Genomic DNA, 72,089 nt, shown 5'->3' on the forward strand with positions numbered 1-72,089 from the left:
CATTGCATTGTGTGTGTGCGCGTGTGCGTGTGAGTGGGTTTAATTTATAGACCAAGCTGCATAGTACAGACAAGGAGAGCAGGGAAAGTTTGGGATCCTAACCCAGGTTTTACAGCCCTAGGTCCAAGTCCAGTGTTCTTTCCATTAGCCCGTAGGAGCCACATTGCGCGCAATCCCAGGCCGCCTTCTCCAGCATCCTCCTAGAATATTACAGACCACATTGGGCTCTCTCCTCTCTGGACACCAGCAGCATGGCCATGTGTCTGTGTCACCTGGAGAACCTGCCCAGGCCCGGGAATTGTATCTTGTTCTTTCCATCCACTGATAGGGTGCAGGGCATATAGGAAAGCAACCGTTTACTGGGGGCACTTAACAGCCTGAGCTTTCTCATATGTACTGTCCCCAAAGCTCTGCAACACAGGATAGATAAGCTTTATTATTTTCTCTGGTGGGAGAGAGGAGAGGAGAGCAGGAGAGGAAGGAAGCACAAGGAAATTAATGAGTGACTTAGGCTCCATCCCTAAAGGACCAAAGCACTAAGAATCCTGATTTACGGGGAGCAAGATAAGGTCCATGGTTGGCTGGGAAAATGGAGAGATTAACTTTATTTCTTGAGTACCTACTGGATGCCAGAGAGTGCATTAGGAGGTTGTTAAGAACATTATTTCATTTGATACAATCCTGTAATCTCTGCAGTCATATTTTTAATGGACTTCAGTGCACAAAACTGAATTAATCTTCTAATACTTCATTCATTCATACTATCCTTATTGGTCCATGCTTGGGTCTTAATGATTTTTTTTTTCAATCATCTGTTTTAGTGATCTGATGAACACCCTTGAACCTACATCTAACCCAAGAATTGTATCTATTCATATGTTCCTTCCCTATATTGTCACAAACTAAAATAATGTACCGGCCCTCTTCTGTAGTTAATTTTCATAACAGGCTATTAAGAATTGCTGGCTTAGCCTCCCTTGTCCATAAACTCTTGAAATAACAAAACAAATAAGTTTATCTGCTTGATTAAAAAAAAAGAATCCTTCCCTACCTCCCCTTACAACAGGCCAACCCCATCCCCTATCACTTCCTGTCTCTTTTTTTAGATTGTATATCTATGGAAACTTTAAAAAATATTGTTTTAATTATATTCAAATTTTAATAGAAGGACTTGCTTTTTTAGCTCAACACTATTTTGCCTCGATTCATCCAGTGTTGCTGCAGAATCACCGGACACCATCCGCTTTCACAACTATGTGATACTCTGTTGAGTCAAGGTACCATAATCTATCCTCTTGTTTTGAGAGCTTTTTATGTGGTGTCTAGTCTTTTGCTACTGCTACTAAGTGCTACTGTTGCTATTTTGTGCTACTAAGAACACTCTTGTGCACACCTTTTGGTGTCCATGTATAAAAATGTTTCGGAGGTTTATGTATCTAGGAGTGGAAATGCTGGGCCCATTTTACAGGTATGGAAACTGAGGCTCAGAGAGGTTAAGGAAACTGTTCAAGATCACATGACTAGTAAATAACCAGATCCAGCATTTGAATCCAGGACTACTGTGAAGAACAGAAGGTGAGGAAATACTGGGGGATAGGAGATAGAGGGGGTAACATAATTATTAAATTATATTTAATAATCTTAGCTTGAGACTAGAACTTATAATCACTGAATGTTCTCAGCACTTTGCATACCTATTCTCATGGCTGTGACCTGTGCTGGGCATGGGAAGCTCCAGAGGTTGGAAGAACCTCTAGGCAGCCCTGGTTCTGGAGGAAGTCACTTGACTCCTTAATCCCCCGGGGCTGACTGCTTAGCCACAGAAGTGGCAAACCTTTCTGGGTTTCAGAAGCTGCCCTTTCCCAGGGCACGTCCTCCCTCCTACCAAAGATGGTGCTCCCAGACTCTGCCCCTGCCCAGCCTGCCATCCCCCATGATGCGCGCACACACACACACACACACACACACACACACACACACACAACACACACATGCACAACACCAGAGCCTCCTCGCTGTTCCTGATGGGCAGCCTGGATCCTCACCCGCTCTGGCCCAGCCTGCCCCCTCCACCCCATGCATATGCACTTCAGAGGGAGGCCACCCACAGAGCCATCTGATCATCCTGAGTGCAAGGCCACACCACAGGCACAGGCAACAGGCAGGGAAAACAGGACCTGCTGTGTGGTGACGTCAGTGATGGGGCAGATGGGCATTCAAATAAAAATGAGAATTACCAGACAGATACGCCCTTGGCAGAGCAGCTGTTCCCTGGCCTCGGGCTTACAGGATTCCCAGATCTGTGTATATTTAAGTAATGGCAGGGCCTATAAAACCCCTCCCCAGAGGGCCTCCAGGCCCAGATCTTGTTCCTCCGATAGAGGCCTCACTCTTTCCCGAGCCATAGACCTGCCCTCACCCACACCTTCACCTTCTATTCACCTTCTAATGGAATTTGCAAGCAGTTTTAAGGGAGATTGGAACTGAAAAAACTAATATTGAGGCCCTACAGAGAGTCAGGGATATCTATGCACAGGAAGGACAGCCCAGTATAACCTTGACTCTAGAGGGAACATCCAGGCACTCACTGTGCATCATACAAGAGCCCTGGGCAGCACAGGCTGCCATCCAAGAGTATCAGACTTGACACTGGCCCTTTGGGAGCTTATAGTCTGGGTAAAAAGAGAAAGAAAATGAACGACAGATGAAAAGTTAAACAGGTAGCTTAGCTCTCCTGTAGAAGAAGTGATCTAGAGAGGTCTTTTCTTCAGGAAGGCAAAGCGCAGGCCCAGGAAGTGGTGGAAGGCCATGGCTAAGAGCTTGGTGCTAATCAGACACATTCGGTCTGCAATCCCATCCTGCCATTCGCCTGGGGAAGCGGCAATAACCCTCAGAGACCAACGTACCTTTCTATAAAATGGGATAATAATGCCTGCTCCATAGGGCTGTGCTGACGCTTAAACAATGAAATGTTTGTAAGTTCCAGTGTATCAAATAAACAAGTCCTAGGGATGTCCTGTGCAGCATGGTGACAATAATTAACAACACCGTACTGCATATCTGCAAGTTGCTGAGAGAGTAGGTCTTCAAAGTTCTCGTCACAAGACGAGAAACTTGTAACTAGGAGGTGATGGATGTTTACCAGCCTTAACCATGGTGACCAGTTTGCAATATACACAAATAGCAGATCATTATGTTGCACACCTGAAACTAATAAAATGTTATATGTCAATAAAAGCTCAATTAAAAGACAAAAGCAAAAGCCAGGACAGCCCTGCCTTGTGATGATGAGGGGAAAAAAAAAGAAAGAAAATGTTTGTAAAACATGGGCTTATAAGACGCACTTCACGAATAGCAGTGTTCAATGATCCCTATGTCAAGAACTGCGTGACCCCATCAAGTTCTCTGCTCCAACTCAGCGATTATAGGGTGTGTTTTACCTCCTCACTTTGTCTGTTTCTTTTCTCTCTCTCTCTCTCTCTCTCTCTCTCTCTCTCTCGGTCATGGATGTGTACATACGGCCTTGTTTTTCCCTGCAGCTTCAAAGAGCATCTCCTCTTCCTCTATCCCCACCAATGTCCCCCCTCCACAAGCACAGACCCCCCCCCTCCCCCCAAATGGCGTGAGCCTCTAGGGTAAGCTGAACCTGTCCTCGTGGAAGAGCGAGAGCAGTAAATAGGCCGAGCCCCTGAATCTCTCCACAGCGGCCTGGCATGTCCGGCCTCTGTCTAGCCTGCTGCTAGCCTGTCTGGTTCTGGGACAGATGCTTCCCTGGGGACAGGGAAGTAGAAGCAGGGGCAGGTGCTACTAAGACAAAAAGGCTGGCAGACGGGCCAGCTGCCAGAGTGTGGAGGGGGGCCCTGTGTGTGGGACCTTAGGTGGGGCAGAGCAGGGCACGTGATGAGCATCTGGGCCGCTGTACCCTGCTCACGGCTCACCTCCCAAAGCTAATGGCCCAGGCAGGCAATGCTGAACGCCTCCTTTATTCTAGAGGCCAGGCTCTCTCACTCCTCCTCAAAAGAGGGCTTAACCCAGGCTGGCGAGCAGGTGGCCAACAGCTGCTCCCTCCACAGAGCAAGACTGTCTCCGTGGCTACAAAGCAGGTCCAGATGCCACCCCTCTGCGTGAGAATGTCTCCTCTGGCTGAGACCAGCCCCTCGGAAGAGCTGCCTGCAAAGGGCCATTTGCCAGTGGGAGGGGCCGGGTCCTGCAAGCCCCCTGGCTGCCCACAGGCACCACCTCCCCTCTTCCCTCGCAAGACCCCTTTATCTTAGCAACTGCCAGCCCTGAGTCAGGGAAGCAAACCAATAGATTCTTATGGGTAATTGCTGCATATTCGTCTCCCCAGGACTCAACTCCCTTTCTCCCCTCTATGGGGAGACTGCCCTGCTCAGCATGCCCCCACCTGGGGGATTCTGCTATTTGAATGTGATGATGATGCATAAGGTCCTAGAAGCTCCCTTCCAGCTCCTCACCCCTTCCTTGCCATTTCCTGGCAGACGTTGCCAATCTAAGCCCTGCGGAGCTGTGGATTCAAAGCATCCTCGCTATTGGTGACAGCTGACCTGGGAAAGCACTGACTGGAAAACCTCGACAATTTCATTTTATTTAAGGTTTGTGTGTTTTTTTTTTTAATTTATTTTGAGAGTGAGAGAGATAGAGAGTGCAAGTGGGGGAGGGGCAGAGAGAGAGGGAGAGAAAGAGGACCCCCCCCCCCCCCGCAGGCTCCACCCTATCAGCGCAGAGCCCTACATGAGGCTCCATCTCGCAGACCGTGGTCACGACCTGAGCCAAGACCAAGAGTCGGATGTTTAACCGACTGAGCCACCCAGGTGCCCGGACAATTTCATTTTTAAGACATAAGATTAAAATAATTTTCCTTAACCTCCCAGCAAACATATACACAGCTATTCTGCACTCGTGGTGGGTTCCGGAGCCACTGGGACCTTGAGTGAGAACATGCACATCAGTGACGTTTCTCACATGTCTCCAAAGGCTACAAGTCAGGAGTAGCATTCTGGCCCCCCGCATAAAGTGGGGCAGGGCATACCAAAAGCGCTCCATCAGATAATTTGGTTTTGCAACTCACAGGATCTTGTTTTTAGCTCGGTCAATTCAAAGTTCGGGTCATTTGCATATCGGACAAAGGGCTAGTATCTAAAATCTATAAAGAGCTCACCAAACTCCACACCCGAAAAACAAATAACCCAGTGAAGAAATGGGCAGAAAACATGAATAGACACTTCTCTAAAGAAGACATCCGGATGGCCAACAGGCACATGAAAAGATGTTCAGCGTCGCTCCTTATCAGGGAAATACAAATCAAAACCACACTCAGGTATCACCTCACGCCAGTCAGAGTGGCCAAAATGAACAAATCAGGAGACTATAGATGCTGGAGAGGATGTGGAGAAACGGGAACCCTCCTGCACTGTTGGTGGGAATGCAAATTGGTGCAGCCACTCTGGAAAGCAGTGTGGAGGTTCCTCAGAAAATTAAAAATAGACCTACCCTATGACCCAGCAATAGCACTGCTAGGAATTTATCCAAGGGATACAGGAGTACTGATGCATAGGGGCACTTGTACCCCAATGTTCATAGCAGCACTCTCAACAATAGCCAAATTATGGAAAGAGCCTAAATGTCCATCAACTGATGAATGGATAAAGAAATTGTGGTTTATATACACAATGGAATACTACGTGGCAATGAGAAAAAATGAAATATGGCCTTTTGTAGCAACGTGGATGGAACTGGAGAGTGTGATGCTAAGTGAAATAAGCCATACAGAGAAAGACAGATACCATATGGTTTCACTCTTATGTGGATCCTGAGAAACTTAACAGGAACCCATGGGGGAGGGGAAGGAAAAAAAAAAAGAGGTTAGAGTGGGAGAGAGCCAAAGCATAAGAGACTGTTAAAAACTGAGAACAAACTGAGGGTTGATGGGGGGTGGGAGGGAGGGGAGGATGGGTGATGGGTATTGAGGAGGGCACCTTTTGGGATGAGCACTGGGTGTTGTATGGAAACCAATTTGTCAATAAACTTCATATAAAAAAAAAAACTGAGAACAAACTGAGGGTTGATGGGGGGTGGGAGGGAGGGGAGGGTGGGTGATGGGTATTGAGGAGGGCACCTTTTGGGATGAGCACTGGGTGTTGTATGGAAACCAATTTGTCAATAAATTTCATATATATAAAAAAAACAAAACAAAACAACAACAAAAAAACAAAACAAAGTTCGGGTCATTTGTTTGCATTCTGTGTGTCTCACTGGAAAGCCTGCATGACAAGTGAGTGATCCCTGCTAATTTAGGTCGTAGGGCATGTAAGGCGGGGACCTAACACCCTGGCTGGGGCAGAGCACCCTCCAGAATGAAAGGCACCTTGTTCTGCTTCCAGTGTCAGACATCCCATTTGTCAATACAGCTTACATTCAACCTACCGCCCTGGACTTTCTACTGCCCACAGCCCCATGATCGGTTCTGCGATGGTAGCAAACCAGGGTCGAAATCTCCGGTACCTGTGGGTACTATTTTGGCGTTGCCTACACATGCCAGGTCCTGCCCAGTGCTTTGCCCATCTCATCTCCAATCCTCACAGTCACCCTGCCTGGAAATGTGGGTACTACTATCCCCCTTTTGCTAACAAGAAAACAGAGGCTAGAAGAGGCAAAGTTCCTTCCCCACGGTCACACACCCTAAAAAGCAAAGGTTTCAGGATTCAATCTCAGGCATCCGAATCTCCACGTTCTCACCTGCCATGTGTGTAAGAGGAGAGCCCCTGTCCCTTTTGGCACCTGCAAGGCTAATCTTAATGCCTGAGGAGATGGGGCTGTTTCTCCCTCCGTGGGAAGGGCATGCCCGGAGCCTGTCCCACGGCAGACGCAGGAGACAGAGACCCAGCACGTCTGGGGTTGTGGGCAGGGCTATGACTCAGCCTGCCCCGGGAGAACCACGGGCTTGGAGGAGACGGTAGCAGACCCATCATCCTAAAGGAGACAGAGCACAAAGAGCAGGACAGAAACCAAACAAACTGGCACAAGGGCACCTGAACGCGCAGCTGGGGAAAAGCTCGGGCAGATAATCGGCGAATCCAATTTCCAGCCGGCTCTGCAGTGCATGCGTCAGCCACCAGCATTTTCCATCAGGCCTTCAACATCTCCGGGAGCCCAGATTTTTGAGCAAGTAAAAGATAAGGAACTGACCCCCATTCCCACCCCAACCCTCACCTCTGCCTCGGCCTATGTTGGCGTATACATGCATCCTTCCCACCCCAGGGGCAGCTCAGCTCCAGCACCCCCTCCCCTCCCCTGCACCCACGCACCTCACCCCACCCATGCATTCCCTTCTAGTCTACAGCAAAGCAGGGGTTAAAAACACCAGCTGTGGGTTTACAGGGCTGGGGTTCTAAATCCAATTCTGTCACCTGCAGGTTGCATGACCTTGGGTATGTTAAGCTCTCTGTGCCTCAGTTTCCTCATCTGTATGCGGGGATAAGAACCCAAAATGGTATCTACCTGCTATGGGCTGAACTGTGTCATGTCCCACTCCCCCACCCCCCACCCCCCACCACGGCCAGCAAATTCATATGCTGATGCCTTAATCCCAAGTACTTCAGAATATGACTGAATTTGGAGATAGGCCTTCAGAGAGGTGATTAAATTAAAATGAGGCTGTTGGGGTAAGCCGTAATCCAACCCGACAGGTGTTTTCACAAGAAGAGGAAGAGACCCAAGGGGCATGGTCACAGAGGAAAGATGGCAAGAAGGTGGCCTTCTACAGCCAAGGAGAGAGGCCTCAGAAGAAATTAATCGTGCCTGCACCTTGATCTTGGATTTCCAGCCTGTAGAACTGTGAGGAAATACATGTCTGTTGTTTAAGCTACTCAGTCTGTGGTATTTTGTGACAGAAGCCTAGCAAATCAACACCCTACCGCATAGCATTGTGGTGGGGATTCAACGAGACGGAGCATCTAAATTGCTCTACAAAGCTCCTGGCTCCTAAAGTGTCTTCTATTATATGGCCGCTTTTGAATCCACAGCCACTCACTTTCTATACCCCTCATTTGGTAAGCCTTGTGCCAATGCTTGTGAAGGGCTAAGTTCCGGTGAGAGTTAAGTAAGTTCTCTGAGGGCCCAGGTAGTAGATTTCTGACCTCCACATCCAGCCTACCCTAGAAGTGCCTAATCTAGAAGGGCTGCTCAAAAAACATTTGTAGAAATAATATTGTTTCAATAATTATCCAGGGACTGGAGTAGGGAACAAGGCAGACAGTCTTCAGAAAGTTTATGGTTTAGTGGGAAAGGGGGAGACACTGATCACGTAACACCTTTTGCCTTCAATCAAGAAGCCAAGCGGACTTGGAATGGAGGTGCTGGCTGGAGTCCTGGTGATCCGTGGGAGAGAAGGCACCAGCTGGTACCCACTGTGTGCCTGCTATGTCCTAGGCATTGGGATAAACAGGCTTCCGTGTTAACGTACACTGTGTTCACAACAGCCCCAAGCAGTTGGCTCTGTTTTTATTTTAGTTCTACAGATGAGAAAACTGAAGCACAGGGAAATAACTTTCCTAGGCCCACACAACTTGTAAGCAGAGTTCACAGCTGAGATTCAAACTCAGACTGTCTAGCATCAGAGCCCCAATTATCTGGAAGAGTGTGCTGACAGAACTCCAGTCAAAGATGGTTCTCTCAGGCTCGTGGCTTTGTTTTCATGGCTGGGCACACAGCCACTGTGACGTGCGGTGGGGGGATTGGTGTCCCCTCTGTGCTATAGAACCAGTCATGGGCAGGAGAGGCAGCACCCATGACAGGTCCCCACACTTTCCTTCTAGCTTTTGAAATGGCTTTGTCCCCTACCTCCTGGACAGGGGACAAGAACAGACCTCAACTAAGAAATGCATCCACAGGAGGGACTTATATCAATGACTTCTCTTGTTTTCCTCTGGCCACTTGCTTGGTGTAGACAATAGGACAGAAGGGATTTTGCTTGTTTTCCCCACATTTACTGCGTGGTAATGAGATGCTCAGCATAGTGTTAAGTGTTTTCCATCTGAAAGAGGCTCTGTCAAGGCCTAGGAGATAGATCTCAGATCCAAAGGGTTCCAGACCCAGCAAACACTGCAGGGAGGGAGCAGAGGACCAGTGAGGGGCACTCCAAAGCTGTCCCACCAGAGAAAAAGGTCAGGGCCAGAGAGAATTTGTGAAGGTTTTTGGAGCTTTTAGTGTACTATGAGTCCAGCCTCCCTCCCAAAGGGCTAAGAGCCTGCCTCTCACCTCACCCCCAGGGAGTGTGGGTATACAGGGTTCCTGGGAGAGCCTGACATGTGCCCCTGAGGCTTGGAAACCTAATCCCAGCCTAGAAAATCAAAACATGAGCTGGGGGCTGGCAGGGGGCTCTGGCTGCAGAGCAGAAGCCTTGTGATTCTAGGGTCAAGTACGCCCCAAATGCTTCTAGTCGGCCAGCTGTGGGTCTCTGAGATGAATACTGGCATGGGGTCATCCAAGGAGCTGTCCCAAAGGGTGGCCTGGAGGAACAAACAGAGTGCAGCAGAGAGAAGCTAGGGCACTTCCCAAGAAGGAGCAAGCACCAGCCAGAGTAGGAAAGCATTCAGCCTGTTTAGGGGAGCTGGAGGTAAGAGGGAAAGACTCCTCAGAGGCAGGGTCTCCAAGGAACCCAGGAAGGACCCACCAGAATTTTCCCAGGCCCAAAGAGCACCCCCCCCCCCCCCGCTCCCTTCCCTCTCTTCTTTCCCTGCCCTTCTCAGTTCTGGAAGGGTCAGAAACCCAAGTAGCAATAAGGGTAAGGGGCATAGCTGGAAAGAGAGGAACCAATCACACACCCTCCCCAGCAGCAGGTCCCTGTCCTGCCCAGGCTGCTACCCCTCAAAGCCCAGTCCTCAACACTGGATTTTGGGAGTGATGGTTTGCATGACAAAAGGCTTTTTCAGTTAACCCAAAGCATTCCACCTGTGAAGAAACACCCGCTTTCCTTTAGACAGACCTTCTCTGGTGCATTTTAATGATCTGGATTATTAACATTTCGTGTATCTCTAGCTTTTCCCCACACCTGCAAAATGAGCTTTTACAAGCAGAGACACTGCATCCTCTTCTCCTTTGGTCCCCTCCATGGACCCGATCACCAGAGACCAGTGTGCTTGATGACTAAAGCACACTTTTCAGGGACACGCCGACCGTATGAAGTGCGCCGCAGTCATGAGCAAGATCAACCCCCTCCATTTTCAGACTGCTCCAGCTGAACAAATACATACACCATCCCTCAGCCTTGTCTCTCCCTGCATTTCAAGCGGTAGGTGGTGCTAATAAAAACCTCGTATTTGTGTAGCACTTTACGGTTCCGAAGCCACCCTCGTCACCTAAAGTCACCCTCCATCCCCCACACCATCCCAAACCACTCCCCACCCACACGGCTGCTTTTCCTGATGGCCGCCCCGTGCCAGCCCCTGCCTGGGGAGGCCACGCGCCCCCCTGGGGGAGCCCGTGTGTTGTGCGAAGCGTCTCCTCATAAAGAGTCAGCTGGCCAGAAACGTGGGCAGAGAGCGAAGGGCAGCGTGTTCAGGGTGTGTTTATTATGTTCTCACAGCCTTGTTTATAGTAAAGGTGAATGACATTATCCCACTTTGCACAGTAATGAGACAACTCAATGAGGACTCCGTCAGCCAAGCGGTTTACATGGCAGCTGGGCGGCTACGGATCTGTGGTGCACGCCGCGTGACTCAGCTAGGGCTCCCGCGGCTGGAGCGCAAGCCGCTGGCCACCTTTCCCCGCACACGGCACACGGAAGGCGGCCGAAGGGTCCAAAGGGAGTAACGATCCACAAGGGAGCAGTTTCTCGAGCGGGCCTGGCCCCCAACCCTGGGAAGGCCAGTGGCCCCGTCCCGCAGCCTCCCATCTTGGTCCATGGCATCCCTGGGCGGTCCCGGGAGGCCACAGGGACAGGAAGACGTTTCTGCTCTTGGCTTCTTCCTCCACGATCTCAGGCCAAGTGGCACAGGTCCTCAAAGGCAGGGGTGACTTTTGCCGCCTCTCCCGCTTCTGACCCGGAGAGACGCATATTTAATGAGGGCTGACGCTCGGCGCACTGAAGGACAGTGTCAGGTGGAAAATCAGATTCCTCTGCTTTGCGTGGAAGTAGGCACGGACACGGTCAGGATGGTTCTGGGCACTCGTGTCGACAGGGACCATCTCTGCCTCTGCCTGTGCCACTTTCACCTCTCCTTTCTGCTTCATGGAGAGGCAGCCGGCACCTCAGCCATTCGTCTTTCCCACCCTGTTCCTTCCTCTTCAGTCTCTTCCCCCCCCCCTCCCCCAGCTCTCAACACAATGGATTCGTGTCTTTCCCTCACAGTCCAGGGCCCCGGGGCACGTGCACACCCCACCCCGCTCCCGGAGGCTGGGCCTGCCGCCCGGGGCAGAACACCGTTTCACAGCTTTGGTTTATTCAGAGCAGCAAGTTCTGGGGCGGGCGGGGAGGGGGAGCACCAGAGAATAAAATCAACTAGGAACTTTCATCTGCCCACCCAGCCTGAGACCAAAGAGGCGATCGTGAGGGCTAACAGCAGGCACTGAAGCCCCACTGTGGCCTTGGAAAAGAAACCTCCAAAGAGCATATTCCTGGAGTGGGTGACCGTCCGATGAGAAACCTGGAAGTTGTCGTGCTTCCGCTATTATTACCCCGACACACCCTTTCCCCTGCTACCTGAGTTTCAACTACCACGTCATCCCATGGCCTTGGATACAGAGGCACAACCAAATGCAGACGGCCAAACACAGAGTACATGAGAGCAAACAGACGAGGGAGCAGCCCAGGAGGCAAGCTTGGAGGAAGCACTGCGAATGAAGCTCAGGATGAGTGGGAAAACCTCTCTTAATCAAATACCCTCCAGAGCTCCCCGCCATCGGCACACCCGCTGCCGAACACTGCATGCAGCTGGAACGTTTTGATCTCAAAGGAGCGAATCAGACTGAGACAGCACAGAGGCAGCCTCCCTGAATTAAGCTCAGGGCTGGTGGGTTCCGGGTGTTGTGCCTGATTGCATCTTGGCTTGCTCCAGCCCTCTTGGCCACACGTTTGCATAAGCTCAGCCCTGCACATCCTCACTCCTCAGGCCAGTGCTTCCTCACCTCACCTGCACGTAGAATCACCTGGGGAGCTCTGAAAACTGCTGATGTCTTGGGTCGTGGCCCCAAGCTGTTCTGGGGTGGGACCTGGACATTTAGATTTCAAAACTCTACAGGTGATTCCAATGAGCAGCCAATGGTGGGAGCCACTGTCTTAGAACATCTTTTTTCAAAGCATGGTCTATGGGGACTTACTAAAAATGCAGTTTTCTGGGTCTGAAAACCCAGGTCTTTTGGATCAGCATCTCTGGGTGTGCAACCTGGGAATGAGCACTTGTAACAGGCTTTCTGGGTGAGCCTGGGCATGCTCAGAGGATCCTTCCTCACCCCAAATGTGCCCCGGGGCTATGAATGGTTGTTACTGATTATGGTCTATTTGGTTTGCCAAAGGCAATGGGAAATCTTACACCTAGCCTAAAAACAGGTTGACGCGCAAGTGGGGCCAAAAGGCCACTTGGGGGTGGAGAGCAGTCCTAAAGATCACAGCTCTGCCTGGCCTCCTGCCCTGGCTTGCCCTGGGTCTTCAGAGGTCCCAGGCCCAGAGCAAGCCTCAAGCCCAGAAGGCAGTCCACAGCACAAGCCTGGCACGAGGACAAAAGGAAGACCTTAAATGGAAGAAGTGGCACCTGCAGAGGCCCACCTAGCGAGGCAGATGAGGGCTTGTGGAAGAGGAGACGGGCAAGAGGGCAGGACCGGGAGACATGGACGGTCATGGATGAGGTATGCTTTGATATTGCTCTAGATGTTGTAAACATTTCTCTTTGTTTCGTCACAGACCAAAATCTGGGTTGGCATGACCTAAGTGCCTGAACATAGGCATCAGAGCAGAGAGCTCTGTGCCTTTTGTGGGAAGCAGGACAGAAAGGGTGTGAGGACAGCTTTACCCCACGGGAAGATGGTCTCTGTGGTGTCCTGGACTCATGCTCACAATGGTCTCACACACACACACACGCACGCAGACACTCCACGGGAGTACCATAAATATAGCCATCACATTCCTCTACACACAGACACATGCCCACATACGCTCACGTAGCGGCAAAATTCAGGATACCCAAGCTTGGTCCTTCACGCCTCCCCATCGTGGGAGGAAGTCACTGGGCGCCATGACACCACCATCTGCAGCCTTCATTCCACCAATGGTTGGCAAGAACTCTAGGCCTCAAGTGAGGCCACTGCACGACAGTCTTGTTCAGACTTCTCCTGGGGATAGTGGAAGTGGTAAAAAGGCCCCTCTGAAACATTTCATTTTTCCATAACTCTGTGCCGTTCCAATTTACATGCACCTCATATTCGACAGTAGAGTTGGCAGCAGATGTACATTTCATATGTAAACAATGTTTAAAATACCCTGTTCAAGAATTTGATCATTAAATTAATTCTGGCAGCTTTAGCTAAGAATGGTTTTTTACCAGTGGGGGCAGGGGAACACTACCTGATCTAACTAACAACACCTATTTGAGGCATCGGAGTTCTTGAACATGAGATTTTACAGAGTGCTTCGGTGTGAGGGCTAAGAGGTATGTGTTCTCTCCTTGATGGTTCAGACAGCCTTACCAGCCCTCACTTAACAGATACAACGTGTCATGGCGGAGCAATGGACCCTAACACCAGTGGGACTCAAGAGCCTTCTTGAACTTGTCTAGCTGCAGCCAAGGAAGGAAGAAATTCACAAAGTTACTGGACAGGAATGCAAACACTAGAATCCTGTGTACCTAAAGAGGCCCATCACCCCACAAAAGGAGAACGCTTCAGCCCAGTTCTCAATCGCCTGCACGCCAGAGCTTACGCCTAATCGCAGCTATTTCATTTAGTCAAGCTGAAAGTTGTGGAGATCTGCAATGACTCCAAATCCACCGGCTGTGAATTATCCCAATAGTAACTCCACCATATTCTCTACGATTTGGTCCACCTGGAGACCAGCCTCTTCCAGACTCCTCTTCCACTTTCCGATCTCTCTGCTGAGGATTCATATCCCTGGCACTGCAAATTTGTGCTGAAGTCCACTTTTTTCTCAGGAAGCTAGGGTGCTTTACGCTCACCCTCCAAGGAAGAGTATCCTGACACATTTCCAAAAGGAGCCTCAGGGTACCATGAAAGCATTTTAGGAAGATTCTCCACAGCCAGATGTTCACAGTGATCTTAGCCTCACCTCCTGTTCCATGTTCAATCCCAAAAGGTCAGAGATCAAGAAGGAAGTTGCTGAATAGCCAAGATGGCTCTCATGAGAGAGACCTTTCTAAGAAAGCATGCTCCCAGGAAGCAAGCTGAAGAGTTACAGCCTAAGTTCCCATTCTCCCCCATCATAATTACATGACCTGCATGGAAGGGGGGACAGGGAGAGACAAGGAAAGTATTAGGCACCATGAAAGCTGTCCATGCTATGGGAATTCACCTCCCTTTGCCAAGCTGTCTGTCATTCTAAGAGATCAGTGATGTGTGATGCCACAGGGAGGTGACGGCAAATACATTAAGCAACAGAGAGGTTATATGGCGCCCCATTGCACAAAAGTCTACTGGAGCTATGTTCCCTGGTCATTCGACTTCTGGAATACTTCTTGGTAGAATCAAGGAAGATCTGCAAGCTGTATCTTTCTTAAAAGCAGACGCCACATCAGAAATCATATAAGAGATCTCCCAAGACCCTTCATGGAATTGTGAGGGTAAAAATGTCTTGTGAATTTCCTAGGCTAAGATGGGCAGTGATGACAGCTTTTCACACTGGTCTAGTGGAAATGGAAGAAATAGCCAGCTCCATGAAGTTTGCCCCTTCTCCCAGAGGCCACCTGTCAATGACAGCGTTAGAAACCTGGGATTCCCCACAAACCTCTCTCCTACACTAGCACTGGCCACTACATTGTGACAGCAAATCACCTAGGTGAGCCAGAGTCTTCTAGCTATTCCTCACAGGGGTATAGTACAAGTTAGAGCCAGGAATCCTAACTGAGGAGGATGTGGAAGTGGTGGGAATTGCATTTGCATTATTTACACATTAGCCCAGCATAGCAAATCTGCCTTCTCAGCGGAAATGACCCAAGGCATTGTGAAGGGCAAGTTGCTGACCCAGAAGGAGGGTAACAGCAGCAAGGTGCTACCGCTAACCAAAACACAAACATGGGTTAATGGAATAGAGTCCGAGCTCTGGTGACTGGATCTTACTTTGGAATGGCCCTTCATCCACTCCTCATCCCCCAGGCTCCCAAACTAAATGCCATTGCTTTTTGAACACCTATGACATTTCACATTAGAATATGGTCTTGGCAGCAAGGGGAGGGGGGAAGCCAGTGACCTCCAAGAGTCCCCATCTGAGGTCTAACTGAGCCTCCTCTGGCTTTGGGACAGCAAATCTAAGTACATTTTGGACCTCAGGAACCTGGGATAAGAGTCTTTCTCCATGAGGCTGTGTACTTTTCCCTGTGCTTGGTCAAAGCAAGTCAGGGATGGCTCTTGCATGTTCTTCCTCGTGGCTTCTCGGGTCTGGAAGTCTATGTTTACCTGGAGACACAAACAGAGAGCATGGTCACAGGCCCTCAAGGGCCAAGGTGCCTGGCAACTGCTCCTAGCTATGTAATAATTACTAATGACAGTATCTTATATATGTAAGCTTAGTCATGCTTTTCAAACTGTTTTCATGGAGGTTATCCCTTTTAATCCCAGCAAGAATCCTGTGAGGTCTGAAGACCAGACATTCTTTGTCTCAATTTACAGATAAGGACACTGAAGAAAAGAGAGACTAAAAGGCTGCTCTAAAGCAGTATGGAAAGTTAGTAACAGAGCCAAGGCAAAATCCCAAATCACTTAACTCCTAATCCAGGGGTCTTCATGATGTCAAGCAAAGACTGAGACTGAAGGTAAGTATTAATGTGGATTCCCTAAAGGAAGCTTGCCCTCTTGTTTGTTCTTAACCACTAAAGAAACAAATGCCCCAGGAGGAGAGATTATGGTTAGAATGAACATCTCTGTTCTAAGCAGCATTTTAAAGGGTCTACAGCATCCTGGGCACTGGGCAAAGACCTCCTACCTCCCAAGTCAAAGAATAATTGAAGAGTCCTAGGTATATAGCACACCAAAACTCGTAGACAGCAAACATTTTGCTTCTATAAAATCCTCCCAAGTAAAATTCTGTTTTATAACTCAGCACAGCCATATATATTCATTTTATTACTAAAAATGATAATAACTTATTATAAATGACTGTAATGACTCATTAATAGACAGTGACAGATGTTGACGAGGTGCTTTATCCCTAATACTCAGAGTAGTCTTGAAAGGTACACTTTCACTTTGGGGCAAATGGGAGTCAGAGAGACTAGATAACTCAGATAAGACCACACAGCTTCTAACTGGTAGAGCTGAGACTGGAATAAGATTCCAAAGTGGATGCTCATCCCATTAACCTGTGCTGCCTTCCACTAGGAAAACTAACATGGATTCAATGGCATCTATCCTTACAGAATCCCTATAGAAACACAGGTCTTGCAGGCACATGTTTGAAAGACAACTAAAGCACTCCTAATAGAGCCCCTCTTTAGAAGCCCTGGGCTGTGCACTTTAGAAGTGATCCTCTTTTCATTAAGAGCCATCAGAGCAGCAAGGCTCAGTTCAGAAGACAGTCCCCAACAAGACTGGCTCAAACCCCCGCCAAGAGAGAGATGTGAGCCAGGAGCCATGGATAGAGGTCTTACAAGACTCTCGCCACCGCCAACACACCTCCCTCGGAGCCTGCACATCCACAAACTCCTCAAAGATCCTATGGGCCTTGGAGACCAGTTTTGCAGTTGATCTGGTCTTCTTGAACTCCTCACAGGCCAGCCAGAATTCTAGGTTCTCCTCGCTGAACTCGGTCTTCAAAAAGGCGCGGAAGGCGGCCACCCCATCTGTGGGTGTGGGGAAGGTGAAAAGGAAGAGAGATAGGAAGAGGCATAAGCTCACGGACTGTAGATCAAAGAGAGAAAGGTAGTAATAATGTGAGACTGGCCCTGATTGTCCAACCCCCACTGCTCCTCCACATCCTCTTGGAGACTCTACCTCTTAAACACACCGGTATCCCCGGAGGCAGGCTCTGCTTCCTACTCAAGGATCAGAGTGATATTAGGGAGAAATGTTTAGGAAGCCACAGTAATAATGACTGTGGGAAACCCTGGTCACTGCTCATCAGCCCTCAGTGGTCACTCTCTGTCCCCTAATGCAGAGTCAGCTGTCCCCTGAGTCTAATGAGGCCAAAGTGACATTCGTAATGCATTCTGAACCCTAATCCAAGTCAACCACCCTAAAAAAACAATCTTTTACAAGACAAACTACCGGAGGGTGTGAATGCCTCAGGAAAAATCCTTCACTACTACCAGAAGAACTTCTGAAAGTAAACACCCTACTGAAATTCAGTCGCTGAAGCCATTCTATTGCCTGCAAAAGATTCCCAGCCTCTTTTAAAACCTTTTGAGGCCCCATGTTTTATTTTTTTTTTATTTTATTTATTTTTTTATTTTTATTTTAAAAAAAAAAATTTTTTTTTCTACGTTTATTTATTTTTGGGACAGAGAGAGACAGAGCATGAACAGGGGAGGGGCAGAGAGAGAGGGAGACACAGAATCGGAAACAGGCTCCAGGCTCTGAGCCATCAGCCCAGAGCCCGACGCGGGGCTCGAACTCACGGACCGCGAGATCGTGACCTGGCTGAAGTCGGACGCTTAACCGACTGCGCCACCCAGGCGCCCCTGAGGCCCCATGTTTTAATGGTTCATCCCATGGATACTTTATTTTAAAAGATCCTGCTTACCAAATTACGTGTTTTAATTAAGATTAACTATAATTTTCTCCCAATGACTTAATGATGAACACACCTTTTCATTTTTTAAAATCAATGTCATGCGGGGCGCCTGGGTGGCTCAGTCGGTTGAGTGTCCGACTTCGGCTCAGGTCATGATCTCACAGTCCGTGAGTTCGAGCCCCATGTTGGGCTCTGTGCTAACAGCTCAGAGCCTGGAGCCTGCTTCAGATTCTGTGTCTCCCTGTCTCTCTGCCCCTCCCCTGCTCATACTCTGTCTCTGTCTCAAAAATAAATAAAAACATTTAAAAAAATAGATAAAATAAAATCAATGTCATGCATGTTGCCAAAACAGAGCAACGTGCTCTGATTCTAATCAGAATAAGATGAGCAGGGTTACCACATAGATTTGGAAAACAACATTCATTGATTGCCTATATACTCAGCTAATGTTTTTATATTAAAATATATTTTATGAATTATCTTAACCCTCAACATACTCTTCACTATTCAAATAAGAGCTACAGCTTTCTACAAACTGTCCTCAGGGGATGGGCAGACATAGCCTAGAATAAAGTGACTGCGTTGGTTAAAAATTACTCTGAGGGCACCTTGGATGGCTCAGTTGGTTAAGCGTCTGACTTTTTTTTTTTAATTTTTTTTTCAACGTTTATTTATTTTTGGGACAGAGAGAGACAGAGCATGAACGGGGGAGGGGCAGAGAGAGAGGGAGACACAGAATCGGAAACAGGCTCCAGGCTCCGAGCCATCAGCCCAGAGCCCGACGCGGGGCTCGAACTCCCGGACCTCGAGATCGTGACCTGACTGAAGTCGGACGCTTAACCGACTGCGCCACCCAGGCGCCCCAAGCGTCTGACTCTTGATTTCAGCTCAGGTCATGATCTTACCATTGCGAGATCGAGACCCGAGTCAGACTTTGCACTGGGTGTGGAGCCTGCTTGGGATTCTCACTCTCTCTCCCTCTGCCCTTCTCCCACTCTCTCTCTCTAATCAAAAGAAAAAAAAAGACTCTGGCTACAATGTTTTCTTTCTTTTCTAAAATTTGTCAAAAGGACAATACGTTAACAGTTCTTAATTCTAAGGGATGGAATCACCTGAGTATCTGAGGCCCACCAATGTGCACCAGGACAATGTGTTGCCCAGGATCATGGATTGGTGGCGCCATGCTGTTGCCATATTTAAATGTTTGTTTTTTCTTTTGTGAAACATTTTCATTTCTCCTAATTAAAGTTATTGGGTATCTTTGTCTTTAAAATAGATGTTATGGGGCACCTGGGTGTCTCCATCAGATGAGCACCTGATTTCAGCTCAGGCCATAACCTCCAGGTTCATGAGTTTGAGCCCTGCATCAGGCTCTGTGCTAACAGCTCAGAGCCTGGAGCCTTCCCAGGCCTCAGATTCTGTATCTCCCTCTCTCTCTGCCCCTCTCCCACTTGTGTTCTCTCTCTCTCTCTCAAAAATAAATAAACATACATTTAAAAAAATAGATGTTATAATTCCCTCATTAGAACAACAGTCATAAAAACCAAGCCTTTACTTGCAAGGGGCAGGAAATTGGGGTAGAAAAGGGTTTTGATGCAATTCCCAAAGTCAAGCTTTAAATCAAAAAGAAATCTAAGTTTGGAGGCCTGAGTTTCACGTGTTTATCAAAAGCAGAGTAGCCATGAAATTTACCATCTAAGCCAGGACATTTTTGAGAGTGAAGAGGGCCATGCCTATTAATTACACAGAGACAATGGGCATAAACCATGACCACCACAGGCAAAAACCAGGACATACGGTCACCTTAAGACAAGACATATGGTCCTCTAAGACAAGGAGTATGGAGAAAGCAGAATATGATGTAAGGTTGTTTTCCATCAGGGAGGATGTAAATAAAATTGCTCCTGTGCCAGGGAAGGAAGAGGGGGGTAACATAGGTTAGACTCCTATGAGAGGTTGGCTCAGGGCCCCACTCACCCTCATTCTTACATTGGGTTTAAAACCTTGAAGAGGGAGTAGAAATCCAAGATAAAATGAGAATCAAAGACAGCATGAAACACTAACGTGGCAATGATTAGGCAGAGAGATGGCTAGAGAATCACTCAATCAATGATTTCTTTTATAAACTACTAATGCACAAAACACTTGCATCAGAAAACAGGTCATAAAATCCCTGCCCATAAAAACCCTTGTGGATGCTCTTTTTTCCATACCTTGTCTCCTCCAAGTTCTTACAAAGGTAATCCAGAAGTTTCCACAGGCTCTGGGGAACTCAGACCTGAGAGCTAGCCTGCCTGCCTGCCAGGAGATTGCCATTGCTTGCAGAAGAGGCACCTGTAGCAGGGGCTAGAGGCAGAGGCGGGGTAGAATACCATTTGGAGCTGTGGAAGCCTCCAAGGAGATTCAGTGCCCATGAGAGCCAAGGCAGAGCTGGCTCAGCAAGGTGGTCTCTAAGCAGCGGATGGACACTATCAGTGGATGCAAGGAGGACCTAAAGACCACAGGCCAAAGGCCTTCTCCAGCTGCTTTTCCACTGTGGGCAGGGCGTGGGAAGGAAAGGGCAGGGAGAGAATGCTAAAACACTGCATGTATCTAAAACCGTAAATTCAGGGGCGCCTGGGTGGCTCAGTCAGTTAACCACCTGACCTTCAACTCAGGTCATGATCTCATGGCTCATGAGTTTGAGCCCTGCGTTGGGCTCCATGCTGACAGCTCAGAGCCTAGAGCCTGCTTTGGATTTTGTGTCTCCCTCTCTCTCTGCCTTACGCCCCCCCTCCCTCACTCTCTCTCTCTCAAAAATAAATAAACATTAAAAAAAAACATTAAAAGAGTAAATTCAAAGTGACTTGGAAGAGTTACTTGGACGAGCCTGTTGTTTTTAAATCAGAAGAGACTAAATAAATACCTTGAATGGCAAAGCTGAAAGTTTGCTGTTAATGTTAGATTTTGTGTTATTTTCCATTGAACAAAAACAAGTGCTTGCGAGCAACCTGAATCAAGTTACAGATAAAGAAAGAACATTACCTTTCTGCCTTCACTGATGGCATTGGTGAAGAGAACGCTGCTCGGGAAACCATCCATGCTAGACAAGATGCAGACATTATCTCCTTTCATCAAAGTCTCAACTGTGTTGGGCCTTTGTGCAGATTAAAAAAGAGAGAGCACCTGCAAAGTGCCCTCGGGAATATTGCTGAACTTTTCTCAATTGTATAGAGCAAGAAGCTTGGAGGAGGGGCTTGACAGAGTTCACACAGGTAATACTATGTAGCATTAAAAATATAAGGTATATTAATTCCCAATCCAACACAGCAATAATGCCACCTCCACCCATCCATTCACTCATTCACACACACCCATTATGGGACCCAGGCATTCTGCGAGGGGCTAAAAAATAGGCACAACGAAGCCCTCAGAACTTACAGTGAGAGGCTATTTGAGCCAAGAAAACATAATTTGGTAATTACGGTATACGTGAAGAGTGGTATGACAGGGAAAGCAGACGTTGCTGGGAAAGTACCCAGAAGGGGTGCCTGAGCCAGACCTGAGGAGGAAAGGCAAGATGTGCAGGAGGGAGAAGCTTCTAAGCTGAGATGTGAAGTTGAAGAGCCAGAAGCTAAGTGAAAGAAGGGAAGAGAAGGTGGAGAAGAGTCTGGCAGGAAGGGGGACCCACACAAGTGAAGGCCTAGAATTAAGAGTGTTCGAGTAATTAGAAATAGTTCAAGAAGATTAGGGTTTAATAATGATAATAATAATAACAGCAACAATAATAATAATGTTAACAATTATTGGGGTGCCTGGGTGGCTCAGTCAGTTAAGCGTCCGACTGTTGATTTTGGCTCAGGTCATGATCTCATGGTTCGGGAGTTCAAGCCCGGAGTTGGGTTCTGTACTGACAGCACAGAGTCTGTGGGGATTTTCTCTGTCTCTCTCCTCTCTCTCTCTCTCTCTCTCTCTGCCCCTCCCCTGCTCTCACTCTCTCTCCAAATAAAAAAAACATTAAAAAAAATAATGTAAACAATTATTGAGCCCACTCATAAGATACATCAAGAGGTCTGTGAAAGAGCCTGAGAGATAGAAGGATAACACAGCACTGCAAAAAGCCAGGGAAGCGAACGTTTCAAGGAGGAGGAAGCGGCCACGTGTCCAGCACTACCCAGAGGTCAAGCTAGCTATGGGCTGAGATGTGGCTGTTGGATTCGGTGGTGAGATTCAGCAACCATGGGAAGGAGCAGCTTTAGTGGTGTAATGGGGATCCTGGGCACACTGTGGTGAACGTGGTGGTGAATGAGAGGAGAGGAAGCAGAAAACAGTGAACTCAGATGTCTCTTGCAAGAAGGGGAGTAGAAAGATCAGATAGCTTTACTAGAAGGAAACAGGAGGTCAGGAAAAAATGCGGTTTTCTGTGTTTTTGTTTTTTGTTTTGTTAGTCTTGAGTATGTTTGATGTGGATCTAATCAGAAAAGACTGGTTGAATAGGAGGAGTTGAAATTAAAGGAAAGAGTTTAACTAATAAAATGTTACCCCTAGGAAGGTAGAGAAGTAAGCCTGAGAACAGAATTATGATGGAGAGAAGAGGGCTGCGTGTGGATACCAGGAAGTTTCTAGTTTGGGTGCCAGAAAATGAAGGAAGGAGTTCCTGTCTGATTTTAGCAGGAGAAGGTGGTGGGACCTAGGGATGGTAGGGTTTTATTTTGATATATTTATTTGGGATTTGGGGCAGGGAGTTTTATCTATTTACTATATGCCATACTTTTTGCTGGAGATTTTGCAAACACTAGCTCAATTTATTTTCACAACAATGCTGATCCATAGATAGTAGCACTCTCATTTTCCAAATGAAGACATAAGGCTTACTTGCAGAAGTCGAAGCAATGTCCCAGTTACACAGCTGGCAAGAAAAGCCAAGTTTCCCTACCAGGTCCCTATGACTCCAAAGCAAGATCTTTCCAGATGTATTGCAGGCAGAAGGAAAAGAGCAAGGGAAGATAAAAGATTAAAGAAACGAAAGAATGTATCTGATGAAGGAAAATTCTGGAGAAGGAGGGGGACCCAGAAGAAGTAGAAGAACTTGTGCTCCTTAAAATCAGAGTAGAATAAAAGAAAGTAGGGTGGATGAAGACGGAAAGAATTGGTCAGGGAAGGGACATATCTGAGATACGTAAGTTTGAACAGCCTTGATCTTCGTTAATTTGCGGTGAAGTCCCTGTGAAGGTGGTCTGCCTCCATATGCTAGGTTTGCAGGATACGACATGAGTAAATCAATGAAGTCACCACCTCACAGAACTCAAAAGCTAGTCTAGGGTCACAGATAGTGAGCAATAATTTAAGATAATTAATTGAATAATTATAAGTCCAGTGTGTGTGGTAGGGGTTTGGGAAGGGTTGACAACAGCTACTTTGGAAAAATGAATAGGAACATGATAAGAAACAGGCAAACACTTGCAAAGGCCTAGGTTCTAGTTCCTGGACAAGGTTACGATGCACCAAGAAGGAAGCAAGAACTTTTAGTTTGGAGATGTGCCTCTCAGTCAAAGAAAGGACCATCAGGTCCAGGTTGGTAAAGGAAGCTTAAACCCAGAGAACAGCAGGATTTAGGATCTAAACATTGGGACACAGGAAAAGGGGAGGAGGATAAACAGGAGGTTTAAAAAAAGTTGAAGTTAGAGGAGGAATCTTGAAAACAACCACCGCAGGCACTGATCGAGCACTTTGGGCCACGCACTGCATTAAATGCTTTAGGTACCTCTGGCATACTTATAGCATAGGTCCTCATATTATTGCCATTTGTAGAGAAGTAAGTGAAGCTTAGAGAAGTTAAATAACTTGCCTGAGGTCACATGATTAATAAGTGGCATGGATACCAAATTATAAAGCAGGTGTTCTTATGTGAGTCAGGAGTCCAGTCTCCAGCTCTGCATCACGGTGGGGCCCAAACGATGCCTGCACCAGCAATGGCTGGGGGTGGGGGGGAATGGAGGGAGTGCTATCTCAGCCCAAGACAAGGGGGCCATGAGTAACTCCATGGATGGTGAGGTTTCCAGGAATGATGGCAATAGATGAGATGGGGAGAAATCGAAAGAGTCCCTGTGGAAGGCAGAGTTGTATCTTGGGTAGAAGAACAACCTAGAGACAAGGATGGGCACTGGATTACATTAGAAGCCATGGAGACGGACTCAGGAGGAATGGGGATTTGAAGTAAATGTATGGCAAACTCATACCCAGCTCATGACTTCCTGTCAACTTCACTGAGGCAGCCTACAGAACCTTTCTGGTCCCACCTGGGATGGGAGCACCACTGTCCCAGTTGGGAGCATCCCTTCTGATCACAGTCAGGCCCATAATTAGCTCTATGACCTCGGACAACACATTCGACTTCCCTGGGTCTCAGCATCTTCATCTGTAAAGTGAGGGGTTGGATCTTATTAACTCTCCCTGGGGAAGAGTCTGCTCTGCGCTCCCTTTGCAAGTCAGGCCTGCACCAGACACAGCTCTTAGCTGATTGTTTTCCGTCCTCCTCCTCAGCAACATCATCACCACAATGCACTGAGGATTTACCCCGAACCAGTTCTGCATTGTCCAATCTACATATGTCAACTCACTCAATCTTCACACCAACCCTATTATCAAGGCAGAGGTTCTGGAGTCAGAGAGCCCGTCTGGGTCCGAATCTGTGCGACCTCAGAAAATGTCCTCACATCTTGAAGCCCACATCATCTCACCTGTAAAATGGGAATAATGCTGGGACTTACTGCACCGGATTGTTCTGAGAACTGAATGAGGCGATCCACGTAAAAGTGCCCAACGCTCATTACATGCAGTCAGTAAATGTTGGCTTTGTGAGTTTGTCTCACAAAGAGGGAAAGTGAGACTTGGAGAGTTTGGGTTCAATGTTTGCAGTCACATGGCCAGTAACAGGGGACAGTGGGTTCACACACATCTGTGTGACTTCAGAGCCCCCTCTGCCTGTGTCTCCTCTCGTGATCGCCGGAGAACCTCACGTCATCTCTTCCTTCAAAGGAGGGATGGACAATAACCCCAAATCAAGCTGTCGCACTGAAAGTACATCACAGTGGGGCAAATGTGACACCTAGCTTACAGAGCTGGAGATTCTCCCACAGGAGGACACCTGCCATCACCTTATCTGTGGTGACAATGGAGGCCTAAACTCTCTTCTTCCCGCAGCACCTCCCTGAGCATCCTTCCTGAGACACAGCAGCGTCACATAGAGCAGACTGGCACATTCCCCAACGGTGGCCTGGGGACACTGTAACAAAGCATGGCTGAGTGACCTTGTAAAGATGCCGAGCGCTTTCAGGCAGCCTCAACCCAAAAATGCGGTCATCTGCATTTCCAGGGCTGGTTTCAGACACAGTGGGAGGGGAACCAAAGCAAAATATGGCTCTTAAAATTTGTCAGGGATTTCAAAGGAAGAGCTTGAGGAGAGATGGGGAGGGTCCAGACCTGAGAAGCAGTAGCGTCTAGAGAACAGATTGTGGTAAAGAAAAAGCTCACAAAGCTCTGCACGGACTGTGCCTGCCCACAGCCCTCCTCTTCTGCTCCCCCACCCCTCTCCACCCCGATCTCTCACCACCCTCCATATTCCCAGGGCTGGCTCTGGAGGCAGGGGTGAGGGTCACTGTGCAAAGAAAAACTTCACCTGGGAACAATGGATGTGAGAAGGGGTGGGAGCCCCTCCCCCTCCCAGAGCAGATGGCGGGAGTGGGCTTTGTGTACAGACCACCTGGCCCACCTTTCCTGCTTCTGGGACCCAGCAAAGGAACGGGATGGGACCAGAGCCAGAGCCATTCCTCCTCGTCAGCTACATCCTTTCTTCCTCCTTCCATCCCCTCCCACCTCATCCCGGCCAAACTCTCTGTCTGGTCCTCGCCTGACTCTTCAGCATCTTTTCCCAGCGTCTCTCCCTTTTCTTCTGTCCTCTGTCCCTTGTTGCCCCTCCTCCCCTCTTCCCCCTTCCTTCTTTCCACCAGGACCCTCTCCTTCCCTTCTGCTTCTCCATAAACTGCAGCTGGTTAGAATGAAGGATGCCAGTTTACCTCTGAAAGGCTCATGAGCATTTATAGGCATCTCTCAGCATGACCTGCTTTGCATAAGCTGTGCTCCCCAGCCTGGGGCCCTGTGCGTGCCAAACCCTGCTCCCTCCCAGATACCCAGGTCCTGGAGTTTCTGAGTCCCCACAGATCCCAAGTAGAAGGAAAGAGTGACTCCTTTCTGATCCCTGGAGCCATTCTGCCTGGGATTGTGCCCTGGCTCTGACACACACTAGCTAGGTGTGACCTTGGGCACTATGCTTAACCTCTCTGTGCCTCAGTTCCCTCATCTGTGAAATGCAGATCCTAACAGTACCTGCTCCATGGAGCTTTGGGGGTGAAGGGAGTTAGGACACGCAGGGCCCGACACTCAGCGAGTGCTCCATGTGAGTTAGTGACCATGAAGCCTGTATTTTGGGGCTTAAGGTGCCATCATACAGAATAAACATGCCTAATGCCCCAAGACAAACCTGGTAACTTAAAGGTGGTGGGTGGTGAATAGTTCAGGAAGATGAGAGAGAAACAAAAGGATCTGTCTTTTTTTTTTTTAATTTCATTTTTTTTTATTTCACTTTGGTTTTCTCTGTATGACATTCTAAGAAGTCAAGGCTCTATGAACATTACACATCTTATTGAAATTAGTGTCTATCTAGTGCAGGAAGGGAGAGGCTCGTGTCCAGAATTCCTGGAACACTCAGCAGAATCTTGGCATCCCCCTGGGCATGCACAGAATCTCCAAGAACATACCCGTGGCCACACGTGCTGCCTGCTGCCGGCATCTTCCTCTTAGTTCTGTGATGCAGGGTGCTTACATAAGAACCGAAACTGGGTCACTATGAATGAGCAGTACAGCTGGTGCAGCGGGGAGGGTGGCTTAGGTAATAGTTCGACGTCCAGGAGCCCTGATTCAGCTGGCATGGGGTGGGCTGGAGCCCAGCTCAGTTCCCAGGCTTCGAAAAACACAAGATCGCAAGAAATATTTTGGGGGTACCTCTCTGTTTACCAAAGTGCTGTCCCAGACACCAGAGTTCTCTTGCATCCCTGATCAATAGGAAAAAATAAACTGGTGAATGGGTTTCAATGTCAGAGGATAAGAAAGGCAAATTTATTTATAAAATCCAGGATGCATATACTAATGGTGAAGTCAAAAATCTCTTTGATGCAGAACTGAGTTCACTCCTTTGAAATCTGTGATGAGAACAGCGTTAGGATCAAAGTCTTTCTTTTGTGTTATCTATAAAATAAAGGTTTTTAAACAAATAACTGGGGCTTAGCAAGGTTTAGGTAAAGAGATTATTTAGAGGACAAACTATTTCCAGTTACTGACATTTATTGGCAAGCAACTGGCATGCTAATTATACTTCAGCCTTGTGATTAACATAATTTTCTTCAATGATCTTCACTTTGTTAGTGTACGTATAGCAAAATGGTATGTTATAACAGTAGTAGGATTTGACAGGTGTTAGACTCTTCGAGCCAGAAAGGACATGAGAGATTAAGGCCTACATTGGACACAAAGAAATGGTAAGGCTCTAAGGTTGGATGGTTTCTTATTCCTAGGACGTGGTAGCAGAAGCCTAAGGACAGCCTGGGTCTTACAACTCCTATTCCAATCTTCTTTTCTATTTTATCAAGCAGAAGCTAGGTCAAGTAACAACAACGACAAAAACCAAGCTAGGGCCTGTATCCGCAACTAGTATAAGAAATTAGCAAGGAGTTTTCTATTGAAAGGGAAACAAAGAAAAATGTCCCTAATGGGTAAAAGCATTCACAAATGACTCCTTTAATACAAGGGAAGTGTTATAAAGCTCCAGGTACACCAGTCCATCAGCTAAAAGGTTCCCAAAATTAAATGTCCAGGAATATTTATCTAATTAGTTTGATACAGGAACACTGCAGGGAGTCTCAAAGAGGGACCACATCAGATTCGCCTGCTGGGTTGTTAAAAACTACATCCCCAGGGGGGATTCTCTCACATACACTGAAGGGAAATTGGGAAGGGATGAGGAAAGGATACCAAAAGCTCATGACATGAAGGGGGTGAGGTATTATGGAATATGAATAAGCACCCCCACTGACGATTCTAATACAGTCCCCACCCAACCCTCATGTTCAACCCCCAGCTGCCCATGGAAAGAAGCTGATGCCATTTCTAGCATACAGAAAGCATGAAATCCGTTTCCTCGATGAATTTAATGTTGTGTTATAACAAAAATAATTAAAAGAGTTCTCTTTTGTGGAGCCCTTCTACGTCATGTTATCATACTTAGCATTTCACAACCATAGCCACATTTAAATCTCAAACAATTATGCAAGGCAAGGCTTATCATTCTCCTTTTACAGATGAGGAAAGCGAGGTTTAGAGAAGTTGTGTAATTTGCCCAAGGTCACAGAGCCAGTAAGCGACAGAATGGATGTTGGAGGCCCATCCAATTGCTTTTCATTCAAACCTTTTCCAGCAGACTTTGAATAGTTACCTTATCTATTCCTGGCACTCCTTCTATAAAGGCTAAATGCACCCACATTCCTGGGTGCAAGTAAAGATCATAACAATGTAGAGAGGTTGGCAAAGAGGAAGAGAAACTTCTTTTCCATCCGTGTCTCCTTCACATACCTCTTTCTAACCCTTAGCCTCAGTTTATCCAGAAAACACACTTGCCATCTTTGTTTATTTACGGCAAACACCGTCCACCATACCCGCTGCATAGGTGGCATCATACCATCAAAGGGTTGTGCTGCCTTAGAACTTTGGAAGGCTGTAACACAGTCTTCAGTGTGTTTCTTGGAAAGCACAGGCCACCTGTGTCACCAAGATGCTCCAGATTCATCGCTTTACGTACTTATGTTTTAGAGTGTTTCTCAAGATTTAGTGGGCATAAATATTACTGGAGGGCTTGAGGAAAAACAAATTACTGAGTCCCACCCCTAGAGATTCTGCCTCCGTCGGTCTGAGACCAAACCCCAGAATTTTCACTTCTTACAAGTACCCAGCAGCTGCTGGGGCTGCTTTCTTTGGATCACACTTTGAGTAACACTGTTCCAGAATTTTTTGGCTTAGAGAAGGATGTGGGGAGGGCTATGCAATGAATGGAAACCTGATACTTAAACTGTACATTCTAAAGTTAATGACCATTTGGATGAATAATTAAGGAACTTCATTAGCTCATAATCTTAACGTTGTTGTTTGTTTTGGGTTTTCTGCTTGGTTGCTGTGTGACCAGATCAAGTCATTATATTTTTCTATATCTCAATCATTATCCCAAAGAGGCCAATTTTTAAAAACCAACAGCTTCCTTATTTATTGGTCTCCTTTTCTTAGAGGTGGATACTAACTCTGTGAATGCAAAAGAGCTTTCAATTATACTATTCCACTTGCCTGACATTCCCTGGGCCTGGTGGGGACAGGTCAGCACAGACCCTCCATGCTCTGGGCAAACAATGCAACAAAGCCAAGGACCAAATGGATGCCCAGGGTGAGGTGTTCTGTCATCCAGGTATAGGATCAGGCTAAAAAAAGTGAGAGAAAGGGGAAGAAACCCTGTCTACACTTTCCTCTTAAAACTGGAATGAATCCAACTTTTATGTGAAAATACACACACACACACACACACACACACACACACACAAAGGAAGGAGGGAGGAAGGAAGGAAGAAAGGAAGGAGGAAGATTCAGAGTTTGAACTGAATCAGAGTTCAGGACTGAGGGTCCCACTAAAAGTTGGACACGAACATCAGGAGGAAATCAAAGCACACAATTTTGTGCCTACTCTCCCGTAACCCGTCAGAAAAGAATTCTCCCACAAACTGGGAGTCTTTGCTGTCCTGGGTATGAGGTGCAGAGGCAGGAAGTCTTCTCGATGTGTACATGTACATGCACACACACATGCATACACACAAACCCTCCAGGGCAGTGTAAGGAGCATAGCTCACAGACACCAAGTCTAACTGTCCCTGGATGAGCAGGAAAAAGACGCCAAATTAACCCACATTAGAAATCCTTCTTTGGCTGATCAAGTCACCAGCAATTTCATTTTTCATTTGTTAGTTGGGGGAAAAAAAAGAAGCCCTCAGCAAGTGGCTGTCCCCCAGACCTCCATGGTATCTCTTCAGCTTGGTCCTGCACTTGTAAGCAAATGTGATTGGAAATCAAACTGGTTCAAATATTTGCTTTCCAGATTTTTCTCTTTCTAAAGTTTAAAAAATGAAGTTCCTTTCTTCTTTTCCTGAGGTTTGAGCCTGAGAAGAGCTCCCTACATGGTGGGACCCTGTCGAGGAGGAAAGGCTTCGTAACCCAGGTGCTTCAGCCCCTCATTTGGTTGCCTGAACAATTTCAGCTTTGAAGCAGCTTTACGTAACCCTGCAGGCAGCGCTGACTCAAACCACCTGCCGTAGGTGTTTGGTTATGGCTCAGTCTCCGGGATTGCTACAGACAGCATCCTAGAACAAGAGGGTAGTCCTGGATCCAGTCTCTGAAACACCGTATTCCAGATCCTTCATTGTAGAGATGAAGAACCAGATTTTCCAAGAGATTGAGGGACTCCATCAAGGCTGCCCAGCTATTTAGAAGCAGAACCGGGTTAAAATCATTCGGACACAGGTCTGACTACCAGCTAATGTTCTTAACTTAATTGTGCAGAAGCATATTCTCCAATTAAGTGCAAACAATGCTCTAAACTAAAAACAGACCCGCTGCTGCCAGGTCAGTAAGGACTTCTAATACTGACAAAATGGAATTTAAGAGGAACACCCAATATCAGGATTCTATCTGAAATCTTGAAACTCCCTAGCCTGTAGTCAGCACACTATTATTTCTTATGTCCACGTCTCAGAAGGCTGCATTCTCCACCAGGGAGGTCCTGTCCTGTCCACCCCCAACCAACTGCTTAGCACAGACTTCAAACATAATGAACACTTAGTACACCTTTATTGAAATAAATGAGTGCCCAAAACACTCAAGCAGAGTAGGGAAGGTAAAGATGCTCCATAAACTGAGAATGGGGGAAAAAAAGAATTATCTGAAATAGAAAACTCAGGGAGGACAGTTGCCTACATACAGAGGATTACCAGGGGGGTGGGTTCTAGACTAAAGCACATTGTTTCCGGAGCTCATTCGTGATTCTCCTTTCTTTACTTTTTAGGACATTTTGCTATCTTAATTGAAAGCCCTGCACACCTCTGATCAACCACTGTCCCTCCTGAGGGACCAGCACACATGCAATCCCTTTGGAAAAGCTTAATCAGCCCTAATTGAGTCACAGCATTAACCCAAATTAATTAGACTTTAAGAAAGTTGTCAACACCCTTCAAGGTAACCTGGGCTCCAACTCCTCCCTAGCCTTCACAGGGAGAAGGCTACGGAAATTCTGCCAGTGACCTGTGAATACAGGCCTCTTTCTTCTCAAAGATGTTCGCTCATTGGCTTTTTATTTCTATGCTAAACAGAAATCAAAACAGAACATCAGACTCCAGGAAGGATCACAGAACCTCCAAGTCCAAAACAACCTATTTCTGTTGTGCCTTGACAAAGAAGCAATGTGGTGGCCCCTTAGTGGAATCCCCATCTCAGAAAGGAGTGACTGCCTTCCTGGAAACCAAATACATCCAGGATGGAAGGAGAACCAAGTGTCTGCAGCTCTAAAAGTCACTGAATCAAACAAATAAAAGTAAACCTTTTAATCTCCAGGTCTTGTCACTGCAGCAGTTCAAATATACCCTAAGATTCCATCCGCTAATTTAATGACCATAAGCTTTGTCTCTAATGGCTCAGCATTAATAACTGGCAGCCAAATTTGCAAACTTATTCTTAAGGCACATTTATTTTGCATTTGATAAATAAGCATCATTAAAAAAAATACCACCATATTCTCACACAACACCTTTAAGTAGAAAACCCCAATAAAGGTGTCTTCTTGTGAAGATTCTCATACCCAGGTGACAGGTAGCACACAGGTGTTTCTATCACCATTTCAGAATGAGGAAACAGCCTCAGGGACTTGAACTAAGTGAGTCAGTTATGAGGCTGAAATAGAAACCAAACTTCAAGATGACCTTGAAGTAAATCCAGCCAGGAAAGAAGGTGTAAATTAATAGTGACACTTGTCTAGCCTAATGTGACTCCAGAAAACAAGTCAAAAAAATAGCCTCATAAAAACAAGCCTTCCTGCCAAATCCAAAGTATTATTGAACATATGCCATTACCTTGGCAAATTTACTACAGAAGCTGGCTGTTTGGGGTACAGCCACATGTCACACACACTCTACCTATGCTAGCTTGTTTTCCTTCCTGAATGTAGTCCACAGAACACTCAAATGACTATGTGTCTCACGAAACTACTTGCTACAATATATGCTTAGTCTTAGATCTCACATTTCATTTTAAAATCTGTTCAAGAGCATTTGTTAACTAGTTTACTAGGATCAGGGGCATAGTTAGAGGGAACAGCCCATCCAGCAGAGAGAAAAACCAGTTCTAAAGACATCTGAGGATTGGGGGACTCCATCAAGGCCACTCAATTACCTAGCAGCCGAGCTGGGTCAAAATCAAGAACATAGGTCTGAATATCAGCCAATGCCCTTAACCTCCTCTTACAAAAATCAAGTTCCCCAATTAAGTGGAAACAAGACTCTAAGCTAAAAGCTACCCTTCTGTACCCAGATCAATCAGGATTTCTACTATTGGCAGGAAGGGTATAAAAGGAACTCTGAAGGTCTGGGTAAAACCTTTCCTCTGCAAAAGACCCTCTTCTCTTCCTCACCCCTGCTCGCCCACTCCTATGTATTTCTTGCCACTAGGATTTCTTTTTTTGTTTTTAAAGTTTTATTTATTTATTTTGAGAGAGAGCGAGAGAGAGAACATGAGCAGGGGGAGGGAGGGGCAAAGAGAGAGAGGGAGAGAAAGAATCCTAAGCAGGGGCTCGAACCCATGAACTGAACCCTGAGATCATGATGTGAGCCAAGATCAAGAGTCGGGGCTTAACCGACTAAATTGCCCAGACACCCCACCAGTAGAATTTCAAAGCCTGATAATTTTGGACTTGCTTATGATGAGAAAAAAGCAAGAGCTGGAAAGTTTGGCTGGCATCAAAGCACCCTTTCCACCCCAAAATATGCATGATTACGTCTGTATCTGTTGGGGGACAAAAGGCATGAGAAATGAGGAAAAGGGAAAACAGAAAAGAAGGGGCAGCAGAAATATGTTCTAGTAAAAACCACACCAATCCAGAAACTGAGGAGCGTGATACAGCCGGAGTAGTAAAGCCCCAAAATAAAAAGCAACAAGAAAACACAAAACTATGCCAACTCAAGAGACTAACAAAACGCACAGAATATACATTTGATGGATGAGTAACCCAAGGCTCTCCAGGGACTTGGAGGGAGGTCATTTAATTTTATAAACAAGATCTGGGGTGGAAACTAGACGGTCATTCCCACTGAGCCCATCACTCCAACTCCCTAAACTGAATTCTTTCTTGCCAGAACTGCTGAAAATATGAAGGCTTCTTGGGACCATACTTTCAACCCAGAATGCAGGAAAGAAGGCCCTCTTCCCACTACACTTAAACTGTGTTTTGTTATCCATCTACTTCTCTAAGCAGGAGGCTCTGTGAGGGCAGGACCTGAGCTGTGTGGGGCACCCAGTACAGTACCTGGATCATGGTGGGAATTTGGTGCATCTTTTGCTAAACGGGTGATTTGCTGCGACACAATGAGACCTGACTCTACTTACACTTATGGGAGAGAAGCACGTCAAAGGAATCTGCCCACCTCGTGGCTTCTTCTGTGGATAGTCTCCTAGGAAAGAAGAAACATCTCTCTTGAATATTTCTGAAATGACCCCCCACCCCCACCCCGCCATCAGCAACCATTGAGATTTGCTCAGGCAAACAAATCAGAACAATGAGAGGAAGGGGTACAGACGAAGAACCACACCTGGATTCCTACAGTTCTGTCACTGTCGATGGGTACATTCTTAAGTAACTGATGGCAAACCTCAGTACTGGAATTCAGTGTGTTGAGTACATTAGATTTTAGTCTAAAAAACCAAGCTAAGTAAGCACATGATATAAAGATGCCAAGACAACAATGGAAAGAAACCAGCCTTAGAGTCAGAAAAGGTAGGCTGAGCTCCTGACTCCATATTTTACTGTGACATAAATCTCTTCACCTGTGCAAAGGGTATCATGATGCACATCCCAGAACCTTGCAAGGGTTAAAGGAGGTAACATCTAGGACATCATTTAACACAGCACTTGCACAGTACAGGCACTGAATCCAGATTATCTGAACCTAAACACATTTTTAGAGTATTTTTGAGTGCTTGTTTCCAAACTAAGAGCTCAGATGGCCAACTAAGTAGAACCAGGGAGTATCCTTCATCACAGATTCGTAAGAGTGGTGGATAATATGGTTCTCTTAAAAGTAAAAAGAGCTGGTGGCACCTGGGTGGCTCAGTCAGTTAAGCATCCGACTTCAGCTGAGGTTATAATCTCGTTTGTGGGTTCGAGCCCCACTGTGCTGACAGCTCGGAGCCTGGAGCCCGCTTCGGATTCTGTGTCTCCCTCCCTCTCTGCCCCTCCCTGACTCACACTCTGTTTTTCTCTCAAAAATAAAGAAACGTTAAAAAAAAAAGTAAAAACAGGGTTCCTATTCTGAATTAAATCATGCATTTTGAAAAGGAAAGTACACGTCCACGCACTCGCGTTTAGGGATATAAAAGAAGCTGCCAAGTGGCAGGGATTTACTGTCACCCGGCTCATCTGGTCAACAACTCAATAGAGAAGAACAGGTCCTACAGCCCTGAGGTGGGCACCCCATGGTGATCTCCCTGGGAATGCCAGGTGGCCGCACTACTCACTTTAGAGCACGGTTGGGTTTGTCGGGAAGAATAGCTGTGAAATCACTACACGAGTCTGACTTGTGAGACAGGCATCCCAGGCGGGTCCTCATCCCTTTGTTCCTGCAACAACACAGGGCAGAAGGACGGGGAACTGTTGTGATCGTACCTGTCAGCTCTAGAAAGGCCCCCCGGAACTGCTGCTGCAGGAGCCTCAGCTGCCTCCCCTGACCCCCCATCCTGCCCCAGGCGGTCCCTAAAGATTTCATGAACAAGAGGAGAGATACCTAGAAGATCAAGGGATATACTCACTCCCTAACTCGACTACTGGAATGGTAATAGGTACCCTACCCCCTAGAGGCTTAAGGCTTTTTCAAAGCTAACATTCAACTTGATAGTAAGTCAATGAAGGTCATTAGCTTGGAAGAATTTCTAAATTGGGATTCTCTGTAGGGAAAGGAAATACGGTGAAGACAAAATAACAATCCACATTTTGCTCTCCCACTAGGAGGGCAAAGGAGCAACAGCAGCAGTTTCTGATTGCAAACCCTTGGAAGTGGTACCCACACAGAGGGTAGAGAGTTGTTCGCATAAGACAGGGGTGCAGACCACAGAATCTCAGCACACAAATGAAGCTTTAAGGCAAATTAATTCTGACTCAGGTTCTCCCCACTCATCCCAAAACCTGGGGGGATATATATACTTATACATAAATGGCTACGGACCAGCAAGGACCAACACCCATAGGTGACTGCAATGAATGGTCAAGAACCAGGACCCCTTTCTCAGTTCTTTCATGGACTTCACTCATCTCTCATATTCCTACTTATATTCTGGCTTATCTCAATCAGCATGTTTACAATTTTAACACATATGTGTAAAATTCTTGTACTTTTTATTTTCCTAAGACGTTTAAAGGTTCTCTGTTATGGAGAATCCAATGGGAAATTACGCGAATGTCTCTTTCTGATTTACAACATCAGTGCCTTTTAACCTTTAACCAGAGATCAGCAAACTACGGCCCCACAAGATGCCTGTTTGTGTAAATAAAGTTTACTGGAACACGACAGCACCCATTCATTTCCATATTGTCTAAAGCTGCTTTCAAGCAGGAGGGCAGAGTTGGATGGTTACAATACAGACTGTATAAAACTCAAAATATTTACTCTCTGTCCCTTGACAGAGTAAGTTTACTGACCCTGGACCTTTAACCGTGGCAGCTCCTCGCATGCAGAGCAAAGGTAAGTGGGAAGGGTTTGGGGTAATCAAATCAGGACTTTGGAGTGACCTAAAAGGGCACCGCCACATGCACACTGGTAACAATTTGCCACAGAAATAGTCCTAGAGAAGTTATTTTCCATGTGGAAGGGAAGTTCTTCCAGCCTGGCTTTCCCTTCCCCTGTTTCACGAATCCTGGACCTGGGCAGAGACATTAGAAGCCATCCAATTCGATCTCTTCCTTTCACTCCACATGGGTTTTCATCCCTGTCCCAGCTTCTCCAACAAACGTCAACTGGGATGGTATTATATTTGGCAAGGGTGGACATTTGTATTCCACAGCCCATCTCCGAGAGCCTTTTAAAGCTGGAACATCCAAGTTCCCAGAAATATCCCCTCTCCTGCAGAAAACTGGGTCTGCACGTCCTATGTTCCCACCTCTGATCTCAGCCAGGCGCATTATGAAGCCATCGATTTTGTGGCATTTTAAAACATTGGTGCTAGCCATTCTATCTCCGGCGATGGTGAGCATGTTATGTCCACTCACTCTTACAAATCACAGGGTGCTCTGACACCAGGCCACGTGAGCAACTGATTAAGGGCCCCTGAGTCACCACATTCCATGAATTCAAGTAAAGGTCTTGCTCTGGCTGCACCAAGGCCAAAACCCAATTTTCAGGGAGTACATTCACTCCTCGGTGCCCCAGAATCATCAATCACAGAATAGTCAGGTCAATGCCCCCAAAGAGCAATTAAGAGGACTTCAAAAAATGGCAAATCCACAAAAGCCATCTAACTAAGTTTAGCAGGGGCCAGTGTACAGGGTATACTTGTTACCAAGACAACGGTGATTCTCCCAAATAGTTTGCAAAGATCTTCCACAAGATATTCTTTGGGGCCAAATGGTTTTGATTTTCCATCTTGTGTAGCTGAGACCTGAATTATAACCCTGTTAGTTAGGTCTGAAATAATGGGAGCAGAAGTGAGAGTCAAAGGTTAAGGTTACTTAAAAACAACAACAACAACAACACAAAACCAGAAATCAAAGCTTGCCCTCATCTCTCTTCCCTGTTCAGTACCTTATAGAGGTCCCTAAATGGTTCAGTACAAGCTCATGCACAGTCCCACCCCATGAGTCCCACCAGTCAATAGGAGGGTTCGGCGCTAAGGCAGGTCCCGTTTGCAAGGCCACAACTTTGCAAGAAGCACCCAGGAAGGACAGCATGGTCCACACAGATGGCCTGAGGGGCTGGATGCAAGTGGACCACCCGTGGGATTAGAAGGCTGGGGCAGGCTCAAACAGCAGGGGAGAAAGGGGAAAGGGACAGGCGCGGGAAAACAGGTTAGCATCATTACCTGCGTGGCATCAGTAAAGCGGCCATGCAGGCACACGCTTACGGTTAACCCTCTGGCCGGTGTGCAGGGACGTCAGGGCGGGAGATAAGACTGCGGGGCACAGGGGTAAATCCCTCTCACGTCCTCTCACCTAAAATCAAAGAATCTGCTGTAAGAGGGGGACCACCCTCTCTTATCTGACTGCGCTACAAATCCTCTTGGATGGCTTTCCGCTGACAGAATACCTTCCCACACACAGCCCGCTCCCCACAAATGCCTGCTTGTCCTGAGGAAGGGTGACCAACTAAGGATGAACAGGGACAAATTGCTGGGTGGCTCCTACGTCCCCAAAACACAGCCCATCAACAGTGAAGTGGGGCACATGCCCCAGGGGAGGGAGGCATGGGCCTGGCAAGCCAAAAATTACCATTCTCTTTGTCTTACTCTGGTGGGGCCCAAGTGAACAGCCAGCCAGGGGTGGGGAGTGGGTGGTCAGCGCTTGTTCTAGAATTATTTGATTGGCTGCCTCTCTGATTCTCGCCTTCCTCTAAGGATGGGATGCAAGGAGCCTTGGGAGGGTATAAGCAGGAGGAAGGGTGAAGGCTCATCGAGCACTGTCACGGCATAGGCTTGCTCCTTTGCAGGGATCACAGGCACAAGCTGACAAAATGAATATGCCAACCTCTCTGTCTTGCCCACGGGGAGGCTGCCTGACCTTCCTCAGCCTGGGCACTGGCCTGTTCCTGACCTGAAGCAGGGAGGACATCAGGAAAGGGGATACTGAGGCTGAGGGCTCATCGACTGATCATCTCTCTCTCCTGAGGGTCCCACTCTCAGTACTTCAAACCCTTTGTTCCCACAAAAATGACAGGAAGAAACACGTGAAGAGAGCAGCCTATCCATAAAGGGCTCCCCCGGGGAACCCTGACACCAAACATAGAATCCATTTTAAAAGAAACCTAATTTAGATAGATAAGGTCCCCACTCGATCTTACTCCATGTAAGTTATTTTGATATTACACGGAACATTTCAACAAATACTTTTTGAAATACCGTCTCCAATAATACCATAATTAATAAAATTAAAAGACTGCTTTAAAACTAAACTAAAAAATAAATAAATAAAACCAGTCAGACTTTGTGTAAAAGCTCATCCCCAGGCGACTGAGCTTAGATCACGTTCCCTGCCAGTGAGGACGTCTCCTTCATCCTTGTCCTAATGGTGCGCACACCTGCCTGGCCAGAAGTCAGGAAATCGAAGCTCTTTGCAGCCTTAAGGTTCTCCTACAGCTGCAAGAAATCACTGTTTGGGGCACCTCTGCCTCATTTCCTCCCGCTTATGGGAAACAGCCACAGAGGACGGGAAGCCTGTGCCAGGGGCCTTCATTACTCTGGTGCTGAACAGAAGCAGGGACTGCTCCCCACGTACATGGCAGGCAAGGTCATTGGGGGCAGGTGTTACCAGGCCTCCGGTCACTGCTTTGCGTCTCTTCCCGTTCCCACTGCTAGCTCCTACTGGCTTGCCGGGACTGCTTCCATGCCTGCCTCTCTCCCTTCCAAATCCAGCACTGCCCACCGCTGCCCCTCGGACCTTCCACCATCCCTTTACTCAGCTCAGCCTTGGATTCGATTAAATAAGAATCTACAGGACACTCTGGCCCCCGCTGCCTCCTTCACCCCAGCATCTTGGGACTCTAATTCCATTTGGCCCTTGACTTCTAGGGGACAGAATTCGGGGTTACCAGAGCCCAGACAGGCCTGCAGCAATGTGCCCTCTTAGGTGGACACCAAGTTACAGGTGACTCTGAGGCGGACAGGATGGGACATAATGGAAAGAGAGGATACTCAAGGAAAAAACAAAGGTTAAAAGCAAAGAGCAACGATTTTTAAAGAGGGGAAGAGAAACGAAAAGTCTCAGCAGGGAGAAAGCAATCAATATGCATGGAGAGGCAGGTTAATTAAATATGGATAATGCAATCAGCCCACATGGGCACCTTGAAGAGGAAAGAGAAAAGCAAAAGCCATACTCACTGTCTTTGACCGGTCCTCATGGCCTGCAGGTCTTTGCCAACTGGATGGTCAGAGAGGCTGCAGGCTAAGGAGTTCTGGGGAAAGAGTAGATCTTTCTTTTAGCAGTCAGATCCTCGGTGGGTGAAGAACATGTGTGCATGGATGCACAGGCACACTCGTGCGTGCACACACATATATACACACACGCATGCACGCACAACACACCTCCCACCACTCGAGCCGGGCAGCAGGCGGCCCTGCTGAAAGCTCTTCTCTCTGCTTGTCACATCCAGTAAATACTGAAGCAGCCTACACCCAGCGGGCGGCGGCTCAGCTCCCGGGCACAGTCTGCACGCCCATCCTCATTGGCAGGATGCAGGAGGTGCCCCTGAACAGAGCTCGCCTGGCACTCCTCCCGTACCTTCCTCTTCAGCCTCACTAACCTGCTTCCCTGCTCCTCTGGCTGCAGCTCAGGGAGAAGTCCCCACAGCCCAAAGCTGCCTCCCTCTGCACCCAGAGGCTGTGCAGGGGGCAGCGAAGCCGTAGGTATTAACTCTTTCCGGCCACCAATGAGCTGAAAATCAAGTGTCCAGGGGGCCCTCTTCTAATGAGCTCTGCTGCTGGCTGAAGGCTGGTTGCTGCTCAGGGAGCAGGGAGCATAAAGATCTTGCCCCAGACAGCTGCTGACAGCAGGAGCCAAGCCGAATCAAATCTCCTAATGAGCCAGGAGGAGGGGGGCTGTCTTGCTGGGTGTGATGTGATGTGATAAATGCAGAGAGCAAGAAAGCTACGGGGCAGGTCACACATCTAAATTCCACCCCCTTTCTCCCAATTTCTATTGTGCTTCACTACCAAGCCAAACCACACAGCCCTGAAATTACCCCCTCTGCCACATCTCAGCTGTCCCCCTTACTCTACGAAGGCACTTCTCCCCCGTCTGTCTCTACTCCCACCCCCCAGCACCAAACACACCATCACTCCTGACTTCTTAATGAGAAATTTCCACCTCTTCTGCCTCCTTAAAACATGTATATTTCCAATTCTGCTGGCTTTTCCTACAGTGGAAATTCACCTCTCTCCCTCATCCATCACCTAGCAACTTCCCCCTACTTGCATTTGTTATGGAGTGAGACTTTTCCCTTTGTTCTGCCCAATCTGCACATTATCCCTATTTTTCTGTCTTCTGTATTTTTTGTCCTTCCAAACCACCTTACCCACATGGACCTTCACACTGTCTGGTTCAGTCCTCCTCCAGAAGGAGGACTCCCTCTTCCTGCCTTCCTGCTTGCCCTAGTACAGTAGTTCTCTGAGTATCCACCCCCCCACACCACCCTCCACCAGCAGCTGTCAGCATCACCTGGGAATGTGTTAGAAATGCAAATTCTCAGGCCCAACCCCCAGACCTACAGAATCAGAAGCCCAGGGGATGGAACCCACTCTCCCAGGTGATTCTGATGCATGCTAAAGTTTGCAAACTGCTACCCTGGGACAAAGCTGACCTTCTCCACATTCTACTCTAGTCTCTAAGGCTGGATCTCCTGCTCCCACTCAGGAACTAGCTCCAAGCGTACCGAACCTTTGCCGCAAGTCATATCGGACACCTAGAAGGCAGCATTTGCTACAGGCAGCAGAAATCTCTATAGAAGGTGATGGCTTTATAATAAAAATATTAGATTCCATTTGTTTAACCTTTCATAATGTGGAAAGCATGTTCGTGTATTGTTTCTCAACAATCCTAGTCCATAGTCAGAGTATTAATCTCCCCAAGTTACAGATGAGAAGATTGAGGCTAGAAAAGGTAGCATGCCTTTTTCTAAGTGACACAACACGTCAGGGGCAACTCAAGGACCAGACTTGTTTTCTTAGAACTCTTACAGCAGAGCTTTCCCTACTACGTCACGCTGGGACCGAATTCCTGGCAGGTCTGTTGGTGCAGAACCCATATTCTCGCAGTGATAGGAGTATGCCTCAAGCACACACTGACGACAGGATGAAATAAAAAGTCTGATGCTGCCTCCACAGTGACTCATTGTCTCTCTGGAAATGTCCATAGTGTGCCTCTGTTAGGTAAATGGAACTTCGTGTTATAAAATGAGATGCAAGAGAAATGTTTTCCATTCCTCAAAGCCCCTGTCTTGAACCCTGACACTACCTGGGGTTTAGAATTTAAGCATAGGGGGTGCCTGGGTGGCTCAGTTGGTTGAGCGTCTGACTCTTGGTTTCGGCTCAGGTCCTGATCTTGCGGCTTCGGGGGTTCAAGCCCCGCATCACACACACTCCATGCTGACAGCAAGGAGCCTGCTTGGGATTCTGTCTGTCTGTCTGTCTCTCTCTCTCTTTCTCTCTCTCTGCCCCTTCCCTGCTCTCTCTTTCTCTCTCTCTCTCTCTCTCTCTCTCTCTCTTGCTCTCTCTTGCAAAGCAAATAAATTTTTGAAAAAGAATAAGAATTGAAGCATAAAGAGAATCCTTTGCTTCTAGACATTTTCTTGATACATGGCAACCGTAAGAAACAGGTTCACATATAAACTGTGAATACGGCCCATTGATAAGCACTTCCCTAATCCAAGAGAAGTTATTCCACAAGGTGGATCCTCCCCGATTCCATGCATACAGCTTTAAAAAAAATTTTTTTTCAACGTTTATTTATTTTTGGGACAGAGAGAGACAGAGCATGAACGGGGGAGGGGCAGAGAGAGAAGGAGACACAGAATCGGAAACAGGCTCCAGGCTCTGAGCCATCAGCCCAGAGCCTGACGCGGGGCTCGAACTCACAGACCGCGAGATCGTGACCTGGCTGAAGTCGGACGCTTAACCGACTGCGCCACCCAGGCGCCCCATACAGCTTTTTTAAACAAGCACTCAGTATGTGCCAGACATTGTGCTCAACGTTGCACCGCTGCTGTCTTATTTAACTCTCACAACAAACTTACAAGGCTGACATTTTTATCGTCCCCATTTTACAGATGGAGAAACAGAGACAAGTCACTTAAAAGTGGCAGAGCTGGTGCCTGATACCAAACTTCCTGTTTCCAACCCTTGCTATGCCCCTTGCTTTTAACACAAAGGTAGTATCATCATAGGACTCCTCTTCTGGTGCTAAAATTGTGAGATAAAGGCCTCCTCCAAGTCCCAGGCTGCCCCATCTGGCATCCAGGATTGAAAGGCAATGAGGAGTTAGGGCAGGACTGCAGATGGGCCCAAGTCTCACTTGGGGGCTGACTAGTATTAACTTGGCATCATAATCTTCAATTAGCCATTGGAGAAATGATATAGTCCTAGGAAGTCAATAAGCCAACCCAAGTGTTTAAGGAAAGATAGAATCATTAATAAAAATTTAAGGAACAGCAGGAATATAAAGAGCTAGGACATGCATCTAACATGAGTAAAAAGAAAAAATTAGGGGTAACTGGGTGGCTTGACCAGTTAAGCCTCCGACTCTTGATCTCGGCTCAGGTCATAATCTCACGGTTTGTGGGTTTGAGCCCCTCATCAGGTTCTATGCTTACAGCACGGATCCTACTTAGGATTCTCTCTCTCTCTCTCAAAGTAAATAAATAAACTTAAAAAAAAAAAAAAAGAAAAATGAAAGCTAGTCCAAACTTTTTTTTTTAACCCAAACATTCCTAAACATCAAAGTGTAACTACACCGTACCCTAGTTTGAGAAGCACAGACCTAGTACAGGGTCCCTCTCAGGGGAGGACTCTAACTTAATCTTTCTTCCTATAGAGGCAGGTACACTAGGCATTCCTGCGGGGGCAGGGTGGGGGGCTCAGAAGAGCGGAGGGGGTCCACATTCGGGCATGGTCTCCTCTCCTGAAGGAGAGAGACAGGGAAGGGCACGCAGGGAGGGGTAGTAGTGACAAAGGCACTCACCTACTTGCACTGTTTCCCCGGGGTTAGAGCCCTGGCCCAGGAATACAGAGCCCTGGATTCTCTTCTGGTCACTGCTCCTGAGTTGCTGGCTGCAGACTCGGCATAGGACATCTCAGCCCGGACACAGGGTTTTTCCCAGGAAAACAGGCATCACAAGCCCTGCTCTCACTCTGAGTTTCTCACTCTTCCCTGCCCCTCTCAGCTCTTCTCCCTCTCCGTTTGTTCCTCCTGGGAAACCCAACCTCTGGCAACCGTACTTCAGTCCTGCCTCTTTTCCAGAGGACAGCCAGACAACTCCATCCCCCTCAGACTCTGCAGATGCAACTGTGTCCGAAACAACCTCCTTTCCCTCCAAATCCTCCCTTCCTGCTGGGCTCCCTATGCTTGCTCATGACAGTGCTCTGTCCTAGCCCCAGGGTAGTGAGTAGAGGTATTTCTGGCTTCTTTTTCTCTTGCCCCGTTGAACTGATTTTTAAAACTTCTCATTACATTTCTGAACTATTTCTTAACTTTATCCCCTCTCATTCATTGACACTGCCGTTCAGAGGTCATTGGGCACCCAGCTTGGTGCATTCCTCTTCCACTCCCTCCTAAGTAGCTGATCTTCCTGCCCCCATTTCGATGCCTCCCCCCACCCCCCATAAACCTCATGGCGCACTACACTACCACCAGAGTGACCCACTGAACAGGTACCATAAAGTGAATCGTCTCTATAGTCATTTTCAATGGGCTTCATTGTGGCAATGTGTCCTACCTGACATCCTGACAATTTGGTCCCATTTGCCTATCCGGTCTTGTATCCCATTGTGCACACACACGTGCCTGATTCCTCTGCTGCCTCCTCTGCCCAGAATGTTCCCCCACACGCTGGATCTACCCTCTTAACTCCCAGTTCCTTCTCTCAACCCAATACCTCCAAAACAAAAATTCTCCTTTCCAAAGCTTTTTCAGAACACCCTCAATCAGAAAAGGAATCCCTCCATCCCAACACCACCACATTGCCGTGTGACTCTGAAGCCCCCATCACAGTCTATAGTTTATCCTTGTGATTTATGTTTTCCGATCCTCCCAAATGACTACGTGTTCCACAAAGACTCTGACTTACTCCCCTTGCTATCAATTCTCATTCCCTCGTCTGAAGCAGGTGTTTAATAAATGTCAGCTGGATTTGATTTTGAGCTCATAAAAAAAAAATTCTGAAAAATCACCGAGGATTCCTTATGGCGCAAACACTTTGGACTACCACAGTCTCAGGGTCAAGACTGCAGTCAGCCTAATGCTAACGACGCTCAGGGGCAGCAGCATGGGTATTTGCGAACTATTGTTCCCAACAGTGCAGTCAGGGCAGGGTGGAATTAATCGAGAGCAAAAGGAGCACCTGGCATTGTCACACAGGCCACAAAAATGTAATTAAATTGAAGATAAAGGGAATTACAGTCTGCAATATAATATTTTTAAAAGCCATGTTAGTAGAGGAGGAGGTTTACTGCCAAATGCCCCCTGTGTGTTTATTTAATCAACATACCACCTAAGACAGTGCCACATTAAAAGCTTTTAATGAAACAGTCATTCAGATATTAGATTTGAATTCTGGTCAGCATGCTAAAGCTCTTCCACAAATCTTTTAAAAGCAATTTCCACTCTGTAGCTTCCTAGTAACAGCAGAAACATGAATCAACATATGCTGCATTGATTTGGGGTTTCCATGGAGACTGGAAGGACACAGGGAAGGGAAGGACAGAAAGAGGCCACTCGGCCCAAAATTCTACTTAAAAAAAAAAAATACGTCTCGATTTCATCCCTCTGAGTATTAGCAGCCTCATTTCCTGCTCATCAGTTCAAGCATCCAGATATTTAATTTGTAATAAGTCTGCTCAACTTCTCACGAGGAATATCAGAGGGGATGCGGAAAGAAGTCAGCAGTCAAAGGTGTGAGCCCATGAGGTTTGCACAGAGACCCGAACGAGCACAGGATCTGGAATGAGAAGAAAAGACCTCTGGTCCTGACTCTGCGTTAACTAGCTCCATGACACTCACTACCCTAACTAGCTATGTGGTCACTAACATCATGAAGATAAAGGGAATTACTGTCTGCAATATAATATTTTTTAAAAGCCATGGTAGTAGAGGAGGAGGTTTATTGCCAAATGCCCCATGTGTTTATTTAATCAACAGAGCTTTGAATTTTGATTTCTTCTCCCATAAAACACAAATGAACTGTCCTGTTTATTTTTCAGAGTGGCTATAAGAAAGAAAAGGATCCTATAAAAAGGATGTGGGAAGGAAGATGCCTTGCAAATTCTAGTCCACTGTATGCCCTACCACAGATGGTCCCCGACTTATGATGGGTCCACCTGAGATTGTTCCCCTTATGACTGTGTGACTTTGCTGTGGTGAGAAAGGGACACACATTAAGTGGAGACCAGACTTCGTGTTTTGCATTCTGCTCTTTTTCTCAGGCTGGTGATACGTGGTAGGATGCTTGTTCATGATCCCGCACAGCGGCAGCCGCGAGATCACAAGAGTCAACAACTAATACCCTTACAACCAACCTGTATGCTTACAACCATCCCGTGTTTCGCTTTCAGTGCAGTACTCAATACATTACATGAGATGTTCAACACTTGATTATAAAATGGGCTTTGTGTTGGATGATTTTGCCCAACTGTAGCTAAAGTAAGTGTTCGGAGCATGTTTAAGGTAGCCCAGGCTAAGCTATGAAGTTCGGTAGGTTAGATGTATCAAATGCATTTTTGACTTAGGATATTTTCAACTTATGATGAGTTTATCAGGACATAACCCCATCAGAAGTCAAGGAAAATCTGTATTATACTTGGTGATACTCTGGACTTCTCTTTAAATAGAATTTTGCCAGGGGTGCCTGGGTGGCTCAGTCAGTTAAGCATCCGACTTTGGCTCAGGTCATGATCTCACAGTTCATGAGTTTGAGCCTCGAGTCGGGCTCTGTGCTGACAGCTTGGAACCTGGAGCCTGCTTTGGATTCTGTGTCTCCCTCTCTCTCTGTCCCTCCCCACTTCACACACTCTCTCTCAAAAATAAATAAAAATACTGAAATAGAATTTTGCCAGCAAGTAAGTATATACGTCTTTTTAAAAAAATCGCTGATTTAGTGGGGAGTATACTGACCTGGAAAAAAGAAAAGTGGGTTGGACAGGCCTGAGTTTCAAACCCTACTCTGTAATTTTCCAGATCTGTGACTATGGGCACGTTACTCCTCCTGAGTCGTTTTCATCACAGGTAGAATGAAGATAACAGTACCAAAGCTGTAGGCTTATTAGAGGATTGTTACATGGATTAACCGAGTGGCTCGAGCAATGCTTGGCAAACGGCAAACGGCAAATGAGTGTGTCATGTGAGCCACGATCATTAGCCGTCTCGTCTGTTTCGTCATCTGTAAAATGGGAATTAGGATTCCTACTACTTCCCTACTTCACATAGGGGATTACTTGGATGACATCTGCCCACTATTTGATAAACTGTTCGGGAAAATGCCCTAAATGAACACAACGTTGTTATTAAAAGATTCATGTGTACTACCTGCTAACCGAGGTGACACAAAAATGTATGAAACATGTTTGTGAGGCTTTTCAAGCGTCTTGGTGGATAGGGGGTTACACGTGTCTCTGGTACCTTTTTCATTCTCTTTTGTTCCTCTTGAGCTCTCATGTGTCTCTTTACCACTCACTGCAGCCTGTTCTGTCCTCTTTTCTTTATTCACTATTGTTATGCTTCTCCTTTTAAGTGTATCTAGAAGGAATTTTAAATTAAACTTCAGAAACTTTGGAGTCTATGCAATTGTTCCTTAGGCCTCCTAAAATTAAATGGTACACCAACACGGGGCAAATGACACAAAATGAGATGTTATAGGGATTTTAGGAATTATAGGACTGTTCCTCCAACAATGGTCACCAGTGTTAGATGTGCGTGTGTGTGTGCGTGTGTGTCCACACACACGCGCACACACACACACACACACACATATCTATCTATCTATCAACCAAATGCAATATGTGGAGTTTATTTTGGACCCTGATTCAAATTTAAAACCATAAAATATTACAAGAAATTTAAGCACTGATTAGATATTGATATTAATGTGATATTGAGGGTTTTTTTTCCTTAAGCAATTTATTATATAGAGATACATTCTGAAATATTTAGAGTTGAAATAATATGTTATCTGGGAATTGCTTCAAAATCATTTAGGGTGGGTGTGAGTGCAGGGTGTTGAAGCTGGGAGGTTATACACAGGTGTTCACTGTTCTATTCTCTTGCGTATATTTAAAATTGTGCATAAAACTGTTTTAAATAGTGTGACCACTGACAATATATGCTTCAGTAAAATAAGCCTCTGAAGTGTAAACTATTAGTGCAAGAAAACTGAAATATAGAAAGAGGAAATTTGAATAGGAATTGATTTCCGGTATTGTAAGTTTTCTTTCCCACGAATAAATCCATTTTCAGAAAAACCTTTTATTTGACTTCTATGGAGCAGTTGCCAAAATTCATAGAGGTTTCGAGGGGGTATGAGTCTTTGTTATCACCTACAGAAAGTAAACTTTAAAGACTTTGCCCAAGGTCACATTTCGTAAGGCATGGTCAGAACTCCAGCCCAGAGCTCCTGGGGTGGAATCCCGCCATATCCTTTCTTCCCACTGCTGAGCTGCCCATCTCCACATCCAGAATCCAGGACGGTAAGTAAGTCTTGGATCAGGATACAAATGACGACCTGTGTGCTTACCTCCCCAACCCTTCTTCGTTCCTATTGTAACCTCAGCCTCAAACAGTGAACTTGGCTTTTACAAACTAGCTTCCCATTGGCCAGCTGGCTTCCATGAAGGCAGCTGAAGGGTGGGAGTCCACAGTGGAGGCAAAGAGAGGGCTCATGCAACACACACAATCCTTCACACACCCCTACCCTGATCTCCTGGTTCACCAAGATAATTGAGGCCTCAGATATGAATTATCTCAAGCCCTTTCCCTGTCTCATCCCCTGCGATTCTAGACACACTTACACACAACTTTCCTTCCTTCCCACCATTCATGGATGTGTCTACTCAAGGTAAATCCTTCCTCCTGTGGCCCTGAGCCCCTCCTTCCCATCTGCCCTGCTTTATCAACCCTGTACCTTTATTCTTTCCTTCTCCCATGTTATTCTATACTTATAAATAAAAATACTCTTTCATTACAAAAATATTCTCCCCTGGGGTGGCAGATTCCTCCTTTTGCCAGCAAAGCTCCCTGAAAGAATTTCCTGTTTCCCCACTTCCTATCCCTTCCTCCATCCTTTGCAGTTTGGTTTCCATCCCTACCGCTCCCTTGAAAGAGCAACTTCCATATTGTGAGGTTCAGTGGTCCATGGTCCTTGTCCTCATGGACCTCTGGGTGCATTTGCCATGGTGGCAATTTAGTTTTGGCACCTCCACCCCCTCGACCTCCTTGGTCTCCTTTGCTGGCTCCTCCTCTGCCCACTCCATAATGCTGACATTCTCCTGCCCTCTAACCTTGGTTTCCTGCTCTTCTCTCTTTAAATGCTCCTTGGGCAATCTCATCCTCGCCTGTAGTCCCAACTACATTGGGTATACTGACCACTTCTGAATATTTTCCTCTAATTCCGGTCGCTCTTCCAATCATATAGATTCTTTACAGCCCATGGGTTGCTGGACATACCCTTCAGGTATCCCACAGGCACAACAAATAAAAATATGTCTAATAATTAACCATATCATAGCCCCTTCTTCTCCTGACCCATTTTATCCCCCACCCCACCGCCATCACCTTACATACACATACAAATCTTCCTCTGGAATTCCTGGTCTCAGTTTCTGACACCACCAACCACTGAGTAACTCAAGCCAGAAATAAGGAAGTAATTAGACACTACTCCCTTTTCTCTTATCTCCTATAGTCAACCAATTACCAGATCATACTGATCAAATCTCCCTCATCATTTTCACATCTGTCCCCTCCTCTCCATCCTTACTAGTACTGCCCTGCTACATGTCCCACTTGTTCATCCCTGGTTCTTGTCCTCGTTGTCTTTGGTGTCTGTGATCAACCTACCTCCCTTAACTTCAGCTCCATTTTGCAGCCATAGTAACCAGTTTAAATCACAAATATGACTACATTCACTTCTCCTCACAACCTATAAGCCCCCTGGCCTATGGATAAAGTTAAACATCCTAACACATGAGCTCCCCAAGAGCTGGGTCCCACCTGCCTTGAGGGCCACCCACCACTCCCCTGGTTTGTTTTTCATGCTCCAATGACTCCATGTGGTTCACAATCTTGAGCGCATACCACAAGCTCCACATCTCTGGGCCTCATTCATGCCTTCTCATCCTTCAAATTGCACTTCAGGACCACTTCCTCCAAGCAGCCTCCCCTGCACCCCCAGATTCCATAAGTGCCCTACCATGTGCTCCCAGACATGCTTCTGTGTATCAGAACATGGCCTGATCTGGTGCCTGCAACTCTCTTCTACTAATCAGACTCTTAGGTTCATCAAGGGCAGGAAAGTGTATTCATTCATTCATTCATTCATCCATTTATTCAACTAACATTGAGGCATTTCCTGTGTGCCAAACAATGTACCAGGCAGAGTACATTACCTGTGCACATTATGTAAGTGAAAGCTGTATTTTCCATCTCTATATCTCCAACACCACGTACAGTGCCTGGCACCAAGAAGATGCTCAATAAACATTTGCTGAACCAGCCAGCAGACAAGTGAGTGAGACCACGTACAGAGTCACAGAAATGGTACAGGCTCCAGGATCTGGTGACAAGGGTTCACGTTCCAACTCTGCCCATTCATTGTTGGGTCATCTTGGCTGAAGACCTTGCTTTCTTATCTATGAAATTAGAATTACTAAGGCAATGCCAACCTCCTGTTTTACTGTAAGAATTCAGTGGGATATATAAGCAAACATGGATTGTACATTATTCAGTCTCATGAAAACATGAAGTCACACTGACGGTGTCAGTCACAGAGAGCAGAGGCCCGACACCAAATGGGTGGGGGGATGGAGGCTGCAGAGGAAGGGGCAGCAGGCCAGAGAGAGAGCAGCAGCAGGACCTAGTTTTCAAAGCCCTGGGGCTGTGATGTAAGCACGAGGGACTGCCACAACTGAAATGTGGCTCTCTCCTCCTATCTTGTGGTGCCAGGGCGCTGGCTATCAATCTCTTCCCCTCCTTAGGCAGTAACAAAAGCTTTACCATTTGCCATCAGGGTCTACAGCCGTGGGCAGAAGGCAGCTTCGGCCCTCTCCCCTCCTCTGAATATAAAACAAGCTGTTTCTAATCCTCCATTTTCAATGACTTCAGCCAATGGCTTTCACCAGCTCCATTCTGGCCAGCCACTTAGAGTCACGCGAAAAGGAAACTCCTCATAGCCATCAGACCAGGGTTGGGCTCTGGTGCAGCAACAGTGGTAGAAATCAGTGGAGTGGAGCCCCGGCCTCCTCCAGGGACAGCTCTCCCACTGGGATCTGCTCCTACCTTCACAGAGCCCTCAGGGAAAGGAGGCAACTTGCTTTTGAGCCTGTGCTGGGCGCACATTAACATCCGCGCTGGGGGCAGGAGGAGGCCCCAGGGCTGTGTGAGGGCACTCTGATGCACAAAGATGCCGAGCAGATTCTAACACTTTTCCTTGAGAGACAAGGCCTGGTCAGAAGAGGCCCTCTTCCTTCTAGGACCTTTTGTTGAAAAATTCAGAAGCCTGTTGGAAATTCCATACACAGCACACTAACAAAGGACCCGATGAGAAGGCTGAAGCTTCCTGGCCAGTGAAAAACATCCTAATCCCTGAGGCGCAGATGGGGAGCAAAGGAGCACTTCTAGCATCTCTGGAGGTGTAGATTTTTGGACCAAGAGGAAATAAAAAAGCACAAAACAGTCTGGGATAGGATGGGCAGCACAAAAAGTCTAAGCCATGAAGCCATCACACAAAACAAAGCTTACATTTATGTGGCACAATCACAACCTACAAATTGCTTTCACTTCTCTGGATGAATTTGATCAGTTCTTAACCTCCTAGCCTCAATATGCTCTGGGAAGTCGAGAGGATTAAACAGCATCATGTAGGGAAATTACCTAGCAAAGGTGTCTGGCACATCTTGGTAGCTGGGAGCTACCATTATTCCTTCTAGTGGATCTCACAAAAACCTTTGGAAGTAAGCTGGGTGCTGATTATTGTGCCCATTTTACAGACTACAGAAGCAAAGTTGTTCAGTAGCCCTGAGTGAAGGGCCCATGGTAATTCCATTGATGGCCCTAGGGAGACTTGAACCCAGGACCACCAGGGCTTTCCCTACTCTATACCACATTTCAGCGTGAATAGATCTTCATCACTGAGATCCACGTTTGGAGGCTTTTGTTAATGGAACTATGATGGGATTTGCTCAGCCATCCATCCACACTCTCACTCACTCCCCTAGGAGTACCTGGCATTTGTGAAATGGCTATCATAGCTAAGGAACCATGATCTTCAGGTCAGAGTTAACTGACCCATGAAAGAAAGACCTTGGCTTCAGTATCAGACTTAATCCAACCAGACACATATTATGAGAAAGTTTTCCGATTCTTTGTGTATTAGGCACTGGGTGAATTTTTTTTTTTAAGTGACTAATGGAGCCGGTCCCCAGGGGTGGCTTAGTGACGCCTGGACACGGTGGACTACAGGGCTGTCTACATACTCTAATAGCCCTGTTCACCCCAGGCCCATGGACCTTCTCTAGGAAACCTACTCTAAGGACTGAGAAGAGAGCAAATGGTTAACAAAAACTAGTTTACGGGATTGATTCAGTGCTCATGGGGCTATCACTCCCAAAATAACAGCCATCGATAGCATAATATCACATTGCATGTTTACAGCTCTGAGCTTTTCCCAAACACTTATATGATCTCAGGATCACAGCTATCTCATTCCCCTACTTTCCAGCACCTCCTCCATCTTCCAAGAAAACCCTGAAGTTTTCCAAATCTGTAGGAACAAATAATCCAAAAAACAACCCACACTGCAGGATGCAGCAGGTTTTCCTTCTTATTTCATTATTTTGAAAGCACCCCAAGATCAGGACTTAGAAAGACCTGAAAGCCAGATTTTCAGGATGTGTGTGAAACAATGGATTGACATTGAGTGGCTCTAACACAGAAACAGAAAAACCACTCTCCTCCTCCACACCTCCCAAAAGTCACTACTGAGACAGCCCTGAGAAGCACCCATTTAGCTGATGCCAGGGACTCATCACCTCCTATAAGTGGCAACTATGCCCTCAATTCACTGCTTAGCAATTGGTGACCTGCCAAAACACACACACACACACACACACACACACACACACACACACAAAAACAAAACAAAACAAAACCCAGTAGCTATGTATGATGATGGATATTAACTACATTTATTGTGGCAATCACTTTGCAATACATACACAAACCAAATCATTGTGTTGTACACCTGAAACTAATATAATGGTACATGGCAATTATATCTCAGTTAAAACAAAAACAAAAAACCTTGTCCCAGCAAGTCTAGTTTTAAGAATATGTTCAAGCAAACAATCCAGAATGTGAGCAAAATTTTAATTATGCTGTTATTTCAGCAATGTATATAATAATAAAACAAATTTAATTAATAAAAGAAAGAAATCAGTAACCTGCCGATGGATGTTAGTTACCTCAATGGTGGGAATCCATGTATCTACCAGATCATCACATTGGACACTTTAAACATATCACAATTTTATTTGTTAATTCCACCTCAACAAAGCTGGGGGGAAAGATAACAACAGAAAAAACTGGCGACCTCCAATGTACCTTCATCTGCCTCCGACTCATTGTGATTGTGAATCCTGCACTGGAATGTGTCACCAGTGTTAGTCACCAGCAACACCGGGACCTGCACTCGGACGAAACAAAACAGATGCTGTGGGCAGCCAGACTGCTGTGCAGACGACCCACTTAAAACAGAAAAGACATGAATGGAGCGAAAAGAGGCAGTGCCACAGTCCTGATATCAACCCCCCCCTCCGCCCAACAAGGGAGCTGAGCGAAGAAATGGCATCTCTTGGGACCAGGAAACAGGTTTCAGGGGGTATGAGGAGTTAGGACTGGGGAGAAAAAAAGAACACAAAAAAAGGACATTTGCAGCTTGGCGCCCACTAAGTGGGAAGAATGGGCATATTCCTGCACTCTCGCTCCGGGCAAGGGTGACAGGCTTGCCCCCCTCTGCAAAGCTCTGTGACAGAATGAACGAGGACTGACAGGAGGGCAGTGCCTTTTCTGCCCTGCGGTGCCCTGCCCTTCTCAGCAAGACTTGTGGCCGGGGTTGGCCAGTCGAGGGGTCCATCCAGGCCCTGCTGGAAGGAGCTGCTCTCTCTTACCTGTCTGGCGGTGGGCAGTGCCGCCGGGAAGGTGTGGCTGGCCCCGGCCCCAGCTGGGCATGGCTCGGTGAGGCCCTGAGTGACAGAGTCAGCCACCTCCTGGTACATGGGAGAGGGTGGCAGAGGGACACGGCCCACCTCACCTCTGCGCCCCTGGCAGAGCTGCTGCAACGTGCGGCTCCTGCTCCAGCTCCGCTCTGCTCGCCCGCCCGCCAGGGCTTTGCATCTCATGAACGGGGAAAGAGCTGGCGGCAAGGGAAGGGGGTGGGGAGGCGGAGGGAGGGAGAGGGGCACTCTGACAGATGATGCGCACTGCCACACCGAGTTGGGGGAGGACTGAAGACTGAAGCAGGATGCCACTGCCTGTGTTGTGTGGCTCTCCCGCTGACAGCTCATCACTGAGGGGCCGGCTGCTCTGGAGAATTCAGGGAGAGGCAGAGAGCAGGGGGGTGGCAGAAGGAGGAGGAGGAGGGAGGAGGGAGGAGATCCCCTGAGTTGCACAGAGGGGAAGGAGGTGAACTCGGGTAACTGGCATGGGGGAGAGAGGATGCACTGCCTTGGCTCAAAGACGGACCAGGCTGGAAACATCACTTGACTAGGTGGTGTGGGGGGAAAGATGAAGCACCATATTCCTAGCCTGCTGTCAAGGTTGTCTCCATCTCCTTCCGTGACCAACTGGCAAGGCCACTCTGCCTTAGGAATTTGGAATAGCTAGACACTTTAGACCAAGCACAGCTCCAACTTTCTCAAAGAGAAGGGAAAAGCTGGCAAGAAAGACTATAATGCATGAAACGTTTGGTGTCACACGTCACTCTACACTGCAGGCAAGTCTGAGTGCCCCTCTGCCACCTGCCCAACCTGTGGCCAGGAGGTTGCCGTGGCAAGAACAGGAGCAAAAGGGAGCACCCACCCAGAGGGGATGGAGCATGTCACATGACGCTTCTGTCTGTAAAGTTCCATTTGGATGGTCAGGAGCAAAATCTGCTGGGCAGCTTGGGCCAGTGCCTGGAGAAGCTTCTTAGCCTGAGGGCTAACCCGCAGCATCTGATGCTAGAGTCTACCTGACCTGCCACTGACATGGGGCAGGTTCACTGCACAGGCCCCGGAGCTGACAGTCATCAGCTCTATTTACAACCACAGCAGAGGAAGAGGCTGACAGGAAAGAAAATAAACAAACAGTGGAAGCCGGAGAAGGACCAAAGGAAGCTGCAGCTGGGGAACACTCAGCAAGCTCAGCTAATGAGGGGAAGAGAGATCTCAAATAAGGGCCTTCTCCGGAGGGAGGGGATGGGATGCGGAGGGGGTGGAGAACCGGCGTGCTGCAAATTTCCAGGGACTTGTCCATCCCTGGTGCAAGCTAGTGCTCTTCTTCAGGTCTGTCTCCAAAGTCCTGCCAAGCACTGCCCCAGATGACCCCTCAGGTATGGCGGACAGTCAGCACACTGCCTCTACAGATGGCCACAGTCACCATCTCACTGCTGCGTAAAAACATCACACCAATTCAACAAGATCAGGTCAATTCAGCCAGCCATCATCGGAGCCTACTGTGTGTTGGGGGGACGCAAAGATGACTAAGACAACCCAGTTCTGTCTCACAGGGTCCAGAAGGGAGACAGATTTAAATAAGTGACTCTAATGCATGGACATAAGTAGGCTCAGGACCCAGTGCCACCTCAACGCTGAGGGAGGGGACAGCCACCTGACAAATCACATATGTCCTCCCAGAGGAGGCCTCATCTGACCTGCACTTTGAAGATGACCTGTGGATTTTGACAAGCTTGAGTTCAATGGGGGAGAACTCAAGGCAGAGGAACAGCCTGGGCAAAGGCAGAGTCTAAAGGTGCCTGGTGTGTTTGGAGCAGAAAGTGAAGCGGGATAGGAGGCCACCATGGAGGATGTGATTTAAGGGGCACATTGTGACCAGATAGGAAAAAAAAAAAAGCTTTAAATAAAAGAGTGTCATTTTCATGATCAGACCTGTGCTTTGAGAAGACACATTTGAGTGATGAGGGACTGGGAGAGAGGGAATCCAATCAAGGTTATGTTGTAAATCCCTAGGCGAGAGGATGAGAACCAAAATGAAACAGTGCACCTGAGAGGAAAGAACAAAGTACAGAAATTTGGGAAGGCTGGATTGGCAGGGCTTGATCTGATGTGAGGGACTAAGGGGGGGGGGGGTGTTCAGAACAGGAGAGGGTGGGAAGGAGTTGAGAATGGACCTACAATCAGTTTGCTAGGGGACCTCAGTCCTACAACTGCAAGGAACTGAACGCAGCTAAAAAAAAAAACCCAAATGAGTGAGGAAACAGGTCCTTCCCTAGAGCCTCCAGAAAGGAACACAGCCCTGTCAACACCTTGGTTTTTATCCCAGTGAGGCCCATGTCAGACTTCCTGGCTACAAGACCATTGGGATATAGTTTGTGATCATTTGTTATGACGACAGCAGAAAATAATATACAGAGGCTGTCCTTGGTTGTAGTTAGGACATTTCTTGCATAATGTAGATGTACAGAAACAGTTGAAGAACCAAAATCAGAAATTAGATAACCTCTGCTTTTGGACATCTGGGTGGCTCAGTTGCTTAAGCATCGGCTCTTGATTTCTGCTCAGGTCATGGTCTTGTGGTTCATGAGTTTGAGCCCCACATCAGGCTCTGCACTGATAGCTCAGAGCCTGCTTGGGATTCTCTCTCTCTCTCTCTCTCTCTCTCTCTCTCTCTCTCTCTCAATCTCTCTCTCTCTCTTTCTGTCCCTTCCCCCACTTGTGCACTCTCGCGTGTGCAAAATAAATAAATAAACTTTAAAACAAAACAAACCTCTGCCTTTCACTGAAGTGTAAGTTCTAAATATCTCCCTTAGAGTATATCACTCTCACACATACACACACACACACACACACACACATATGCATGCACACACACACACACACATCCCATAAATGAATGTCTGAGCTCAGTCTTAAATGATTTGTTAGGCTCCCTCCCCTTCTCAGGCATATTCTACTTCCAGCAAAAGTGGCTGTGTCTCTCTGATTGATTAGCCATTGTTGAGGAAGGCTTCCTTTGCTCTCTCATATAGTATCACCTGTCACAGGGAACCTAGTCAATGCTTAAGGTTTAAGAGAAGGAAAGGAGGGAGGGGGCCACCTCCTTTGTCAGCAGAAGAGAACCTCTGGCAATGAGAAAGCAGAACCTGACAACCTGAAGAAAAAGAAAAAGGAAACAAAAACAGGAAGAAAATCCAAATAACCCAGTCCCAGGGTAGGAAGGAGATTCCAAATAGAAAGAAAATAGAATAGATGAATGGACAGATAGATAGATACAGTTAATTAAAGGAACAAAGAAAGCTGAACCCTACCATATGGACCAATTTATATATCTATCTGTTAGAGTTCAATCCTCTCTATACGTGGGTGCATGTGGGCACAGGCCTGCATGTGTTCATGTGCAAACACACACATGAGCATCACTCACAGAGATTGAAACTTGCAAGTATCCAAAGGCTATTTATAGAGAATAGAATTTATACCTATCCAGGAATTCAGCTCTCAACCAAGTTATTCTGTAGGAAGTCTAAATGATCCTTCAATTATACCCACTTCTCCCCTATCCCCATTTCCATAGGCAGCAAATGGAAATGGTCAAGAACATGGATTGTGGCAAGTTAAGAACAGGTACTCTGTACACAAATTCCAATTCTGCCACTTACCAGTTTTGTGACCTCAAGTACATCACTTAACCTTTCTGTGATCCAACTTTTCTTTTTTCTGTAAAACAGGGATACCCATAGCACCTGCCTTATAGGGATGTTATGAACATTAATGAGTTTATATGTAAGCAGCCTAGACTACTAATGGATATCCCATCTACCCACTCAGGATCAATGTACCCCTTGATTCCTCATAACATCCTATACTTACCCGTGCATGTGTGTTTCATTATCTGGTTTCTCATCTGTGTATTCCCATTAGACTATAAACTCCATGAAGGCAGAAACTGTATCTTGTTTCACTTTGCTTTCCTCATCTCATCCCATGTGCTCAAAAAATCAAAGATGAAATGGAGCTTTCTTTCTTACCTAAGATTAAATTCCCGGGGTACAGGCATAGATGTTTCAAATATTTATCAGTGCCCAGCTCCTGCAGCCTCTGTGGAGATGTGAGGAAATCTCCACAAGCTTACTGGATGAATAGAAACATGTGATCTAGTCACCACTATGGTACCAATCGACAACCAGTCAACTGCCAGACTTGTGAGTGAGGTCATACTAGATAACCCAGCCAATAGTCAATCCACCAGCTGACTCTGGACACATGAACAACATTAGCAAAGCCAACCCAATCAGAATTGTCCAAATAACCTACATCATTAGAACCTTAATATATGTTTGTTGTTTTAAGCCAAGAAGTTTTAGAATGTTTTGTTACACAGCAAAAGCTCAGATACATCATTGAGTAGCCCAGATTTTGAAGCCCATTCTGGGTACTTCTAGCTCCACTCCCTGAACACCATTTTCATCGTAACTGCCCAACTTTATTTCTGACATTAAAGAGCAAAACTGACATAGGTAAATCAAAGAAACCCAGGCTTTATGAGAAAGTCAATTTGTGTTTGTTTCTTCTGAAACCTTGGACAACCTTTCTTTGCCTCAGGATGGTAAATATTTTTTCAGGGTGGTTAAATTGTTCTTGTATATAATAGGTATGTTCATCTACCCACCTATAATGGCATAGTCCACTTATCAAACACAGCTTTGAAAGTTAACTTCGTGCAGGCTATTTTGCCCAAGTGTCTAATTTTCCTACAGGAATTGCTTACTCTTGGAGAGCAAAGAGTCATTCCTTTTTACCCTTCACAGTGCCTCGTGTAGCATTTCAGTGATTTCCAGACCTATACATCATGGCCCAGTTAAATTTATAAAATTCCCAAATGGCAACCACAGGGTCATCAAACATTTATTTTTCCAAATAAGAACATTAAAAAGAGTTATCTACCATTGCCATAATTTTATACAATAAAGATAAATTTTTAATGTTTATTTTTGAGAGAGAGAGAGAGAGACAGAGTGTGAACAGGGGAGAGGCAGAGAGACAGGCAGACATAGAATCTGAAGCAGGCTCCAGGCTCTAAGCTGTCAGCACAGAGCCTGATGTGGGGCTCAAACTCACAAACTGTGAGATCATGACCTGATCTGAAGTCGGATGCTTAACCAATTGAGCCACCCAAGCACCTTAAAATAAAGATAATTTTGATGCCAAAAACATAATCTCAGAATAAAGGATAATTCCTCCCATGAAAGTACAGCTAGCAACCCTGCACCCACATTTAGGTACATAAAATTAATATAAATATTTAAACACGTACACATTCATATGCACGTGTATGTGTGCATATGTGTGCATACGTGTGTGTGTGCGTGCACACACACACACACACACACTGCACTGTGTTATTTTTTTCTTCCATTTTTCTGTGACCAGTGATGACTTTATCTTTGGCACCAATAGATGAACTTGATTTGGGAACCAATGGCCTACAACATTGCATGTACAAAACAATTACTTGGTGGAACACCTAGGGGATATCTTAGCATTCACAACTTCTGCTAAAGAGGTTAGTCTTTCTTCAGACCGACCTGGAAGCTGACACTAGAGCAAGTACTGACCTCCCACCACTGCAGCAGATATAAGTGAGATAAATTTTCAGCACCACGAAAATGGACGTATTGTAACAAATAGCTGCCAACTCACATTTTCCCACAACACTTTGAGGGAAAACAATCTTCTTCCATTTCAGCACACTCAGAATTGTGCAGCTAATGGAGCTCAGGAATCCTACTGAGGGGACTCTGCAAACCAATTCTGAATTTTGAGAAACTGCACACTGCCTACAGTCACTCTTAAACAGGCATTTAAGAAAGAATTGCCTCTGACACTAGTATCTAACATGAATGGCCCAGTACACAGAACTGGTCAACAGACACTGCAGAAGCAAATGAAAGAATAAGAGAGTTCCTGCCTGAACTGAAGAGACATTTCCCAGTCTACATCCAGTCTTTAGATATGAGAGATGGGACATAAATAGCAGAACACACTACAGTCCAATGTACATGTGCGCAAGCTTAAGATAAGTGTTTAGTAAACTGCTTGTATATATCCTGTGTCTCATAGATGTGGAATTTCAAAACTTCCATGGAATCAAGCACCTACATCTACCCACTTAAGAGCATCTATATAAATATATGGTGCTCAATATAAAATTTGATGAAAAGATGAATGAACAAATGAACTTCTACGAGAGACGATTTATTTATTAACTTAAGCAACATATGTTTATTTAATGCCTCTTATGGGCCAGGCACTGTGCTAAGGCTACCTACCATTGCTAGGAATACTCCCATGAACAAAACAATCTTGGTTTTTTGTCTAGCTTTCATTCTCTCTACTCTGCTTCTTGTCCCTTCATCAAAGTCCATTTAATTTAAGAATCCACCAGCTAGTCCTGAAGATAACTCATAGACATCCCAAGGCCATTCTCAACGATGACCTAAGAAGCCCATCTTTTGTTTTTCAACCACTGTTGGCTCCAAATCTAGTCTCTTATTCTAAACCCTTAGGTCTGAATTGACTGCTAGAGTTTGAATCTCTTCACTTGCCCTGGTGGATCTCAAACCTGGCTCACTTCCCTTGAGGTTTTCAATCCTTCTGCCATAGGTAGGAATCTTCATGCAATTTCCAGCCCATTAGGGGGCAGCCACTGAAGACAGCTCCTTCCTAACAAGAAAGAAGCTCTGACCCTTCTATGAGTCATTCCCTTATTCTTAAGTAATCCTTCTCTTGTCTTGAAAAAGAGCAACCCTTCAGCTATTGTTAAAAATAGATATCTGAACCAGGCTGAACTCCAGCTGACAACTGTAATCAAAATTCTGATACCCAGAGAGGGCAGACCATGTATGAAGAACCCTTATAAAATACTACCTTAACAAGGCTTATTCCTTATTGAAAGATGGAAATAAAATACTACATTTTCTCAATTCTAAGACACATTTTTTTCTCACATTTTAACATTTCTGTGGCCAAGATGTTTTACAATCAGCATATACTTATAATGTGGTAAGGTTGGTGACCCCGATCCGCATCAATGCCCCTCAAAAAATAACGCTGTATTAAAAACATAACTCATCTTTCATTTGATGGAATCTTGTAATTGGGAAAATGTAGTGGGCCACAACTCTTCATTGCCAAAGGCCAGGCGAGTGCTTATTAAAATGATTCAAATTGAAGTAGAAGAAAAGAAAGGCCATGAGAAAGGGTAGGATTTCCAAAATCTTTAATGCATTAATAATGTCCCCAGTTCAGGGAACCAGAGGCAATACTAGGAAGGAGGACACAAATAATCACTTTCCTCACTTGACAGTTACTAGAATGGCTGATGATCATGTAAAGTGAAGGATTTTGAGTTCCTCTGTTTCTCCCTTCCCCTGCTACCCTCTGCTAGAATGGTGAACAATATAAAATCAGGGAGAAGGAAGAAGCCAAAGCCATGAAAATTCAACAAACTAGTTGACAGCCTTTGATAAGGAGCTGACACCATCTGGGTCATTGTATGGTTTATTTCTTTGTTTAGATTTTTGTTTTATTGTATTCATCATAGGACTTAAGAGGGCAGGTTCTGGAACCAGACTGTCTAGGTTTGAATCCTGACTCCACCACTTAAAAGCTGTGTGACTTTAGACAAGTGATTCAACCCTGCTGTGCCTCAGTTTTCATATCTGTAAAACAGGGATCATAAATAAGTTGATACCTGTACACTTACAGAAATGTCTGCCACATAGAAGCACTCAATAAGGTCATTTATTATTAATACTTGAAATTTCCTTGAAGAAAAATAATCCCTTCTCTCTGGAAAGCCAAAAAAGAATTCCATAAAGCCCTAGAAGAAACTTACATCTTTCCCTGATGCAGAATTATTTCCCCTCTAAGATTAAAGTCACATAAACCTTTCCCCAGGACTTTTCCTTTTTGTGGATGAAAAAAAAAACATCAGCAATCTTATCTAGGTGAAGGTGAATTTGCTGCCGAGCAAAAGCTCTTTCAGTGTTGAAAATTTCACCAGTCCTGAATAAGAAAAGGGTAGAGTGGTCCCAGCTGGAGTCAGATGCTTATCATGATTTTGTTTGACTCTGAAATAAGTCTTACCTCATAAACACAGAATTTCCTGAGGAGACTGGAACAAGAGGAATTAGCAACTGTGTGCACACATCTCTGTAATGAACGGGTAGTTCCATATGTCACCATGTCCATGTAAGTGCTCAGAGACTTACTGTATGCCTGCAAAAAAAAAAAAAAAAAAAAAGCACCCAGAGAAACATCAAGTATTTATTTGGGTTAGACTGTTTTTTATAATCCTGCAAAAGGTTACACACAGAAGATGGGTTATTGCATACAGGGAGCTAGGACTCGGGCATCCTGATTCATCCTCTCATATTAAAGGCAGCCTCTCCTTTTTCACAAATGACATATCAGATAAAGAGTATCTAAAATATATTTTAAAAATGTATACAACTCAACACCCCCAAAACAAATAACCCAATTAAAAGTGGGCACAAGATGGGGCGCCTGGGTGGCTCAGTCAGTTAAGCGTCCAACTCTAGGTTTCGGCTCAAGTCATAATCTCACAGTTTGTGGGATTGAGCCCCGAGTCAGGCTCTGCGCTGACTGGCAGCATAGAGCCAGCTTGGGATTCTCTCTCTCTGCCCCTTCCCCCACTCTCCCTATCCATCTCTCTCTCTCACTCTCAAAATAAATAAAGATTAACAAAAATGGGGACAAGACATGAACACACATTTTTCCAAAGACATAAAGATGGCCAACAGATACATGAAAAGATTCTCAATATCACTCATCATCAGGGAAATATAAATCAAAACTATAATATCACCTCACACCTGTGAAAATGGCTAAAACCAAAAACACAAAAAACCCACAAATATTGGTAAGGTTGTGGAGAAAAAAGAACTCTTATGCACTATTGGTGGGAATGCAAACTGGTGCAGCCACTGTGGAAGTCAGTACGGAGGATCCTCAAAAAATTAAGAAAAGAACTACCCTATGATCCAGTAATCACACTACTAGGCATGTATATGAAGATTGCAAAAATATCCCATGTTTATTGCAGTTTTTTTAATAATACCAAAATTATGGAAGTAGCCCAGGTACTGAATGATAGATGAATGGATAAAGAAGATGTGGTATATATACGATGGAATATTGTTCAGCCATGAAAAATGAAATCTTACCATTTGCAACAACATGGATGGATCCAGAGAGTACAATGCTAGGGGAATTAAGTTAGTCAGAGAGAGACAGATACCACTCATACGTGGAATTTAAGAAACAAAATAAATAAACAAAGGAAAAAAAGAGAGAGAGACACACCAAGAAACAGACTGTTAACTATAGAGAACAAACTGTGGTCGCTAGAGGGGAGGAGGGGGGAGGGATGGGTGAAATAGGTGATGAGGACAAGAGAACACGTACTGTGATGAGCACTGAGTAATGTCGAGAATTGTTGAATCACCGTATTGTACATCTGGCACTAATACAATGTTGTATGTTAACTATATTGGAATTGAAAGTAAAAAGTCAATTAAAAAAAAGCACCTTCTCCTCCTGCTGTACTTCCATCATCCTGAGCTCCTCCACCTCTGGGGCAGAGGGTTTTTCGTGTCATGACAGAGACAGGCCCTCATTCATTTCATCGATTTCATCTGATGTAAAAGATATTGAAAGGGGAGCTATGGCTGAGTGGGTGTTTCTTTTTTTTTTTTAATATTTATGTATTTATGGGGGGGGGGTAGGGGAAGAGAGAGAGGAAGAGAGAGAATCCCAAGCAGGTTCTGTGCTGTCAGCTTAGAACCTGATGCGGGGCTTGATCCCACCACCATGAGATCATGACCTGAGTCAAAATCAAGAGTGTGACGCTTAATGAGCTGAGCCACACAGGCGCCCCTGCTGAGTGGGTGTTTCTGTCTGCAAAGCCTGGTATGGGAAACACCAGAGGAGTTCACTGGGTGTGTGGGGGTAGAGGAGTGGAGGGAGGGTGGGGGCTTCTGCAGACAGACAACTGCTCCAGACACCTCCCAGGGAACAAAGATTAGCTTGGACACCCAGCCCTCAATGGCAGGAGGACAAAGGAAGCAGGCCTGAGAACTTCCCTAACCTCAGCCTCTGGAAACTGGCGCTTGCCACAAGGAGCGTGGAAAATATTTTACAAAAGAGGCTAGACGCACGCCATATGGCTGTGTCCGGAAAACTCCCATACACATCCTTGTTGGAGGCTCTTCTCCCTGTGCAGTGGCTCCCAAAAGTCAGCTTCATTGCCGCGGGGACTTAAGGAATCCGAAGGGACTCCAGGAACCACGGGGATTGCAATGAGGATGCAGGGAAGAAAAGTCTCCTGAGTGGGCTGCAACACGCTTCAGACTTGGGGCCTTCCCGGCAGAACGGATATCTCTATTCCAGGAGCCAGGGGTCTGAAATCTAGAGACAGGGATCCCTCGGGGACTATAATGAATGCTGTGCTCCGGCAGTGCCGGCATGGTTCAGCTGTTTGATTAATGCCACATGAGAAGGCAAATTTAATAGAGAGCAAACCTTCTAGGGTGCCTGCACTGGATAAGATCCTGCACCTCACACCCAGTGAAGAGGACCACAGAGGGGTTTGTGAGACTCCTTCCGGAGCTCTGGGCCGAGGGCAGAAGTGTGTGAAGAGTGTGCCTCTGTCTCAGCTTCTGAGTCCTGAATGCATAACAATGTGCCCTGAGAGCCAGCCAAGGGGAGAAGGGTTTCCATCTGCTCCTTCCCCATTCTCTGCTCCAGTGAAGGGGAGGGGGTGTCCTTCAGCTGTTAGGCCGGTCCTGTATGGCTATTGGCTGACACATTTTCAAAGCCACTCTCAAAGGCTTTGATTAGCTGGCTGTTGCTGGGCAGCAGCTGAAGCCATTTGCCCTGGAAAATGGAAGGAAGCAGGTGTAACCACTCACCCCAACCTGACCCCCCAAAACACACCCCCTCCCACCCCACATACACTTTACAACCGATTGGGTTACTTTGTCCCTGTACATTTTAATGAGTGCACCCCCTTAGCATCCCTTCCCTAAAATGTAACCAAGGGCAACACTGTTCTTGACTTCTCTCTCAAGAGAAAGGAAGTGCCAGGGGTGCTTGGGTAGCTCAGTCCGTTAAGCATTCGACTCTTCATTTCAGCTCAGGTCATGATCTCACAGTTCGTGAGATTGAGCTCCGTGTTGGGCTTTGCACTGACCATGGAGCCTGCTTGGGATTCTTTCTCTCCCTCTCTTGCTGCCCCTCCCCCACTCGCGTTGTCTCGGTCTCTCTCAAAATAAATGAATAAACTTAAAAAAAAAAAAAAAAAAAAAAAAGGAAGTGCCAGCCCAGGGTGGTACCTCGGTGAGGCTCCACGTCCTCCTCAGGCTGACTCTGGCTACAGAGGGTTCAGGACAGCTCTCCCATGGTCTGATTTCCATAGCCTTCAGGAATAGCAGAGTGACTGGAAGCCATAGGCATACTGGGAAGACCGAATACTTTTTTTATTACATTCTAATTTTATTAAGTACACCCCTCCCCACCAAAACAACACTATACTTAAGAATTAATGCAATCTCGGGGCGCCTGGGTGGCTCAGTCAGTTAAGTGGCCGACTTCGGCTCAGGTCATGATCTCGCAGTCCATGAGTTCGAGCCCTGCGTCGGGCTCTGTGCTGACAGCTCAGAGCCTGGAGCCTGTTTCAGATTCTGTGTCTCCCTCTCTCTGACCCTCCCCCGTTCATGCTCTGTCTCAAAAAATAAATAAACGTTAAAAAAATTTAAAAAAAAAGAATTAATGCAATCTCTAATTTTTATTCACTAAATGAGATTTTGTACTTGAAAGTGCTTTGAATTTAAAATTTAATATCTGAAAGGACTCTTGCGCAATCCTCTAATCTGATCACCTTAACAATCCAGTGGGCTAAATACCTTTGGGGAAATTGAGACACCAGAAGAAAACCAAATTACCTAAGGATTTATAATAGTAATATAGAAGAACTGGCTTCATATTCAAGTTTTCCTAACCCCAGCTGAATAGCCTCTCCTACCTTCCCAATTTTAATAAATAAATTGCATATATTGTGAATCATTATTGAAAAACTGTCATATATGTTTACCCAACATGCTTGTTGCGTTTTCTTGCAAGCCCGTTAAATGGGTCCCACATGACTTTTAGCCTGCTTCTTCCTCTACCTGCAGCTCTATCTCAAATGAGGCAAAGAAGTGAAATTGGTGGCAGAATAAGAGTGGGAGTTCGAGCTGATGGACAACAGACAGCATCGCTGAGCAGGACTGTGACGCAACAGCAGCATTTCAGGAAACTTTATCTGGTAGCAAAGTACTAGCCTCAGAAGAAGAGGCAGATGGGAGTTATCACTTCTCTTGGACCATATCCATGCCCGATCTTCCTTGGGGACAAATGGAACTTTTTGCCCCTCAAAGTGTACCATGCCCCTCAAAGTACCTTCAGTGCTTGCATCACAGGGAGCTGCTGCTCCTGGGATGAGCTAAGATTACAGAGATGACCCCAAGATTAGTCTTTAGATGCATCCATCATATCTGGCAGCCTAGAAGACTGAATGCTACTTACAAAGGATTTCAATTTCCAGCTGGTGATGGTGCAGAGCCTGGATGAAACTGGAAAGCAGGTTCTTCTGTCTAAATAGGCAGAGGCAAGGGGTGCCTGGATGGTCCCAGGGGTTAAGCGTCTGACTCTTGATCTCAGCTCAGATCATGATCTCACATAAGACTGAGCCCAGCGTCAGGCTTCAGGCTGGGTTTGGAGCCTGCTCAAGATTCTTTCTCCCTCTTCCTCTGCCCCTCTCCTGCTCATGCTCTCAGGCTCTCTCTCCCTCTCTCAAAAATAAAAACTATTTTAAATAAATAAATAGGCAGAGGCAAAAGTTCCAATCAGTCTTTGAGCTGAAATCCTTGAGGGGTTACCTGTGCTCTGATCTTTCCTCCATCACTGACTCTTGGTTTTAAAGGACTTGCCTTGTATCTCATATACTCATTAACAAAGGACTCAACCAGCTAACTTGGGAGAGGGGTAAAGGTCCTAAGTAAAATGCCAACATTATCTATGATGTTCTAAATAAGCACATATTACATTTTTCTGTGACTTCCTAAAGAAATCCAATTCTTTAACTTTGCTATCTGACCCCTAAGTGATAATAATGATGGGAATTTAGACCAGGTCAAAGGCATGGGTCACCAGGGGATGACCCAATACTTCCAGAGACATAAAAACCTTTGTCATGACTGACACCAAACAGATGCCCATCTAACGTACTTCTATCACAGTTATCTAACTGCAGGTACATGGCTCAGTAAGTCACCTCTAAATGGGAGTGCAGTGGGTCATTGGAAAGTGTAGGCAAATGACAAAAGGGCAGGAACAAACTTGACTGTTTGCAGCCAGTCTGTTTGCAGCACATGAAAGCATGTGCTCATCCACTCATTCACTGGAGGGCCTGTTTTGTGCCCTGCACTCTGCAATGTTGAATGAGATAGAGGGGTTCCGAATGGTCCAGACTGAACATACGATTCCAAGTCAGAGCCCTGACATAAATTTTGCAAAGATCCCACCTCTAAGCTTCCACCTCTCCAAACTCCCAGCGCCTCTGCTCTGAAGAGGAAGGATCACTTTCTCCTGCAACCCAAATTTCTGGGACAGATGCCTATGTGGTAGCAAAAGCTATGACCCAGAACTGTTCCCTGGGGGCTGGGGAAGTGGTGGCATCTGATGTGAATGGCAAACTTCTCTGGTCTCACAAATCCTACCTACCACCCACAGCCCAATCCTGAACAACCTAAAGAGAGAGCAAATTGAACTTGTCCAGGGGTGGTCTAAAGGTCAATTCAACATAGAATTCAGCTAAGAAAAATACCACCCTTTTGTCTTGTGTCTTCAGCTCACCACGACTTTGTTTTCTCCTAACCCGTGCTCACAGCATCCTCCTGTCTTTTCCCTCTGTTCTAAAGTAGAAATGCAGAACCAATATCAACTATAACCTGATTATCTGCAAGAATTGGGCCAGCACAGGGTCATGGATAATAACCACAGACAATTCTGAGAAATCATTTAAATTTGCCTTTGGCCTACATTTGTTTATATGTGTGCATTTCCAAATAGATTTACCTTCCTAATTGGGTTTTGTTTGCATTCCCTCGGCACACACTGACTGGGATGTCAGGGAGGGGGACAGGGGGTGGGCTGAGTGTTGAGAAAAGCTGGGTTGAGATAAAAATTTGTAGGAGTGAAACTTCTAGTTGCATCGTTCACTTAACAAATATTTATTGAACAGCAACAAATGGCATAGCGCGGCACTTGGTTTTGCAGGAGATGCACAGTAGGGATGAGATACAGTCTCTGCCCTAAAGAAGTTTTCCATCTTGTCAAAGGGAGTACATGAAGACTTTACATTTATACAGTTGAGATTTAACTATAGCCTTAAACGTGAGCCGAAATAGCGCTGTTTTTAACTCAAACATCCGCTTTTGATCTAATGGGACTCAGATAAATAGCGATTCCTCCAGTTCCCATACTTCAGGTTTCTGTGTTTCTATGCTTGTATAAAATGCAAGTTTCTCAGCTTATATAAAACAGCACAGGAATCATTTCCCAGAGTACGCGAGCGTTGGCGATAATGGGTTGGAGGGGTTTCCCCTTGAGACTCCATGTCTGAATTTACTGACGAGTTAATCACTGAGGAAGCAAATACTCAATGTCTTACATTGTCCTCAGTTCAACAATTTCCAGGCAAGCCCCACCACCCCTTTCTCTTTGGTGTATATCCCCATGCCTAGAATCTGCTACACTCCCCCTCAAAAGGCAGAGGCTCTCTCCAGTTCAGTTGTCCACTGAAAACATGCCAATTTTGGAAAAGCAAGTAAGGGGCAAGGGCTGTCTTGTCTTGGACCTGTATGGAAAGTGGGACAAAAGTGTAGCTCCATGGCACTACACCTCACCCAGATTCTCCCCACTAAAACCGGTTCCTTCCCACTTTCTCTGTCATTTCCACTACGCCAAAAGGAATTAGTGATGTGGATTATGTGTGTGTCTCTCGTTGGACTAGGGAATCCCAGATCCACTCTTACTACCCCCATTTCCAGGAGACCACCTCAGACTCAAGACATCCTTGGTAGACTGCTGGGAGGAAAAAGTGGCCTCAGGCTAGGAATGAGTGATGAATTTACAAAAGGCACCGCCAGCCAGATTACCAAAGGCCAACATTATCAGCATCATCATCAGAGGCACTCATGCCACACATGACCGCTTATGTACATGCAAGCCAGGTGCAAACATGAGTCCTGGCCCCCTAACTGCAAGTGACCTATGAAATCAATTTCAGAGGTCAAATGACACTTTTTTACGCACAGTGAAGGGAACTATTGTTATGTGAAATGACATATGTCAAATATATTCTTATTTTGTATCACAGTTTTTAAAAAATGCTGTACAGTATACAGCATTAATATAGGTGAGCATGAAGCAAAGAGCCTTAGAAACAATCCTATAATATTTACTGAATCAATGCTAAAGTAAGAGTAAATATTTGTACATGTACAAGGAAATGACAACCTAAATTAAAGGATACAGAATGTGGAGGGTGAAGTTGCTTTTAAAACAAGGCTGTGTATAGAACTGTTGGCCCTTCCCAATTCTTGGAAGGCATTCAAGTTCCCAGAAATGCCTCTCATTCCCCTGACTCAGCAAGGAAAAAGGAGCCACCTATTTTAATAGCTTCTTCTATAACTGAAGGGGTTTAGGAACAAGTCAGGGAGAGACGGTGCGATTCATGCCTCAGAATCCCCAATAAACTTTTTAGAAATACACTCTGTAAATCAGGATAGTAATTTGGCTCTCCTGTTCAGCTGGTGCTAATCATGCCACCTGCTAAAGTTGAGCCACAGAGGAGAAATTTGAAGACCAAGATAGAGCAGGTAACTAACCACCTAAGTAGGAAGACCTGATGTTCCCAGAATGCCTTCCCTACTCTTAAAATTAGTATGAGAGTATGTTATTTTACATGAAAATCTTGGGGCACCTGGGTGGCTCAGTCGGTTAAGCATCTGACTCCTGATTTCAGCTCAGGTTATGATCTCACAGTTTGTGAGACTGAGCCCAACATCAGGCTCTGCACTCTCAGTGCAGAGCCTTTTTGGGACTCTCTCTATTCCTCTCTCTCTCTCTCTCTCTCTCTCTCTGCCCCTGCTTGCACTCTATTTCTCAAAATAAATACATAAACTTTTTTTTAAATCCAAATTCCCCTGAAGAAGTAATACTTTCAACTGTCAGTCATTTACATTTCAGTGTAAATTTGTTGCAGATCATTTTCTAAAACAAGGTATTGAATGGAACTAGAAAAGATTGTGAAGACCCCCCACACACATGCCTTGAAGGATACTACTATTATAAAAGGGGCACCGAGGAAGACAGCTGGAAAGGCAATGACAGCCTTTCGACTTTGCCTTACTCAGAGCTGGCCCAGCTGAGGAACATGGCCTCCTGCCCACTAAGAACACTGGAACAACTGTGAACATTGGCCATTTGAGCTTGGCTTTAAACCTAGAAGTCCAGCTTTCTAAGAACATTGGCTTTGAACCTAGAAGTCCAAATCCAAATATAAAGCAGGGTAGGGTGTGCCCAGAAGCATCAAAAATTTGATTTTAGTATTTGTGAAACCATCTTTATTCTTTTTCCTATTCCTACCCCCACCTGCCATCAAGAGAATCATTCCAATAACCCCCTAACTTGGGAACAGATGATCTCCATGCTGTGGCCAGAAAAAGTTCAAGGGGCATAGGCATCTAAGACAGCTGTGTGGTCATCATCATCAATAAATAGCAAGTATTAGATACTTTCTATATGTCAGCATGGTGTTAAATTTTTTCTGTGGATCATTTCTTTTGCTCATCACAACAACCCATGAGATAAGGATATCATTGTGCAATAATAACACTGAGACTTAGAGAGGCTAAGTCAAGGTTACATGGCTTGTAAGTAGTGCAGCTGAAAGTTAACCAAGGCAGTCTAACTCCAAACTCATAACCAATAGATTAAGCAGCAGCAACTCTTGGGAAGAAGTGCTAGTTGTTGAATAGTCAACCATAAAAGTCAGCTTCCTTCTGTGTGTCTTCCACTCAGACCTCATGTCTTCACAATATGACCTGATAAAAGAATTTCTGCTCACTGTACCTCCCAGGTCATAGTGGGGAGGAAACCCTGGCCTGGGCCCTATGGTGTCCTTCAAGGAAGATGCATGAAGGAGAGACAGGACCTGGCTTACAGCCACTGTCAGCCCTGTGCTGAAAAAGCAGCCCTCTCTATGGAGGCGTGCCTGGGCTCCCCCACCCCTGAGGTGAAATAATGGTTCAGACAAGGGGTTTGAAGGCATCAATGGACTGACAGCATAATACCCATGACTTTCACAGCATGTGTCTTTCAGCTGCAGAAATAAGGGCAGGATAATTTTAGCTCTGCGTGTCTTAACACAGCTCCACCTCTCCTGCCACCAGGCTGGCTCCAGACAGGGGCCCATTGTGTCCTTCAGCACTGAAGCTCCCAGACCCTGCTACGAACCACTGACTGCAAAGTCTGGGGAGTAAGTTTGGGCCTCAGTGGGCAACAGGGCTCTGGGCTACCACAAGCTCTCGCCCCAGGCTCCAGAGCCGTGCGTCAGCAGGAAACCACTTCCTCTCTGACCACAGGCCTGAGGTGGTGACCTCTGAATATCCAAGGAGACACTGCTGCCCCAACATCTGCTCACTGACACACAGCTCCCCTCAGCAGCTCTACACAGGCAGAGGACAGGGAAAGGAAAGGATTGCCTGTGCTGAATGCTGGACAGCTGACATCCTCTGACCTAGAAAGAGTGACCTGACCGAAGTGCCTTTTCTCATTGTCCACATACCTTCTTCTCCTGATTTCTTTCTTTGGTTGTAGTGGTTCTTCCTTTTCCTGATTTTCCTCCTACTTCTTCAGCTATGGTTTTATGTATGTGTAGGGTTGTGTGTGTGTGTGTGTGTTTTTTTCTATCCTATATAGGAGATTGTATACCTCTCTTGTGAAATCCCCATTTTATGGGTCTTATTTCTTAGTGGGGAAAACCTAGGGTCTCATCATCTACACTCTGGCCAATTTTGCTCTCCTCAGCCTATTTCCCTTTGCTCACCGAAGGCCAGGCATAAGTGCTTACTGAGGGAAAAGACACAGGAATCTCTGAGCCTTGAAGTATACACACGTACTCCTCCCACCCAGCCACAATATGCTTGGCTCAAACTTAACAGGGCCCTTTGAAAAGATGACCTTTCTCTTTTATGGTCTAATTATGTCTCCGTATCAA

The 72,089-nt window shown here is 46.2% G+C and overlaps 1 protein-coding gene across 1 annotated transcript; it reads right to left on the bottom strand.

Moving 5' to 3' along the window:
* Positions 1 to 15,406: 15,406 nt before the first annotated feature.
* On the bottom strand, positions 15,407 to 37,389 carry RGS8 (regulator of G protein signaling 8). Its single transcript, XM_047077301.1, has 5 exons — positions 37,364 to 37,389; positions 34,811 to 34,912; positions 33,683 to 33,747; positions 16,852 to 17,018; positions 15,407 to 15,636 (listed from the first exon to the last, which is right to left on the bottom strand). The coding sequence occupies exons 1-5, from the start codon at positions 37,387 to 37,389 to the stop codon at positions 15,454 to 15,456; spliced, it is 543 nt and encodes a 180-aa protein (XP_046933257.1). The 3' UTR covers positions 15,407 to 15,453.
* Between the last annotated feature and the right edge of the window lie 34,700 nt (positions 37,390 to 72,089).

This window comes from Lynx rufus, unplaced genomic scaffold (genome assembly GCF_022079265.1).
Source record: "Lynx rufus isolate CCGP_SWC_20201006 ecotype Redwood Valley unplaced genomic scaffold, mLynRuf1.p SCAF_15, whole genome shotgun sequence".
NCBI classification, from domain to species: Eukaryota; Metazoa; Chordata; class Mammalia; order Carnivora; family Felidae; genus Lynx; species Lynx rufus.

Excerpts from the sequence above, each read along its gene's own strand:
- RGS8 (XM_047077301.1), bottom strand. The coding sequence starts at position 37,389 with ATGGCCGCTTTACTGATGCCACGCAG. Across the intron at positions 34,913-37,363 it reads GCTTTACTGATGCCACGCAG|GAACAAAGGGATGAGGACCC; the intron begins GTAATGATGCTA and ends GTGTTGTTGCAG. Across the intron at positions 17,019-33,682 it reads CGTGCTTCTCTCCCATAAGT|ATGGGGTGGCCGCCTTCCGC; the intron begins GTAAGTAGAGTC and ends CCACACCCACAG.